This window comes from Caretta caretta, chromosome 8 (assembly GCF_965140235.1).
Source record: "Caretta caretta isolate rCarCar2 chromosome 8, rCarCar1.hap1, whole genome shotgun sequence".
NCBI lineage: Eukaryota > Metazoa > Chordata > Testudines > Cheloniidae > Caretta > Caretta caretta.
The window spans coordinates 45340117-45412205 of record NC_134213.1 but is presented as its reverse complement, the minus strand read 5'-3'; the positions used below and the strand labels follow the sequence as shown (position 1 = coordinate 45412205).

Below are 72089 nucleotides of genomic sequence, written 5' to 3'. Positions count from 1 at the left end.
GGCTCAGGGGCTCTGTAGGAAAGTGTGTCATCAGAGCCAGCCTACAGCAAGATGGGGTGGGGTGTGGCTCCACTGCTTTAGGGAGCAGCCTGCTTTGTCTCTCTCTGTTTTAGGGTTCTTCTGTGTTCTCGTTCTGAACCCTAAGAAATAGAGTCATGGAATCGTCTTCCAGCAAGAGGATTTGATATTTTTATCTAATCTCTGTGTGTGCTGTGAAACATAAATGAGAAAACTGGTGATGAGAATGGAATTATGAGAGAGAGAGAGAGAGAGAGAGAGAGAGAAAGAAAGCAGGCAGCTGCCTAAGGCAGAGAGATAACTCACCAACCTTGCTCTTGGCTGGCTCTGAATAGACAGACTTTGATCACATCCACAGTTCCCTACAGACCCTCCGCCCCATCCTGCAAACAGGACCAGGAAACCCCTTACAGCAGGGGTTCTCAAACTGAGGGTCGGGTTGTGAGGTTATTACATGGGGTGTTGTCAGCTGTCAGCCTCCACCCCCAGCCCCGCTTTGCCTCCAGCATTTATAATAGTGTTAAATATATAAAGAAGTGTTTTTAATTTGTAAGGGGGGGTCACACTCAGAGGCTTGCTATGTGAAAGGGGTCACCAATACAATAGTTTGAGAACCACTGCCGTCCATGCAATACAACACAGGTACGTACCTGAACGGCTGCTCCAGCGTCACTGCTACTGTTTGAATCATGTTGTAATCAACCTGACTGCAGTGTAAACCCAATATCTGTCTGTTACTTCACATTGTTTATTCCCTTCTGCACCCTCAGGTGACACTATCCAGCCTCAGTGATTTCCTGCATTTGAGTTTCTCACGTTGCTCCATAAATTCCTCCTTTGACACTTCAGCATCTGCTAAACCACATCGTGATTTCCTGTGGAACATGCCTGTGGAATTGATGATTTCCTTCAGCGTCTTCTCCGGGTACAGCTAGGGAGCATGTGACAAATCCACCTTCTTCACAAAGCCAGACCTCAACAGCAGGGGCCCAGATATCAGAGGTAGGAGTGCAGGCTCCTCCAGCTATAAGGGATCAGCACCTAGGGAGCAGGGAACAGCCTCTCCTGTGGATGCCTAAAGCTGGATTCCCAAAAAATGAGGCCCTCCAAATTAGAGGCCAGTTGGACATTGAGGCCCACATGCCCAGCCACAAACCCAACTCTGGATCCACCACTAGGCCCAACATCTCACATGCTGCCCACCACATGCGGGTAACGTCTCCAGCCCTCTTGCTGTATAGTTCAGAGATTGCAGCTGTTCACTTCCAACTTGCAAAATCCAGAGAGCACATTCCCTCACCAGCCATTCCCATCTGAGCAGAACCTGCCCAACCTCCATGGACAGACCAGAATTTTTCATCTAAAATCAGGACTTCATCAAAAACTAGATTTTGGGGTGAAAACATTTCTTTTCACTGACTTGTTTAAAAAAAAATTCAAATGAAACATTTCAGAAAACAACCAGACTTTTTTTTTGGGGGGGGGTAATATTTTATAGTTTTCATTTTACGTTTCTGGTGAAATTCACACCTTCTCTCAGGTATTGGGTTTAACTTTCACTTTTTTTAAAAAAAAACTTTTGTCCCAATTTTCCAGTGGGAAAAGAAAGGGGGGAAAGTTTTACTTTCTCTCACTTTTTAATCTCTTTTAGTTTCCCTTTCAAATGTTTGAATAGGGGGAAAAAAATTTAAAAAGCCAAACTTCTTTCTGGGAGGTACTCCTTGCTTTCATTCCCTTTTTTATTCCCTCCCAATTTTTTCCAGTTGAAAAAGAGAGAAAACGATTTTTACAAAGAAGGGGGACAAAAGCTACATATTTCCCAGTTTTCAAATGGAATTCAAAATGCAAATTTTTCAATACCAAACTGCAGCATAGGGGACTATGTTAGTATCCTTTTAAATAGTCTGCAGGCCCTCTATTGGTGCTCATTGTGTTCTACATTGCAGAAGCCACCAGACTCCAGTCAGCAGACTTGGCGTATCTGTGTATATTTAGTATGCACGGTTATCTGGGACCCATGCAGTCTCTTCCTCTTGCTTTTGTTCTGTATGGAACAAAAGACACAACTGAGATAAGAAGGATATTTTCACTTAGTTTCATTTTGACATTTTTTGTTGGAAAAAATGTTGAATGAATACGTTTTGTTCCAAATTTTTCACGGGAAAACCCCTGCTGATTTTCCAGCCAGCTCTCCTCTTGTTTGTATTCAACTTCTGTTATTTTCACAGAGGAGCCAACCCTTCCCACACACACAGCCTGCGTGAGCAGGGAACCAGGCTGGCTGCCAGAATTTCAACAAAGAGATTCACAGAGTTTAAGGCCACAAGGAACCACCAGATAATCTAGTCTGACCTGTACAGCACAGGCCACTAAACTTCATCCTTTTCCCCCTGCGCAGAACCCAACAAACAGGATTAGACTGATGTATTCCAGCCCCCTGGCTGTTTGCTATTGCAGAGAATAGGAGGGACCAAGGTGCGCCAAAGCCCATGGCCTCTGCAATGGCAGGGAGCTGGTTTGGGGAGATATACCCAGATACTCACACCAAACCCTCTGATGGGGCTGCTCCCCAGACAGAATCTGGCCTCCTGTTTGTGCAATATTTGACCCTCGCTCTGTGGTATTACTGTCTTGGTTAAATCTTCTCTCTCTCTCAGCTGCTCAGCTCTTGCGCCCTAAGCAATTTCAGCAAGTCAGCAGATTGACCTCCAGGCCCGGCTCTGAATCAGCCACGCATTCTTCTCCAAAGCAGAGAAAACTCACCGCACTTTGTCGTTATTGTCAATTATTTTGTAACAGCAGCACTCTGTCATTTACCAACTGGATTGCCACTCGGATCAGTGCGCCCTCTGGATATGGGCTCCCTGGTCCAAACTCATCCCTGATACCAAACTCCATTGAAGTCAATGAAAGCTGCACTCAGTGGAGTGCTAGAGAGCCAGAAGCAAAGGGGATCAAACCTTCCCTTCTCAGTTTCTGGCTCCCCTATTCCAAAGAGAATAGGACTGACCTGTCCACCTAGGCCTGTTTGTTACAGAGCAGCATCTGGGGCAACAGGTTGGTTTTCCAGGTAAAGAGATGCATCGTTGCAGTAAGGTGAGCAATCAGCTCCACGGAGACGCAGCAGGGGGGCTGTGTTGTGAATTACCTGGCTAATAGCACTCAGACGCCTTCCAGGGTTTGCTGGTCTCTCTCCTCAGAGGAATGCAATGGCATTACGCTGAGACTGGGTGGCAACCGCATTCCCAGCGGCCCATCTGTTTCCAAGTAGCTAAAGGAACATTATTTTGATGCACCTTAGAGACTAACCAATTTATTTGAGCATGAGCTTTCGTGAGCTACAGCTCACTTCACTTCACGAAAGCTCATGCTCAAATAAATTGGTTAGTCTCTAAGGTGCCACAAGTACTCCTTTTCTTTTTGCGAATACAGACTAACACGGCTGTTACTCTGAAACCTGTCATTATTTTGATGCAGGCCACACCTCCAGCAAACATCCCAGAAGCAAAGCTCAGAGCTACTCTCACCGCAGTTGCATGTATTGACTGCTACCCATGGGCCGCATGGCTTAATTTACTCTTCCTCCCCACAGCAGGTGCCTTTCCCGTGGTTCCTCGCAGGATAACCACGTCAGTAATTAATGGGTTTCATTTCTGCAGCTCAGCAGGATGCATCCATCTGCTGCTTTTTTCTTCCCGCCATTAAGAGATTCCTTCCGCGTCAGACCAGGAAAATGGACCTGCCTTTCTTTGTATCTAGAGGGGAGTCAGGGCTATAAAATCTGCCACATCCCACAGATCCCTCATGGCGCCACACTCTATTGGAATAGGAGAGGGGCATGCCCATTTCGCCTGATGCAGATTTTATGCTACTTCATTACTCACCTGGTAGGGGGCGCCAGAGAGAGGCTGGGCTCATCTTCCCTTACTTTCACTGTAATGCACATGTGCAGAGGAACGGTGCTGTAGCTAAGGCACTAGATTTGGGATTGAAGAGATTGGGATTCAATTCTTTGTTCTGCCACAGACTTCCTGTGTGACCTTGGGCAAGTAATCTAATTGCTCTGTTCCTTCTCTATAAAACAGGAATAGTAGCACTTCCCTACCTCCCAGGGGTCGTGTGAGGCTCACAACATGGAGACCATGTATCTATGCAGGCAGAGGACACGCTGTAAAGGGCCAGGGGACACCTGAGAGGGCATTGGCATGACACTTGAGTAATTCCAGCCCAAAAATTGGGGGCAGGGGTTCAAGAATCTGGCTCCCCAGATGACCTGGCTTCCCAGTGGCCCCAGGAACCCAGTGAGATTGCCCTTGAGGCTCCAGAACAGCTCCACGTTTACCACAAGGGTCGACATTAATAGCACAGTGATGGTGGCAACACATTGCACTTCTGGATTGTAATCCCAGTGGCCCAGACCCAGAAGTGGTCTCAGGTTTGGCCCCCAGCTATGCAGGACCTAGACACCCACCCTCCTTAATGTCACAGTGTCAGTCCAAGGAGAGTGGGACTCCACAACATGCATGTACCATTCCCTGCCATCAGTGCTCCTGCAAGAGGAGGGGACCTACCTAGCCCCTACAGAGAAGCAACAACCCCAGTGACGAATAAGAATGAGGTCCTGGGGGGCTGGCTTTGTAAATCAATGACAGAAGAAGGCAACATCCCCCCTTATACAGTGCACACCTCGCCAGCAGTGAAGATGCTTGGCTTGCAGGTCTCCATTTGAATCGGGTTTCCTTTGTAAAAGATTGTTTCAAGCGATGCCAGGGAAGCACAATAATAATTGACAGAATGGAAGTGAACATGTAGGAAAACAGCTGGGTTCACAACATGCCCCTAATAGTACAGTCCAAAGGGATCAGGGGCATCAGGATTTGATTCTGCCTTCCCCTCCATGTGGGTGAGGTCACCTACCCCAGCAGTATCGTCAGTTTGAAGGGGTATGAAATCCTGAGCCCCGAGCCCCCGACCTGCAAAATCAGGAGATTTAAATCAGTATTCGTCTTCTAGGGTTTTGACCTTTAGGGGGTGCCTGCTTCATGTTTCCAAGCTTTTCTGCACACCCATGTAATAAAATGAGAGTCCATACCCCAAACGCCTCACTCTTCTCCTCCCGCTCAGTCCCTAGGGAAAAGCAAGGCTTGGGCACGTCCCACAGGAAAAGAATAATTCTAAGGATTTATTTCAATTGGTAATATACACATACAACCCCCCCACCTCGCCACATAGCCTCTTGGCACAGCAGTGCCAGCAAGGGGATGGTGTATGTATATCACTTGAGCCCTGTTCTCTCTGACATGAGGGCATCAATCACCTCTTCACTAACACGCCCTCTATTTGCAGATGGGCCCCAAAGCAATGGCTCTCCAAAGTCAATAGAGGAGAACAGGAATGACAGAAGGTAAAGGATCCCCCTTGTCCTAGCTCAGACATAGGTGAGAGGTTTATTGCAGGAGTGGGTGGGTGAGATTCTGTGGCCTGCATTGTGCAGGAGGTCAGACTAGATGATTATAACAGTCCCTTCTGACCTTAATATCTATGCCTGGTCTACACTAGGAGTTGAGGTCGAATTTAGCAGCGTTAAATCGATTTAACCCTGCACCCGTCCACATGACAAAGCCCTTTTTTTTTTATTTAAAGGGCTATTAAAATCGATTTCCTTACTCCACCCCCGACAAGGGGTTAGCGCTGAAATCAGCCTTGCTAGGTCGAATTTGGGGTACTGTGGACACAATTAGACGGTATTGGCCTCCGTGAGCTATCCCAGAGTGCTCCATTGTGACCGCTCTGGACAGCACTCTCAACTCAGATGCACTGGCCAGGTAGACAGGAAAAGGCCCGCGAACTTTTGAATTTCAATTTCCTGTTTGGCCAGCGTGGCAAGCTGCAGGTGACCATGCAGAGCTCATCAGCAGAGGTGACCACGATGGAGTCCCAGAATCGCAAAAGAGCTCCAGCATGGACCGAACGGGAGGTACGGGATCTGATCGCTGTATGGGGAGAGGAATCCATGCTATCAGAACTCCGTTCCAGTTTTCGAAATGCCAAAACATTTGTCAAAAATCTCCCAGGGCATGAAGGACAGCGGCCATAACAGGGACCCGAAGCAGTGCCGCATGAAACTTAAGGAGCTGAGGCAAGCCTACCAGAAAATCAGAGAGGCAAATGGCCGCTCCGGGTCAGAGCCCAAAACATGCCGCTTCTATGATGAGCTGCATGCCATTTTAGGGGGTTCAGTCACCACTACCCCAGCCGTGTTGTTTGACTCCTTCAATGGAGATGGAGGCAACACAAAAGCAGGTTTTGGGGACTAGGAAGATGATGATGATGAGGTTGTAGATAGCTCACAGCAAGCAAGCGTAGAAACCAGTTTTCCCAACAGCCAGGAGCTGTTTCTCACCCTGGACCTGGAGCCAGTACCCCCTGAACTGGCTGCCTCCTGGACCCGCTAGGCAGAGAAGGGACCTCTGGTGAGTGTACCTTGTAAAATACTGTACATGGTTTAAAGCAAGCATGTTTAATGATTAATTTGCCCTGGCATTCGCGGCTCTCCTGGATGTACTCCCAAAGCCTTTGCAAAAGGTTTCTGGGGAGGGCAGCCTTATTCCATCCACCATGGTAGGACACTTTAACACTCCAGCCCAGTAGCACGTACTCGGGAATCATTGTAGAACAAAGCATTGCAGTGTATATTTGCTGGCGTTCAAACAGCATCCGTTCTTTATCTCTCTGTGTTATCCTCAGGAGAGTGGTATCATTCATGGTCACCTGGTTGAAATAGGGTACTTTTCTTAAGGGGACATTCAGAGGTGCACATTCCTGCTGGGCTGTTTGCCTGTGGCTGAACAGAAATGTTCCCTGCTGTTAGCCACGCGGATGGGTGAGGGGCTAGCCACATGGTAGGGGGAGGCAAAATGCGATCTTGGAACGAAAGCACATGTGCTATGTATGTAATGTTAACAGCAAGGTTTACTGTGAAAGAGTGTACCCATTGTTCTATAAAATGTGACTTTTTAAATACCACTGTCCCTTTTTTTTTTCTCCACCAGCTGCGTTTCAAGGATCACAGGATCTTCTCCTTCCCAGAGGCTAGTGAAGATTAGAAGGCGAAAAAAACACACTCACGATGAAATGTTCTCTGAGCTCATGCTGTCCTCCCACACTGACAGAGCACAAACAAATGCATGGTGGCAGACAATGTCAAAGTGCAGGAAAGCACAAAATGACAGGGAGGAGAGGTGGTGGGCTGAAGAGAGGGCTCAAGCTGAAAGGTGGCGGCAGCGTGATGAGAGGAGGCAGGATTCAATGCTGAGGCTGCTGGAGGATCAAACTAATACGCTCCAGTGTATGGTTGAGCTGCAGAAAAGGCAGCAGGAGCACAGACCACCGCTACAGCCCCTGTGTAACCAACCACCCTCCTCCCCAAGTTCCATAGCCTTCTCACCCAGATGCCCAAGAACACAGTGAGGGGGCCTCCAGCCACCCAGCCACTCCACCCCAGAGGATTGCCCAAGCAACAGAAGGCTGGCATTCAATAAGTTTTAAAGTTTTAAACTTTTAAAGTGCTGTTTGGCCTTGTCCTTCCCTCCTCCACCACCCCTCCTGGGCTACCTTGGTAGTTATCCCCCTATTTGTGTGATGAATTAATAAAGAATGCATGGATGTGAAGCAATAATGACTTTATTGCCTCTGCAAGTGGTGATCAAAGGGAGGAGGGGAGGGTGGTTAGCTTACAGGGAAGTAGAGTGATCCAAGGGGCGGGGGGTTTCATCAAGGAGAAACAAACAGAACTTTCACACCATAGCCTGGCCAGTCATGAAACTGGTTTTCAAAGCTTCTCTGATGCGTACCGCGCCCTCCTGTGCTCTTCTAACTGCCCTGGTGTCTGGCTGCGCATAACCAGCAGCCAGGCAATTTGCCTCAACCTCCCACCCTGCCATAAACGTCTCCCCCTTACTCTCACAGATATTGTGGAGCGCACAGCAAGCAGTAATAACAATGGGAATATTGGTTTCGCTGAGGTCTAACCGAGTCAGTAAACTGCGCCCGTGCACTTTTAAACATCCAAATGCACATTCTACCACCATTCTGCACTTGCTCAGCCTGTAGTTGAACAGCTCCTGACTACTGTCCAGGCTGCCTGTCTATGGTTTCATGAGCCATGGCATTAAGGGGTAGGCTGGGTCCCCAAGGATAACTATAGGCATTTCAATATCCCCAACGGTTATTTTCTGGGTCTGGAAAGTAAGTCCCTTGCTGCAGCCGTTCCCACAGATCAGAGTTCCTGAAGATGCGAGCATCATGTACCTTTCCCGGCCATCCCACGTTGATGTTGGTTAAACATCCCTCGTGTTTGCTTACAGCACTTTTGAAAAGTACCCCTTGAGGTTTATGTACTCACCGGCTTGGTGCTCCGGTGCCAAGATAGGGATATGGGTTCCGTCTATGGCCCTACCACAGTGAGGGAATCCCACTGCAGCAAAGCCATCCACTATGACCTGCACATTTCCCAGGGTCACTACCCTTGATAGCAGCAGATCTTTGATTGCATGGGCTACTTGCATCACAGCAGCCCCCACAGTAGATTTGCCCACTCCAAAAAGATTCCCGACTGATCGATAGCTGTCTGGCGTTGCAAGCTTCCACAGGGCTATTGCCACTCGCTTCTCAACTGTGAGGGCTGCTCATTTTGGTATTATTGCACCTCAGGGCAGGGGAAAGCAAGTCACAAAGCTCCATGAAAGTGCCCTTACACATGCGACAGTTTCGCAGCCACTGGGAATCGTCCCAAACCTGCAACACTGTGCAGTCCCGCCAGTCTGTGCTTGTTTCCCGAGCCCAGAATTGGCGTTCCACTGCATGAACCTGCCCCATTAGCACTATGATGCCCACATTGCCAGGGCCTGTGCTTTGAGAGATTGTCTGCCGTTGCCCTGATGGAGGGAGGGGCGACTGACAACATGGCTTACAGGGTTGGCTTACAGGGAATTAAAATCAACAAAGGGGGTGGCTTTGCGAGAAACTGAATGGCCCCCTCAAGGATAGAACTCAAAACTGGGTTTAGCAGGCCGTTGATTTCATGGAGGGAGGGAGAAGAAAATGAATACAAAACCGAATCTAGTCTATTTCTTGTTTTGAGCCACTTCATCTATCTTTATGCATCTTGCTGGCAGCAGACTGTGCAGGATGACTGCTGGCCATCGTCATCTCCTGGGTGCTCGGCAGAAGACGGTGCAGTGTGACTGCTGGCCATCGTCATCTCCTGGGTGCTCGGCAGAAGACGGTGCAGTGTGACTGCTAGCCATCGTCATCTCCTGGGTGCTCGGCAGAAGACGGTGCAGTGTGACTGCTGGCCATCGTCATCTCCTGGGTGCTCGGCAGAAGACGGTGCAGTGTGACTGCTGGCCATCGTCATCTCCTGGGTGCTCGGCAGAAGACGGTGCAGTGTGACTGCTGGCCATCGTCATCTCCTGGGTGCTCGGCAGAAGACGGTGCAGTGTGACTGCTGGCCATCGTCATCTCCTGGGTGCTCGGCAGAAGACGGTGCAGTGTGACTGCTGGCCATCGTCATCTCCTGGGTGCTCGGCAGAAGACGGTGCAGTGTGACTGCTGGCCATCGTCATCTCCTGGGTGCTCGGCAGAAGACGGTGCAGTGTGACTGCTGGCCATCGTCATCTCCTGGGTGCTCGGCAGAAGACGGTGCAGTAGGACTGCTGGCCATCGTCATCTCCTGGGTGCTCGGCAGAAGACGGTGCAGTGTGACTGCTGGCCATCGTCATCTCCTGGGTGCTCGGCAGAAGACGGTGCAGTAGGACTGCTGGCCATCGTCATCTCCTGGGTGCTCGGCAGAAGACGGTGCAGTAGGACTGCTGGCCATCGTCATCTCCTGGGTGCTCGGCAGAAGACGGTGCAGTAGGACTGCTGGCCATCGTCATCTCCTGGGTGCTCGGCAGAAGACGGTGCAGTGTGACTGCTGGCCATCGTCATCTCCTGGGTGCTCGGCAGAAGACGGTGCAGTAGGACTGCTGGCCATCGTCATCTCCTGGGTGCTCGGCAGAAGACGGTGCAGTAGGACTGCTGGCCATCGTCATCTCCTGGGTGCTCGGCAGAAGACGGTGCAGTAGGACTGCTGGCCATCGTCATCTCCTGGGTGCTCGGCAGAAGACGGTGCAGTAGGACTGCTGGCCATCGTCATCTCCTGGGTGCTCGGCAGAAGACGGTGCAGTAGGACTGCTGGCCATCGTCATCTCCTGGGTGCTCGGCAGAAGACGGTGCAGTAGGACTGCTGGCCATCGTCATCTCCTGGGTGCTCGGCAGAAGACGGTGCAGTAGGACTGCTGGCCATCGTCATCTCCTGGGTGCTCGGCAGAAGACGGTGCAGTAGGACTGCTGGCCATCGTCATCTCCTGGGTGCTCGGCAGAAGACGGTGCAGTAGGACTGCTGGCCATCGTCATCTCCTGGGTGCTCGGCAGAAGACGGTGCAGTGTGACTGCTGGCCATCGTCATCTCCTGGGTGCTCGGCAGAAGACGGTGCAGTGTGACTGCTGGCCATCGTCATCTCCTGGGTGCTCGGCAGAAGACGGTGCAGTAGGACTGCTGGCCATCGTCATCTCCTGGGTGCTCGGCAGAAGACGGTGCAGTGTGACTGCTGGCCATCGTCATCTCCTGGGTGCTCGGCAGAAGACGGTGCAGTAGGACTGCTGGCCATCGTCATCTCCTGGGTGCTCGGCAGAAGACGGTGCAGTAGGACTGCTGGCCATCGTCATCTCCTGGGTGCTCGGCAGAAGACGGTGCAGTATGACTGCTGGCCATCGTCATCTCCTGGGTGCTCGGCAGAAGACGGTGCAGTGTGACTGCTGGCCATCATCATCTGCTGATTAAAAGACAGTGCACTGGTGGTAGGACTCAATCGCCATGAGACGAAACTTAAAAGGGAAATGACCTGGCTGAGTCATTCCCATGTTTACTCAGGCGCCCCTGACCTCATTGAGGTCGGTTAAAAGAGCATCCAGGACTACATCGATGACAGCTACCAGTCATACTGCACTGTCTACTGCCAAAAGGCAATGAACTGCTTCTTTGTAGCAATGCAGTACCGCGTCTGCCAGCACCCAGGAGACATACGGTGACGGTTAGGTGAGCGGGCTCCATGCTTGCCGTGGTATGGCGTCTGCACAGGTAACTCAAGAAAAAAGGCACAAAACGATTGTCTGCCCTTGCTTTCATGGAAGGAGGGAGAGAAGGGGGGCCTGACAATATATACCCAGAACCATCCGTGACAATGTTTTAGCCCCATCAGGCACTGGGATTTCTACCCAGAATTCAAATGGGCGGCAGAGACTGTGGGAACTACCCACCGTGCAATGCTCCAGAAGTCGACGGTTGCCTCAGTACTGTGGACACACTCCGCCGACTACATGCACTTAGAGCATTTGTGTGGGGACACACACAATCGACTGTATAAAAACGCTTTCTACAAAACCGACTTCTATAAATTTGACCTGATTTCATAGTATGGACATACCTTATGAGTCTATGAGTCCATCCTAGCACTGCCTCCAATAGCCTATGGCAGGAGTCTAGGAGCAGTGAGTTCCCTGAGGAGGTACAGAAAAGTATAAGGAGGGCTGTCCATCAGGGCCTGCAACTGAGACCCTCCCAGTCAATTCTGGTCCTCGAGAGCTTCAGCACAATTCCACAACCATTTGCCAAGGAATAAGGTCTCAGGATTTGGTCCTGATTCAGCAAAGAACTTAAGCACCTGGCTAACGTTAAGTATGAGTAGTCACATTGACTGCAGTGGGACTACACACATGCATACACTGAAGCATGTGTGGAAGTGTTTTTGCCAAAGTGGGACCTACATTCACAAAGCCCCTCCTTGAATTTGCAGCCACTTTGAGGACCTCAGCTCGAAGAGACTCTTCTTTCTAGTCCTGTTTCAGAAAAAGATGTAACTCAGTAACCAACCCCCTTAATGTAACCAACCAAGAGACAGGGACAGAGCCCCATATTAGCCATGAGAGATGGACTAAAACCAGAACATGGCATCTGAAGCCCTTTGGTACCTGAACTTTCAGGTTTTGGCTAAAACAGGAGCTGAATGCAAGCCATGTATGGTTTGAATTAGGTCTTGCAAGATCAAACTCCCCAACAGAAAGCCTTGCAAACCAACCGCTGTTTAGACCATCAACCGTGTGCTGGGAGATGGGATAAAATGGAGACACCTAATGGTTGGGACATGCAAAGCCAACCAAGGACATTTCACAAAGCTAAATGAGATGCACCCTTAGGTTGGCTCCTTGCTGATCGCCACAGTTCTCTCTTCTCAGACCACACAGGAGTTTATTTAAAGATGGATATTTTCCTTGCATCTGCTGCCGTTGTATAGTTCACTCCAAGAGGCACATGGTACCACACCTTTAAGAAAACTCACAAACACTCAAAGAGGACACTTTTTTCAAACACATACTGAACTGTTTGTTTAATCCCAGAGAAGCGAAATGCAACATCTGTTTGAGTTTTTAACAACATCCAAAGACAGAAGAGTCAGAACCCCCTACTCATTAAAGTCATTTTTGTTTAAGGCACTCTGCAAAACCAGCTTTCATCTTTTCTTCCTTCTGATTTTCCCACCGCGGCAGCAGAATACCCGATTTTTTTTTCTTTTCTCCAAAGTAACACCCACATGCTCCTGCTCTTCTCATCATCTCCGGAAATTGGCAACTTTGACTCAAATACAGCATGAGTCAAAAAGAAAAAAAAAACAACAAAGGAAGACACAGGCAATAAACAAATAAGTGGAAATGGGGGAAGGATCAGAATAGCCAACTGCTCCCAGGTTTCTAGAAAAAGGGTCCTGGGGTCTTATTTTGCATTGGGGTTTACATGATTTTTGTTCACCGTGTTTTACCATGTTGTACAGGAAAGATTGGGGCCAGGTGAAGTCAATGCTAAGGGTGTGGGAATTGGGTAACGCTCTGGGCAAGTGTGTCTGGATTGCTGTCGACTGCAGCCAAACACATATTTTCCCTAAAAGAAGGGTTGTTCCCCCCCCCCCCCGCCCAAACTCACACAGGGCCCAGAGGCTTTTCAATGGGCTGGTGGTTTACAAAAGTAAAATGCAAATAAATAAATAAATAAATAAATAAAATACATATACATACATACAAACAATACATAAAGTGGAAGCAGCTTACAGTTACACTGGAAAGTCCCAAATTGTTTCAAATGCAATTCTGGCAAAAGGTTGGTTTGCTTTTCAGAAAGCAAGTGCACTCCTACACGAGGGTTTTGCTGTGTGAGACACACCCACAAATATATATCCCGACATTACAGAACACACACGCGCACACTGTTTATGAAAACTCCTCTAGAGCGTAAAGGCAATACCTTGTGCATAGTGTCAAAGGATTTAGGGTGCACAGCTGCCACAGTGCGACTCAAAATGGTCTCAGGCAGGCATGTTGCATTTGGTTGGTGATGGCTGAATCAGATGCTTCTTCTAATCCCCCACCCTAGGTCGGCAAAATCTGCCTGGACATTTCATGAGAACAGATTCTCTTGTGAGGTTTACAGCTCCTCTTGCTTCTAGCTGGTGAGCCTGCTGAGAGAGTAGCTTTGGGGGGCATAACTGATGCAGCCAGCGGAACTCAGTGAAGCAGAGGCACGGCTGTGAACATGAAATGTCAGAGAGGAGGGAAGGTAACCCAACATCTGAGACCCTTCCAAAAGTCCCGGCATTCCGGTTTGGTTCTAGCAATGGGAGGAAGTTTGCAGGTTCCTATTTATGAGAACTGGATCCCCCCATCCTTCCCTGAGATATGAGATGCTGGCTACAAGAATGGGCAGTAGAGGAAGGAAACAAAGTTTCCAACAGGAAATGCTCTGATCTGGTAATATTCCACCTCTGGGGGCTTTGCTGACTTCAGCCCATGCCTCCATGCATGCTCACTGCTTAGGGCCCAATGTACATCCCACTGAAGTCAATGGAAAGACCCCCCCACTGACTTCAACGGGCTCTGGATCAGGAACTTAGTAATCATCTAACTATACGTATCTCATGCCCATTCTGATCTGGTTCTTCAACTGTATTGTAATAAAGCCCACCTGAGAGATCTCAGCGAGAATCCAGCTCTTCTCTGCTGAGTGAAAAGAAAATGATATTCCCCCAACGGGATTTCAAAGATATCTGAAGTAAAAGGCAGAGCCGTGCTAGCAGCCAGTCTAAAGTGTCTGACCATGCATAAAGCGTGATATCTATATCAAACCCAACCTTATGTCCACCCAGCATGTCTGCTGAGACAAACTATCGAGTATCCCTCATCCCAAACGTGCAACACAGATGCACTCACATGCACTTGAAAAATGAATCTGCAATGGTTCTGTATACACTGTTCGGCTCAAGACAATGAGAAAGCAGGAAGCTTCTCCGCTTGAGATGAGATGAGATGAGATGCAGGAGGGGCTGGATTGCACCACATAAATATTCTCTAATCTGCTCAGGGGTATTGTATGAATTGTGTAGCTGTTTGTTGTCACGAATTTGGATCCCTTGGTAGCTGGATAGCTCCCTGCAACCTGCTCGTTTGCTTTAATATTTTTGTTGTGTGATGCTTAGATACCATGGTGATGGGCACGATAGAAAAACCAATGATAGAGAACCATACATGAACATATCAATAAAATGGTTATTATCCTAACATTTTGCACTTGCAAAGCATCTTCCATCCATGGAATTCAAAACAGCACCGTACAAATGAATTTATTCTCACAATGTAGCCCTACAAGCCCCGGGAATACCATTATCCCCCTACTGCAAATGGGGAAACTAAGGAAAATTAAGCGACTTGGCACTGAGTTGGGAACAAATCCCAGGTTTCTCAAGTCCCCGTCCTTGGCCTTAACCCAGAAAGCTGTTCTAAAAGAGCAAGATGATTGGCTGATGAAGACATGATTAGGCAGAAACAGGATCTAGCCATTAACCTATTTCACAAGAACTCCAGCAGGTGCAGTCATGCCAAACACTTGCAACCTCACAACGCACTGAGAGTCTGAGGGGTCTGGTATGACATGCATTATTGCTTACACAGGTTCCATTTGTGCCATGCACAAACTCTCACAAAGTTGGTGTGTAAAGCCCAGTGAAAAAGGTATTTCACTCTCTGCCTGTGACCTCAGTTCTCTATTAAGCTTTACTGTAGTGGCTTAGTGCAAAACTTTCATAAGCTTTTCAAAATCCTTTTATAAGAAAGGTCCGTTTTCCACAAAGGGCATCATAATGAAAGCTGCCATTTTCCCCTAATTTCCCTAGGTGAGGGGCTCCCTGGAGAAGCACTTTTCCTGATGGATGTGCAGAGCTCTGGAATACTCAGAGTTTCAAGTGAAAACAAAAGCTTCCAGGGATGGGGGTTGGTACTTCTCTTTAAGGGTCTCAGTAATTATAATTAAGGCTGTGAGTCTGTCACGGCAGGCATGGAAGTCACGGATGCCATGACTTTCTGGGATCTCCATGACTTCTGCAGCCGGCAGGTGCACCTGACCCCAAGCCGCCCGAGGACCTCAGGCAGCCCAAGGGCCAGCTGCACTGCCCCCGCAACAGTGGCAGTCCTGGGCCGCCCCTTGCCAGCAGTAGCGCAGTGGTCACAGGCCCCCGCCAGCAGCAGTGCGGTGGTACCGGGCTGTCCCCCACCAGCGGCAGTGGTCCCAGACCACACCCCACCAGCTGTGGCTGACGTGGTCCTGGGCTGCCCCGCTCCCGGGGGGGCCCTGGAGCCTCCCCTCAGCACCAGCAGGTGCCCCAGAGACCCCCCTCCAGAACACCAAAGATTTAGTCAGGGGTATAGTACAAGTCATGGACAGGTCAGGGGGCCATGAGTTTTTGTTTATTGCCCATGACTTTTACTAAAAGTGCCCATGACTAAATCTTAGCCTTAATTATAATGTTTAATGGATGGCAGATGTGTATACTCCTTAGCCCACTCTCTGAAGACTGGTTCCTCCCAAATATTGCATAAATCTTCCTACTTAGCAGAGACCAAACAGAAGCCACCGTGATACAGGGAGCTGCTGCACCAGACTCCCTCCCCTGGAGACCTGGTTTCAAATGAGTCTTTGGTCACAAGCAAAGCTATGGTGCTGGACCTCAACTCTTGGTGCGCAATGGACGTTTGTCCACATCATACCACAAAATTACTCACGACTGGGCACGGCTGCTTTGGAAAGGCCTACGGAGGGAACAGGCCGGGGCCTAGCAGGTTAGAAAGCAGTAGTGGTGATACGCTAGGGGGGTGGTCGCCAGTATTGGGCCAGAAAGGAGTGGTTCAGGTCAGGACTGAGGTACAGCTGAGGAGCAGAGCGTAGGGGACACTGACATTGTACCTGTATCTGGACAGTTCAGTTCTGATTTTCATAAACATTAAAGTTAACCAAAAAAACAGCCACTTATTGACTCGCTGCCCTTTACATTTTAGGAAACCAGAGCAAAATGACTCGGGGGGGGGGGGGGGGGGGCGAGGGGGCGGAGCCTGGGGAATGAGAATCGCCATGGGGCAGATCCCCAGTTGGTATAAGTTAGCCAATGCCACTGATGTCAATGGAGCTACATGGATCCCCACAACCCAGCAAATCAGAGGTTAAGTAATTATGCTTCACTATGTAAATATACCCTGGGAATGTCTGACAGGGCCAATCAATCAAATGTAATTAAACAATAAAATCCATTAATCAAAAATGGGAAAGCATCAGGTCTTTAGGATGGGGAAGGGAATTATACATAAAGTGGCAAAGTGAGAGCACCACAGTTTGCAGCTGTAACTCCTTGCAGAGTGGACACTGCAGCATTCACGCAGGTCTATGAACACCAACATCTGTTTCCAGTTCCCCCAATGTGCTACAATGGGAGTGGAAAGTCCTCCAGATTCCTCCCTTGCTTGCAGAGAAGGAAATGGAAAAGGCGGCCTTTTGCCCTGCTCAGTCAAGGTACTGATACTTTTCCTACTGAATGGGGTGATGTCTCGTGGGACTTTAAAGCTAGACACACAGCATTGGGAATCAGGGTTTGTCTACACTACACAGTTAACTCAACCTAGCTTAGGTCAACTTACAGCCACAATGGTAATTACTGCGGTTTTTCATGTCCATGCTACCCTCCAGTTGGTGGTGCGCGCCCTCATCAGGAGTGCATGCACCTACTTAAGAGGGGCAGTCTGGTGGGCTGAGAGCCCAGGCTCTCAGCTCTGCGTGGAGCTCCACACTGGGGACCTGGAAGCCCAGCTGGAGAACAGGGAGCGGAGAGCCCAGGCAGCAGCTGGGCTCACAGCTGGAGCCCCCCACCCACCCTGAGGTGACAGCCTGAGCTGTGAGCCTGGCACCGGGTTCACAGCAGGGAGCCTTTCTTGTCAATTTCATGGCTGCCTCAGGCTCAGAGCAGCAGCAGGGCTCACAGCTGAAGCTGTGAAATTGACAAGAAAGGCTGGTAGGCTCCAAGTTGTGAAATTGAGTCCAGCAAGGGGCCCACAGCTGCTGCAGTCACTCCAGAGTGCAGGGCAGGGGGCTCCAGCTGTGAGCCCAGGAGCTGTGAAATTGACAAGAATGACAGCCAACAGCGGACTTAAGTAACACAATGTCTACACGGACACTGTGTCACCCGAACTACACCGACATAAGTCCTGCACCTCTCGTAGAGCTGGAGGTACTATGTCAGTGTGGTAGAGCACTTACATCGCTGGGAGCAAGGGTGTAGTGTTGACACTGACATAATTAGGTTGACATAAGCTGCCTCACTTCAACCTAACTCCGCAATGTAGACCATGCTTCAGTCTCTCTCCTAGATTCTACAGTCGAGACCCTGTGCAGTTGTGCTCATTTCAACGGGAGCTTGCTGTCCTTAATTGACATGTATACTAGAAGCTCAGGGAAAACCCACTCTAAAAAATAAGTAGCTGAATAAATAAGTTAATAGAATCAATCAGCATTCTCTTCCCCATACCAGGGCAAGACTTCTGCTCCCTTACACCACTCTTGTGGGACCAGGCTTAGTGGGGGACCTGCGACCATTAAAGTTTTAGGGTGAAATCCTGGCTCCATCAAAGTCAATTGCCAAAACTCCCATGGAGTTCAATGGGGACAGGGCTTATCCCTCTGTGTTTTCAGTATGGCAAGTGCTGAAGTGTCTTCAAACCCTAGGAGCAGCAGAGATTCCAGCTGTAGACTGTATCTGGCCATGATCGTTCTCTGCAGCTACAATGCTAAACGATAGCGGCTGACTCAGAAGAGGAGCGGTGGGCATGGCTCGATGGCTAATGGGGAGCCCAGCTAGGAGAGGCTGCCTCTCCCAAACAGAGAATGCTCAGGAACTTTTTTCTTCACAAGGCCCCTTCCTGAAAAGAGCTAAGAACCAAGCACCAATCACTAGCCATATTCCCCACAGGGCTTTTCCTAAGCTATCTGACAGCACCCAGATCTGCTCCACCAGGCAACCCTAAACAAGCCCAGGGATTAGCAGGAGCAGAGTAAATGGAGAACTAGGGTTGGGCAATGTAAACCAGATGCCAACCTCAAACTCAGCCATTCAGACACAAGTGCTCCTAACACATGGGCCAAGCACCCACACTGGGCCCATGTTTTCCAGACCAGTGCTTCCCAAGTTGTGAGTTGGGGATCCTTTGAGGAGCTACAAAGGGTTCACGGTGGAGCCATGAATGTCTGGGCAAAAATGTAATTGCTAAGCCAGTTTTTTTCTAATTAAAAGACTATTAAGCTAGGCTTAAAAATCACCAGTGTTCTATTAATGGGTCTGTGTCTTATGCTGCTGCTGGTGGCCTCTCTGTGGCCTCCACTCTGCCAACGGGCCTTCAGCTGAGACTCCTTGCTGGGGAAGCAGGCAGCTGGAAGTCTCTCAGCTGAGAGGCCCTGCTGGTGCAGAGGGAGGCCTCCAGTGCTGGTAGCAGCAGAGAGGGGAAGAGGGTTGATAGAGAGATAGGTGTATCTTAAAACTGTCAACTGATCACACACCGAAGAACAAGTTTTCAAATCTAACAAGCCAGGAATCCTGAATCTCTGTTAAAGGAGAGTATGAAGAACTCAGTGCTGAAACTCTGAAAGTGCTACTTCCATTCACTTCCAGGGATCTCAGAGCCAGGGTTTCCAGCAATGGCTCCTGTGAAACCCAAACTTCAAAAACAACTTACGTCCGGTGCTATCAGAGATTCAACCAAACAGTGTGCAGCTCTGCCATTCGAAACAGGCCTGCTCTTCTCACAACAAGCCCAGACTGTGTCCCAACACACCCCAAAAGCTGTATTTTCTAGTTATGGTTTTAAACCCTCAGATTACATCTGATTATATCATTAATAAACTGTATAGAATTGAAGAAAGTCACAAAACCATCCTAACTCTAATGTCCTGAGTTGGGAAAAAAAACGGTCTTTGCTGGCAGGGCGCCATCAAGCCTTAACATATCTGTCAGGGAACCACCATACTAAAACGTTTGGGAGCCAATGCTCCAGATCATCCAGCAGCTCCTGTTAGGAACAGTGGAAAGTCCCCCACATGCAAATGCAACTGAGCATAAGAGGAGCTGTGAGGGTGCTCAGCTCTCGTGAAAACTTGCCTTTTAACAGGAGATTTTCCACCAAGGCACAGGCTCAGTGGGGCCTACAGAACCTGAAGAACCTATGGGCACTAATGCTCCTGCAGTGAAATTAACAGCATCTCTCTAAGCTAACTAACTTCCTTCCTTTCAATCATAGATTCACAGAATATCAGGGTTGGAAGGGACCTCAGAAGGTCATCTAGTCCAACCCCCTCCTCAAACCCCTTCCTTTCCTATCCAAGAAAGCTCTTGACGAATGTGGTATTTCAGCTGCTCCCATGACTTTGATTAACGATCTTTTTAGTTCAGAGGTGCAGGTGTATTCACATCTCTGTGCACTGAGCACAGAGTCTGGCATTGGTTTTGTTCCATTTCAATAAGCCCGTGCAACCGCAGCAAGATCAAAATGCCTCACTGGCCCCTCTCCCTCTATTTCTGTTCTCACATATGCTGGGCAAAGTCATCTCCACAAGTGACGGCTGTAACCAACTTCACCTCCCAGCTTTTGTGTTTGGGATGTTAGCTTGGGAACAACAGATTCCAAATCTCACAGCTGTCAGATTCCAGCCGTGCAACTACTGTTCTCCCAGAATTCCTCGAAAGGCTTGCATTTTAAATCCACTCCAACAACACTGATTTCATTAGTGATTGCATTCCTCAGGCCTTTTAGCAGTTCTGAGAAGCTGACTGGTATTGTGGGTTTCTCCTTAAAATGGGGAGCAGCGGTTGCCCAAATTGCGGTTCCAGTCTCAATCTTCCAGACCAAAATGCAGAACATGAACTTTAAAATGATTGGGCAGGAAGCCCAAAATGAGGGACAGAGCAAAATCTGTACAATTGAGAGAGTTTGGAATGAGAAGGGATTCAGGAGCGGGACCAAGCAGAAGTAGCTCCAATGACAAATACCTTTACAACAGCTGAGACTCTGGCCCCAAATCTTACAACCTCAGGCCAAAATTTTCCAAACTTAGAAACTAGAACTGGCTGAGAAATGGGAGCGTTATTTTGTGAAAAATGCTGGCATTGTTTCCACTTCACAGAGTTAGAAACACATCCCATTTCCATTTTTCTCAACATTTGAGTTTTGGGTTTTTTTGTTTGTTTTTAACCAAAATTGGTTTGAAAATTTTCCATGTTCCAAAAACTACATTTTAAATGTCAACAATGATTTAAAAAATATTTTGATAACATTTCCAATTAAAATGTAAATAAGACAGAAAATGTCAAAAAATGGAAAATTTTGATCATGGCTTTTTTTGATGAAACTTTACATGGAAAAATTGGCAATTTTTCCCTGAAAAACTTTTGTATGAAAAATTTCAGCCAGCTACCTCCATATTTAGGCACCTAAATAAGTAGGCTGATTTCAGATGCTGTAAACTAGGCCACCACAGCTGAAAATGTTGGTCTAAGTTTGAATTTCAACATTCCTGGTGTCCAAAAAGATAAGAAATCAATAACTAACACCAAATATTACTGAGAATAATAAAGGGAGAGACAAGAACATGGGATTTTTGGTCTAGAGTGGTGTGAGGGGTAAGACCCGAGTCTACTGGCTGCATATAAGAGGTGTGGGGTCGAGCTTGGAAAACAACCTACTTCTCCATGCCAGTTTTAAGGGCACAGTGTCATGCACCCCAACTGTCCGGAAGCCGCACCGGAGGGCTGAAGGTCTGGGGAAAATTCAGCACATCCATGTTCAGAAGTTTTGAAGGATCTGCCCTGAGCAGACAAGCACAGGCATGGCCTCTGGGGGCCCACAAACTGGTGAGAGCATGGAGTTCTCAAACTCACCCTGTGGAAGCCTAGCAGTCCTGTGCATCTGCAGGTGCTACCAAGGGATGGGAAGAGAAAGGCTGCTGGTGCACCACCCAGAGATGGGGATAGGCTGTAGGAGGTACACCAGAGCCACAGGGATGCAGGGCAGCTGAAGCAAGCTCGTGACTCCATGTGAATAAAGGCTGACTGGGATGGTATTAATGGATGCATGACATTGCAGCGCTCTCTCCACTGACTCCATCCAGAGCAGGTCTGCTGATGGCCAAGGAGCCCAGGGCAGGGGGACATAGCACAAAGAGACCTTTCCTGGGGTGAAGAAGAAGCCTCCTGAACAGATTTCAGCTCGCACTCGCTTCATCTCCTCTGTGGGTCCTCAGTAGCTACTCTGTACCCTGGTCATAAGAATCAAATTCCAGAGAGGTTTGCTCAAAAGACCCTGGCGTCACTGGGCAGGTACGGTTCCCAGTGATCTCGAATGGGGCTTAGCCTGCACAGACACCACAGAAACCCTGAACATACCAGACACCCAAGTGCTCCTATGGAGATCCTGTATGATCCCTGCTATGCAAAAAGCATGAGGCTCATAAGCAAAGTGGGGAAAATGTGACAGAACATCAACTCCATCAAAAGGAGAGTGGAGCCCTGGATTTCAAAGCAGTGAAATCACTACTGAAATCGGCTTAAAAATCAAGCTCAGAAAAGCAGAGCTAATACTGTAACAAGAGTTTTCTGCAAAACTGTCAGGAGAACCTACCACCAATGTACACTAACACCCACAGCACACGAATGGTGCCCAGTAGGATATGCTCTGAATGAAGGCAGGCATAATGGGGATCTTTGAACCATGGAGTTATTATGAGTGGTTTCTTTGCTCAGAAGCCTAAATTCACATAACAACAGAAACTTAATCTCTTGGTAATAGAGAGAGAAACTGCTTTTCAGAGCAATAATCCAAGGTTTCAAGAAGTCACTGGGCTCATGCTGGAAGGGCAGATACAGCCGTTTCCAAGAAGAATGAAATCAGTATCATTTCACAATATCTAGGACTCGATAGAGTTCCTCTGGATTGGAGTCAATACTAAGGGAGTCTCTGGACATCCTGCAGAGATATCCTTTAAATTAGTAGCTGGGTAAAGATGCTATAGATCACCTCTTAGTCACACTGGGCTGAGTAGTTAGCGATGCCTTAAAATGGTAACGCACATTCGGTTTATAAACCACACATTTTCTGCATTTCTCTTGTTTTGCTTCCTGGTGACTGAGATGGGGAAACGAGCAGCTTTGTTTTTAATGCTTTGCGTCTTCTTCCCTACCCTCTGCATCTGTGCCCAGAAGGTGGGAGCACTGCTACTTCTGTTCCTTGCTGGAACACCTCCACTCACCAGCTCCCCTACACTGGAGGGGCCAGATAAAAGAGCCAGTCACTGTGCATGGGGGAAAACAGCACAAGTTATGACTGTAATCCCTTGCACGGCTCCCCCTCTAAGCTATGGCCCCTCCCTGACAAGGTGTTCCTGGGGCAGCCACCATGGAGGCAGCACTGCTGTCCAGGGGCCAGCAGGAATGCAGACACTCTTTGTCTTCTGCATATCCTCCAAGACAGGCTAATATGGTGAACACGCTGCGGGGCAAGGATAGGGAGAGGAGAGGCGCATCACACCCCCAGAGGAAGAACGAGTAGGAAACTCCATGAGTTTATGACCCAAGCATTTCTTCCCACTCCAGTCATGACATCACCAATCACCTTCACAGCAACCAATTGGGATGCCATTGAGCCAGGGGCCAAAGAACCTCCCGGTGGTAATGGCCCTTAAAAAGCAAAGATCATGTTATCCCCCCAAACGTCCTCATCAGAGAGTGAAGCTCAGGCTTATTGCCAAAGAGAACAGCCTCCCACCTCCCCCGGATGGATTCAGCCATGCGCTCGTGCCTGGCTAGAGGAGCATTCCACTCAGAGACGTGCACATCTAACCATCCTTCACGGAAGCTACTGTTTTGTCGCTGTGGGAGGGGAAACCTCTGAGGAGTTTTCATGAACAACTACCCCTTCCCCTTGAAGCTGGTGCAAATGCTTCCCTTTGCCCCAGCAAACGGACACGCAGGCAGTCCCCATATCCTAGCGCCAAAGGCAGGTCCTGGGGCCTGGAAGCACACTGTGCGCAGATCTTTAGTTGCGCTGCTCTGTAGGCGGTTAGGGTGAGGCTTTCCACATGAACAGCTATTCACGTGGAAAACGAGCAAGAAATCCAGCTTCTTGCAATGGACTCATGTACGTGAAGGAAGTGTTTGAATCCTGGAGTACGTCCAAGTCTTTCGGATATCATGCAAACACAGTCAACATCTCCCTGGTTCTCCCTTTGCTGGGTGAACAGACATTGCTCATAATTTGTCATTTGACTGAGAATTATTTTTGCTTCTTTAAAAGAAGGGCTTGGGGGAGAGGGAATTGGATGGCCAGGAAAGATTAGTGTATCTTAGAACTAAATTACATCTAGATTTCCCTTGGACTTCACTCAAAGGATGGAAAGAACTATGGCAGCTCCTACATTCACAACTACTCGAAACACACTGAGATGCATGCAAAATGTCCTAATTCAATCAGCTTGAAGAAATTATTCTTGGGAAGAGGAAGGTAGTTCACATTGTCCTTCAGTTCAGCACCTTGGACAGTTCCCTGTGGACTCAGAACTGGCCTGTAGCTAAGTGGAACGGATGGCATGGGTTGTTATTCCCCCTCCCCCCCTTGTAAACATTCTTTTAGTTCCAATGAGCAAGGTGATCATTTGATTATCAATCAAAACTGCATAGGTATAAAAACGTGGTAACACCCCACCCCATCGGTCAGACAGCAGGATCGAACTGGAAGACCATGAATGTCTGGTGTGCATGGTCTCCATTTCTACATCTAATTGGTTGGGAAGCAGCATTTGCCACAGGCACTGTTTAATCATATTCTCATTCCTTGCATGTTATGGCAAGGGAATACGAGTTATTCAGGTAAGAAAGCCTCTTCCAGCCAAAATAACCTGGAAGTACAGAATCTCCCAGGTATGTCATTGGAAGTCCACCAGCTGTGCAATTCCTCTTCTGTGACATAGCTTTGGCCACTACCAGGTACCATATTCTTTCTGAATAAGGAGGAACTCTATTTCCATTCACCAGAGGTCTGCTTTGGCTCAGAAATCCAGTTCATTTGCACCATACCAACAGGAATGAAGTCCTCAAGCACGCACACCCACACACCATCTACTTGGGAGGTATCACTACCAAAGGCTGGCCTCGTTTGGGTCTCCACATGAGGACCTGGGCATCGTTGGCGTTGGGTTTCACTAGTGCGTTTGGTGGGATGGGTTCCATTCGGCTCAGAATCCGGGGCTGCTCCTGCTGAGTCCTTCCCACTAGTCGTGCTCGCTGCCCCAGGAGCTGCAAGGGATCCACTTCAATGTCCACGCGCATCCTCCACTTTATAGTCTGCAGGATGATCTTCTCCTTGGTGGTCATGTTCATGGCTACTAGCCACGTGGTAAAGCTTTGATCCCTCTTAATCCTGGTCAGCAATGGTACATTGCTGTCACTCACAGGGACAGCCCACGTCACACTGGGGTAAAAATTGTCATTCATACTGACTGAGAACCGGGAGACCTTGTTAGTGGGCCCAACCAAGGTCACCGTTTCCGTAGTGTTCCCATACCAGGGGTAGCTCACACCATCAGAGTCACTGATGGCTTTTACTCTCCCTTCTCGCAAGTCAGGAAGTTCCCAGCTGGACCTACGGAATGAAAACGAAAGAACCAGGTTATAAACGAAGCTGCACCAACAACTACTGGGTAGTTCCTGTAGTCTACAGCAGGGTGGGCTGATTTAAATCAAAGCAATTTAAAATCACTGATTTTAATCATGATTTAAATCAGCAAGCAGGAAACCTTGATTTTCCTACATTTTAATTGTTTTGCAATTATACAGCTTAACTTACATTTATGCAGATTATTTTTTACATTTTTATGATGTTAGAAAATGGTGGATAATGCATTTCTTATTTACCAGATGATTAATTTTGTGCTTAGTGTCAAATTCTGTTGAGACAGGAATTTGAATGCAATTAAAAATGCAAAAAACCCATAGCATTTAAATTTTTTAAATTAGTGAAATAAAACTACCTTAAATGTGTTGGATATACATGAAAAAAAGTTTATCAAAACAAGGTTTGCATTTAGAACTGATTTATTAACTCAAGGAAGTATTATTTGTAGTTAGTAAATGAAATTGATTGTTTCCTATCACTGTGTCCTTCAAGATATCAGATCCCGACAGATCTCATCCTCTCAGACCTAGTTTTTATTAATAGACTGGAAGAGGAAAACAAGCTTTCCTGCTTTTTCATCTTCCTACTGGTTTTTAACTCTGAATGAACTAATCGTTGAACTAAACTAGTTAAATACACTGAAATGAAGAAAACATTCTCTCTGCACCTGCAGAATACACTATTTTCTGGTTGTAGGTGCTTAGCCCGTGATTTCTATCAATTCAGTGATTTGACTTTCTTGAAAATTTTGGCAGTAAACATATACTGCTTATGTTTTTAAATGTAATTTATTTGATTTTAATCAATTAAATTTAGACCTTAACATATGCTGTCATAATTTCACATAAGATTTCTATAAATAAATCTGTATTTAGTTTAAATTAAAAAATCCATTTTTTAAAAAAGCCATTAATTTTTATCCACCCTGGTCTACAGGGGCATTATTAAAGACAAGAAGCTCCACGCTAACACTCACAGGATGAAATGCTTAGCTGGAGAGAGAAGAAGAAAACAGATAAGAGGATAACAATTTAGTACTTGTGATCCTGCTGAATGAGTCATTGCTGCATCATCAAAATTGCCCAGGACACTCTAGGTAACATAGGACAAGCTGAACAACTCAGTCAGATCCCAGCTAGTACTTATCTAGCATCTCGATCAAAAAATCCTACCCTGCTTTTCAAATGAGTGACCAATTCCTCACAGCATGCTGGTGACAGAGACGGTCAGGCTCAGGTTTTCAAGGCCGACTAGTGAGATTTAGCCACACAAATATTCATGTTAGTCACAGATTTCAAGGCCAGAAGGAGCCATCAGATCACCTAGTCCGGTAGTGCTCAACCTGCAGCCCAAACAGCACACAGCTGCAGCCTATGTGATATCCTCAGGGCCACACAGGTTGTATATATACACATTGTGTGGATGCAGTCCACATAACACATAGAGAGCTCCATATGTGACCCACAATGGTAAACCGGTTGAGAACCACAGACCTAGTATGACCTCCAGCATATCACAGGCCACCCATCCCCACCCAGCACCACTCACTAAATCCAACAACCAAAATGAGACCAAAGTATTACAGCCCACAGGAGACCGGAGTATTATGTGCCACAGGCATAAAACAGGAGGGACCGAGGTGCACCAGGACCTGAGGGCCACGCAACAGCAGGGAAATGAGGAAGTGAGATAGACCCAGATAATCCTGGCAGGCAACCCACATGCTGGAAAGGAAGGTGAAACCCCCCCAAGGTCGCTGCCAATCTGACCTGGGGGGAAATTCCTTCCCAACCCCACACATGGTGATCAGTTAGACCCTGAACACGTGAGAAAGAACCAGCCAGCCAAGCACCTGAGACAGAGAATGCTCGGGGCCACCTCAGAGCCCTGCCCTCCCCGCCCAGTGTCCCATATCTGGTCATGGCAGCACTGACGGCTCAGAGGGAGATGATAAACGAAAACTCCCACCCCTGAATATACTGGGGGGGTAGGGGTGGGGGTCGCACGGGGGAGAGAATCCCTTCCTAACCCCTGCAGGTAGGCAGCTGAAACCCTGAAGCATGCTCTTCAGAAATATAAGACACATACTGGAAGCGAGCCCCAGGGCTTCTGAGCCTTGCTCCCTGCCACCACAACCAACCCTGTCATACAACCACAATCAAAAATCTGTTCCGCTCTCTCCTAAAACTAATTAACTCTGATTGGGAGGCTGCTCCAGAACCTCACTCTCTGGTAGTTAGACACCTTCTCATTTCCAGTCTGAATTCGTTCATGGCTGGTTTATACCCATTTGTAGTTGTGCCAATATTGTCCTTTAGCTTAAATAGCTCTTCACCCTCCCTGGTATTTACCCCCTGATGTAGTTACATAGAGCAATCAGATCCCCTCTCAGCCTTCTGTTTGCTAGGCTGAACAAGCCAGGCTCTTCCAGTTCCTCCCTAAGACAAGCCCTCCGCTCCCCTGATCATCTTAGTAGCTCTTCTCTGCACTTGTTCCAGTCTGAATTCATCTTTCTAGAACATGGGTGATCACAACTGTACAGGGTACTCCAAATGAGGTCTTACCAATACTTTGTTCAATGGCATGAACACCTCTCTATCTCTACTGAAAATGCCTCATCTCAGACAGCCTAGGATGTCACTGGCCTTTTTCACAGCCACATCATTAAAGGTGGCTAATTAATAGCCCAGTGATCAACCCACACACCCAGGTCTCTCTCCTCTGTTGCTTCCAACTGATGAGCCCCAGCTTGTAGCAGAAATTCTTATTATTAGACCCCCAGTGTATGACCTTGCACTTTGAACTACTGAATTTTCATCCCATTTCTGTCACTCCAGCCTTCGAGATCAACCAGATCTTCCTGTACAGTACTACTCTGTATTGACAAAGCCTCTCAATTGTGTACCATCAGCAAATTTCATTAACTCACTCTTACTTTTTCTAGCAAACTTCACTAGTAACCTCCCTCCAGTCTGATAATTCACCAGTCAGCACAACCCACTGCCTTTTCCCCTTTAGCCAGTTCCTTAGCCGCTTAACAATTCTGTACTGATCCCCATCTTCCCTAACTTAACTAGTAATTTCCAGTGTGGCACAGTGTCAAATGCTTTACTGAAGTCCACGTATATTAGATCTACTGCACTTCCCCTATATAAAAAAAGTGTTTTTTTCAAAGAAGCAAATCAGGTTAGTCTGGCATGATCTACCTTTGGTAAACCCCTGTTGCATGACATCCCCCATACCTGTTGCATTACATCCCCCTTTAATTTAATATTAACAGGAACTGTGTGGCTAAATCCCCTAGTAGGCTTTGAAAACCGCAACTTAAGTGATCGTGACCCAAATGACAAGTGATAAGATAAGTGACCCAAGACCACACAACAAGTCAACAGCAAAGCTATTTCCTGGAGTCCAGTTATTTGCCTTAGCCAAAAGAACCTCCTCCCCTATGCACTAACGTGAGCACGAAGAGAAGGTCCTTCAGCTCGGGAGCCATTTCCCCACTGCAGGGAGCAATCAAGTGCCTCCTACAAGTACAAGTTCAAATTCTTGGTTTCTTTGCAGATTCAGAATCATTGTGGACGGAGGTCTTTGCTTTGCCAACCCAGCTGTAAATTAATTCAACTGCAGTCTAACTTGTTGGGCAAATTTCACTTCCAAGTCCGTTAGGTAGCGCTCTCCCTCATCGGCTCTCTTCTGGGGAAAGTGGCCTTTTCTACCTGCCAGAGTTGCCACTCATCCACTCCATTAACAGCATAATCCGGGAAGCAGTTGCCAGAGTTCTGAGGCTAGGTAGGAAATATTTTCATTGTACTACCGTGAGAACCAAATCCCTGCAAAGCATTCTGGGAGAACAGTCCAGATCAGATCTTGCTGGAGTTAAGGTAGCAGAACTCTGAGGGGTATCCAGAAGAAGAGAATTATTCTGCGCCTATTTGGAGATCCAGGATAGTTTAGATTTTGCAAAATGCCCCATAACAAGACCAAGTACCGGATCTCTCATCCTCCTTCTGAAGTTGCCAGAAATAGAATTTTTATTCCCTCTTTTTAGTTTTCTGAATTAATTTATTCTGATTTTTAAAAGCTGTTCCCTGCACCAGGCAAACAAACACAGCCATCAATCATTTTGTTACTGCCCCGTCTTAGATCAGGTAAGCACACTGGACACTGAAGGGTCTTTGCTTTGAAAGGTTAGCATTATCAATGCAAGGTACCAAGAAAGGGGAAGGGGGTCAGAAGAGGGTACAAATACAAGTGCACTTGGCTTTTATTGAAGTCTGTTGTTAATTCAGAGCTTTTGCCTGTAACAGTTGTGAGGCCAACAGCTGCCTACAACTGCATCTCCTGGCAAGTGACAGCTGGGCTACAGTTTTCTGAGATGTCGATAAAATCAATTCTCTCTGACATTCCCATAGACTCACGAGTCAGTGCAAAAACTACTCACGAAAGCTCATGCTCAAATAAATTGGTTAGTCTCTAAGGTGCCACAAGTACTCCTTTTCTTTTTGCGAATACAGACTAACACGGCTGCTACTCTGATACTCTGACCTGTTAATTGAATGCAAGGATTTGGGTCATGCATTCACTCGCTAAAGCAGCAGGCAGGCAGGCAGCACTCCAGAGACGCAAAGCTGCTCTTCCCTTTCCCCTTGAGTTGTTCTTTTTCCTCGCACAGCTCAGTGGCACAGAGCCCACCATGCCACACCCAAACGTGGTACCACTGAACAACCCAGGATCCAAGCCTGCAGAGCGCGCCAGGCAGGAACATTCTCCAACTGCTGAGCCAGAATTCAAGAGCAAAATACTTTTACATCTTGCTTCTTTTCTGGCATTTTAGATAAAGGTGACTTTTTACAAGAGTTGGCACTTTTAAAATAACAAACAAAAACTTTGAAAGGCACCAGATTACACGGTGTGTTTTCCTCAGGGCAGGCACAGAATCATAGAATATCACGGTTGGAAGGGACCTCAGGAAGTCATCTAGTCCAACCCCCTGCTCAAGGCACTCCAAACCCTCCAAGGGTTTTACTTCCATCCATTCAAATTGCAGAGATGCACAGAATTTCGGGCCAAGAGAAACCACTGTAATCATCTCATCTGACCTCCTGCATACCACAGATCACAGAACGTCAACCCCCTTCTGTAAGTAACCTGTACTCTACTTAGCTAATAACTTAGGGATGAACTAGAGCTCATTGTTTAGAATGGCATCCAAATTCAATGTAAAGTCTCCAAGTGGTGACCAATTTCCCACCTCCCCCGGTAAGCTGTTCCAGACATGCTAAACAGTTGCATTCTATTCGCAGTCTGAATTTTTCCTAACATCAGATTCTAGACACTACATCTTGTTACAAGTTGGCATCTTCCTACGTAGATCTAACCTTGATAAAGCCACCTCTTCACCTTCTTTTTGATAGGCTACGTAGCTTGTGCTCTGTTGTAATAACTGGGCCTACAAAATTACCCTAACTGTGAGCTCAACTGTGAAAAGTAAATGAAAGTCCATCAAATGTCACAATAACCTATTAACAACAAATGCTGATGGGAAAAGGTGTAAAAAACACAGAGTGAATTAGCCCAAACAAAAAGGCCCACTGATCTAACTCAAGGGCTGCGCTAAGATCACGCTTTGTAAACAAGAAAAGTGCGGAACCAGAAAACAGTGAACCAAAGTTGGTATGTTGGAAACTAGGCCTAACTGGTGGACAAAATAAGGAGAGGAGAGGCTATTCCACCCATCACTGCCCTTTGGAGGTACTCAAAAGAGAGACTGGGGGGTGAGGGGGGGAGAGAAACTGTCCCTGTAACACCAGCTGGAAGCTGAAAATAGGGGACAGAACAAGATTCATTATCAGGGTTGACACATTCTTCTGGGACCCTGAACCTTCTTCATGTTAATCCTGAAAGGTGCCCTGACCAGACCAGGCCAGAGAGAAGGGAGCCAGGTGACATTTCCACCTCCACTGGCTCTGGCTAAATCCCGAATATCATCCCCTACTCCTCGAGTATGTCCTCTTCCTTCACCATATTAATTCTTCTCTTCCTAATCTTTCTAACTTCAAATGTCTTTCTAACGTCTAATAAGAATCTGGCTTAGCCAGTCAAGACTGCATATTTTGCAGCCCTGCTGTGAGCCTGTGACCAGAAAGAGCAGCTAAATGCAATGTCTAAACAGCCTTATGCTGGTAGGAGTTTGCCAGGTCTCGGTGCTGCTGATCAGACCATGTGCTGGGCCTGGGTTTCTCCAGCAGTGAGGTTGCAAGTGAAAGTTAACACCAGAGACAGCAGCTGCATTTTCTGTCTTTGCTGTTCTTTCCTCTCCCCTTTTGTGTGTCTTTGTCTTGTCTTCATGCTAATCCCCAGAGCCAAATGCAAATGCCCTGACTCCTGCCCCACTGAAAAAGCAGCACCTGCTTCCGTAGGCACCTCCTCTCCACCGCATGGAATTTCTTGCAGTGGCAGGGCAGGCTTTGGTCCTTGGTGTAAAGAAGGGGAATAGAAAGAGGGAGCCAGACTGTTCTAGCCTGTGAGACAACAAGAGAGGCTGCTTTCCACAGGCAAGCCATCAATTCTGCCAGAGCTCACTGTCAGTATCACCCCCGCCCCCGAGCTGCTGCTAATGGCAGTCTGAGAAACCATCCCTGGACTCACCGCTCCCGTGGGGCAGTCTGCATAGTTGCTCAAAAGACAGCTCAGCAAAGGAAGCACCTTTTCAGGGACAGCTTTTATTTATACATCTGATGAAGTGGGTTCTAGCCCACGAAAGCTTATGCCCATAAATTTGGTAGTCTCTAAGGTGCCACAAGGATGCCTCGGGTTTTTTTGTTTGTTTGTTTTTTGCTGATACAGACTAACACTGCTACCACTGAAACCTTTTATTTAGGGTTATCCTAGATCTCACAAAACAAAGAGACCAGCTCCCTGTTCCCTACTCCCATGACATGCACTCTGCCCAGTCATCTAAGATGCCTTGGGCAGACCCCTGTGCAAACAGTTTCAACTGCGCCTTGAGTTTGGATCTGAACCCACATCTCCAGAGGTGACAGGTGAACAGTCCACGCACCGCTGTGCATGTGCACACTCACACTTGTCACTCACCAGATCACACCGTCATTAATTAACTCCCTAGTCACCTGTTGACCTCACACCCTGATCAGAAATCAATGCATTTCGGGAGGTGCCATCACACAGCACACACGGTGCACACTGCAAGAATCAAATCTGAATCAAGTCGTCACTGCAAAGAAATCAACGCCAATCCCTGCCTGTTTTCACAGCGTCCGACGAATGCGTTTTTAGCTCTTTACAGACCTTTAGGGGAGGGGAGAAATGTTTCCAGAAAGAATTGATGACCTCATTGTATGGCAGAGAAATCCCTCAACCAGTGCAGGGCAAGTTCAGCACATTTCCCAGTTGCAGAGCAATTATTTAAACATGGCCAGAGTGATGACTCAGCAGGACTCATTCCAGTGCACTGCAGCAACTGTGTCTAAACCAGCAGCTCCTACTCCCCAAAGGAGGGTGGGGAGAGGGACAGGGAGAGACAGCACCCTCTACATGCCACTTACAAGTTCCCTGAAAATTCACAAAATGAAAGCGTAGGCACTGGCTATATCCATCACCATTGAAAAATCTTTTTTTGTCAAGAGGAAGGATAGCCTTGTGGTCAAAACACTCAACTAGGACCTTGGGCAAATCACTCTGGCCCCAATCCCTCAAATCAAGGTTGCCTGGACAAGCTTAATTCAGCCCCTTTGTGATATGCATTAAGATACAGTCATTAATTGCATGAAGACATGCAAGTGTTTCCACAGGACCCCACAGTGTACAGGACGGATGTCCTCTTGGGAGCAACAGGGTGGTGTCGTGAATAAAGCTGTTGTTTGTAGGACCCCTGCCTCATTTGCTACAGAACCTAGAAAATGAGACGCAGGTAAGTACAGGAAGAGAATGGATGGTTATTGCAATTAATTGTCACCCAGGGAAGATGGGTTCTATCCCTGCCTCTGCCACAAATTTCCTATGGGATGCTGGGCAAGTCACTTAGACCAAAATGTTCACCGATGGTCACTACTTGATCTAACCTGTTGCTCATTTTCTGAGCACTCAACTCAAGCCTGATTTTCAGACGTGCTGAGTGTGAACAAATGGAATTCAAGTCAATGGGGCAGATCCTCAGCTCATGTAAACTGTCCTGGTTCTATGGAGCTCAGCCAATGCAGGCTGTCCTACCCACCATGAAGCGAAGATAGTCACAGCAACTGAGGGTCTGCTACTAGCTTGCACCAAAAGTTCACTAGTGCACTTTAACTCTGCCACAGTTAGCAAGAGTGCGGGTGCCAAGCCTGGATAAGAGAGGAGGGTTCTGCAGTTGGGTTTGTGACCCACTCGGATAAAACCTTACCGCACCAAAAATAGTTAAGTTAAACCAAAATCTGAGGATGGTAGGTGCAGCTGGAACTCAAAACCCAAGTAGGACAGAACTCAGTGGCAGCTGAAAGGAAGCCGAGAGCTCAAGACATTGAATCCTGACAACCAAATCTGAAACAAGAGGAGGTACATGGAATGTATGTACTTTATACAGTACGGGAAAGCTAGCACAGGTTACATGAGACATGAAAAAATACCCTCTGAATGTACTTGGCCTCAGTGAGACAAGATGGGCAAGGAATGGCAAGCTGGCGTCAGGCGGTGCTACAATCTCACATGGGGAAGGCCAAAGAAGAACTGGCAGAGGACAGTGAGAGAGGATACTGAATGTGGTGGCATCACCTGGGCAGAAATGCCACAACTAGCGAGTGACCATAATCAGGGGGGAACTGGACTGCCTGGTGTGTCAGCGGCACAGGAGTGACAAAGATCTAAGGTAAGTAAGTGCACTTTGATCTACCTCACTCTGAAACATGAGTAGGTCGCTTAATGTGCAGTAGCAGGACCCACACAGCCAGTTACTGGACAGCTAGCACATGGCAGATTTACGCCCAGGTTACCATGCGCAAACTCTTTGTCTAGACAAGTCCCCCAAATCCCCTAGGGACTTGGCTATTGCTATGGACTATACATAGAAGATTCTCAAATACTATGGTGATGGGCAACAACAGAAAACCTTTCCATCTACACAGAAAACTTACCAGTATTACTATACCAGTATAATTATACTGCTATAGCTTCCCATATGGATTCTCTTATGTGGAATAACAGATTTTCAGTTTTGCTTATGTTATATAATAATCCTAGTAAATTTCCCCATGTAGACAAGATCTTAGACAGATGAAAGATAGTATGTGAGTGTCTCAAAATCTAGGGCAATGGGGGCCATATAAGTAACTTAGCTAACGAGATCCAGTAAGAGAGGCTTTTATTAGCATGCTTTTCACAGAACATGCCCTAGCCCACACTCACATGCTCTGTTTCACTTTGCAATAAGGAGGAATCAGACTAGGTATCAAGAACTAAACTTATAAGGAAAAAAAAATCCCATGTAACTCCCATTTGCAAATAGCATTACTGTATACTTCTGCATTTGTATCCTTCATGGTAAGCTCCCTGCAGAAACAAAACCAAGCTGTATTTTTTTAAAAGGGGGACTTAGAACCCTGAAAGAATTGTGAAACTCTTCGCGTCAAAAAACAGAACAAACATGTAAAAGAAAACAAGGGAATTCAAACACAAAATACTGCATTTAAAATAATGGTATGACCCAAGTGGAGAAAAGGAAGGAATTACTCCAGATAATACCTAGCTCTTTTCCTCCATAGACCCTACAACACTTCACAATCTCCACAATCTGCATCCAAGTGTCACAATCTCCCTTTTACAGGACACAGAGAGGAGAGTGACTTGCCCATGGTTGCAGAGCAGAGCAGTGGCAGACAGCCCAGGTTTCCGAAGTGCAGTGCTCTATCCACTAGGGAACACTGCCTTCCATTATGTACCCAAACAATGGATATAACATGGTCAGATGCTTCCCTCTTCACCCCAACACATACACTTTGATGTTTGCTTTTAATACAGCTACACATTGAAGCAAGCCAAAGCTAGCAGGCGCTCTTATATTTGAGCCTCCTGCATTCTGGTTTACACCCAAACTCAGACCTGGTCTACGCTGCAAAGTTAGGTTGATGTAAGCTACCTCTCATCAACCTAGTTGTGCAGGTGTCTACATTTGTGCGTGTCTCCCGCCAATGCAAGTGCCTCATCATGGCGACGCAGTAACACGGCCATGTACTGATGCTGACGCAATGCGAATGTAGACGCTGCGTGACCTGTGTCGACCCTAACAGTCCTCCAGCAGCTGTCCCACAATGCTTGACAATGACTGCTCTGGTCACAATTGTGAGCTCCACTGCCCAGCAGTCATGGAGACCAGAGGCCACCCTCCCTTGTTTAAAAACCTCATGAATTTTTGCAATGCCTTTCCCGGATTGCCCAGCTTGGCGAGCACACCCAGCTCTGGCCTGGAACAGACAGGAGGTATTGGATCTCCTGGGCCTGTGAGGAGAAGAGGATGTGTAGGCACAGCTCCAGATCAGCCAAAGAAACATGGACCTCTATGAGCAGATTGCACAGGGGAAGCAGGCAAAGGGGAACAGGGACTGGCAGCAGTGACCATAAGAACGGCCAGACTGGGTCCGACCAATGGACCATCTAACCCAGTGTCCCGTAGCCAGTAACCGAGGCTCCCGAGGGAACGAACTGAACAGGCAATTTCATGCAGTCCCGCTTCTGGCAAAGCAAAGGAAACACGTCAGGCATACCAGAAGGCAACAGTCAGTCCAAGGCCGAGCCACAAACCTGCCACTTTTACATCAAGCTTCATGCGTTGCAGGGACTGCCCCCACCAGCCCGCAGAGCAGACCTGACACCTCCAAGGACCCTGAGACACACACCCCTGCCATGAACAGCAAGGACAAGGAGGTGGAAGGTGGACACGTGACTGAGGGACGGGGCAGCTATGCTGCGAGCCAGGACCTGTTTGAATCTCCGCTGCAGTCCCGGCAGTCGAGCATGGATGAGCCCAATACAGGGGAAGAAGCCTCAGGAAAGTGTGTAAATACATTTATCATTACTGATGGCTCCCAACCCCAGCGGAACAGGACACAGCTAATGACTTTTTATTAATTTACTTGTACTAGTAAGAAGTCGCAATACGACCTGTAGACTTGGGGAGGGGGGGGGAGGAAGGCTGTGCAGAGCAGTTTGTTTATGTACAGAGGGAAGTCCCTTGACTCCTCCTAAGAGATCTTGATGAAACCCTCATGGAGGTCCTCTGCAATCCTCTCTCAAAACTTTCTTGGGAGAGCAGCCTAGTTTCTTCCTTGGCAGGAGGACACTTTCCCATCCCACTCCACAATAATTTCAGCAGACACCACTCTAGTAAACAGGCTAGCAGCCTACAGGCCCAGGCAGCTTTAGAACACCAGCAGCAGCTGTGTTCTCTGTTTCTCTGAACCCAGGAAGCTGAATAGCAAATACCACCTCCTCAGCCACCCCGGACCCTGAATGGGGCATAATAATAAGCAAAAACTTCCTCCGCCAAACCCGTAACCGGAGGCTGCAGCTGTGCCAGGGCAGGCTCAGCCTTCCCTCAGCTATTATACCTGCCACCCATAGGAGAGGGAGATGCACCAGGACACAACGGGGAAGTACAGAGCAAGTAGCACAGATGCTGCAGACTCCAGTGGACCTAAAGGTTCGACAATCACAGTCTCGTCTCCCTTTGCAGTCAGCGGAGAACTCCATTGCATCACCTCCCTACAGCTTCCACCAACACTTCACAGGGCATCAAGGGTCGCATCCCCACCCCTACTGTTCTGCACCAGGGGACAGTAAGGACAACCCAGCTTCAGGTACATTGACCAGTGAGAGCCATGGTTCCTGTATGTGTAGCCGAAATGAACTGAAATGAACATGAATGTTCTTTCACCTTATTTGGTTCTTTTCCTTTATTTCCAAAGTCTTTACTGTATTTGTTCTTTAATTGTATATAGTGTCTATGCACTGGTTTTGGTACACAATAAAAATCTATTTCTGAGAATGTAATTCATGTTTATTTCACAAACTATGATTCCGAATGCCTAGTATTACTGAAAGTGCCCAGCTATTTGGTACTATACAGAACTCATTGGATCAGTGACAAACAGTGCAATAATTATAAAAGTACAGCACGTACCACAACATTAGCAGGTGCATTAGCAAAGAGTATTATAATCCCAAATTTGCACCAAGCACCACATAATTCCTAACAGCCCTCGAAACACAGACAGGACCAGGTGAAGCATAGTGCACCACACTGCACTACTGGGACTGACTGTTAAAATGCTCTTTCAAAGCCTCCCTTGACCAAACAGCTCTGTGCTGAGCTTTTGAATACCCTTTGCATCTGGCCCTTCAAACTCAGCAGACAGCCGCTCCACCTCGGCTCTCCACCCTGGCAGCAACTTTCCCCCCTTAGCTTCACAGATAACATGCAGAACACAGCAGGCAGCTAGAACCATGGGGATGTTCTTTTCTCTGAGAACCAATCTTGTGAGTAACCACCATCAGCATCCCTTCGATCTACCAGAAGAGCACTCAACTATCATTCTGCATCTGCTGAGCCAGTAGCTGAATCTTCGCTTGGTGCTGCTGAGGCGGTTGATGTACGGCTTCATGAGCCAGAGGAGCAAGGGGTAGGCTGGGTCCTCCAGGTTCACTACTGGCATTTCAGCACTGCCAGTGATAAATCTGTCAGTCAGGAAAGAAAGTCCCTGCTTGTAGCTTTCCAAACAGTCCTGTGTTCTTAAAGGTACAAGCATCATGCACCTTCCCAGACCAACCAACTCTGAAGTCGGTGAAGCATCTCCAGTGATCCACCAATACTTGCATGACCATAGAAAAGTAGCCCTTTCTGTTGGTGTACTCTGTGCCAAAGTGGACTCGTGCCAAAATAGATATGTGTGTGCTATCTCCCCACTGCAGTTCAGGAACCACATTGCGGCAAATCCATCCACTATGATTCTGCACATTGCCGACAGTCACAGTCCTGCATAGCAGGAGACGATTAATGGCCCTGCACACTTGCATGACAATGGCCCCCAGAGTGGATTTCCCAACTCCAAACTGAATTCCTGCTAACTGGCAGCAATCTGGCGTTGCAAACTTCCGCAGTGTGAGCACCTCTTGCTTCTCAATTGTCAGAGAAGCCCAGCTTGACAAAGCCCTGGCTGGGATGATTTAGTTGGTGTTGGTCCTGCTTTGAACAGGGGGTTGCACTAGATGACCTCCTGAAGTCTCTTCCAACCCTAATCTTCTGTAGTTCATTCTGGTGTCCCTGAGCTGGAGGGCTGAGGCAAGCTGGACACACAGATCCAGGAATGTGACCTTCCACACCCAAAAGTTCTACAGCCACCACTCGTCCTCTATGAACACCACCATCCAGCTTAAATTGGTTTTTGCTATATCCCACAGCAAACGTCATTTCCCCTCTGCTGCAGTCCTTCTTGCTCTGCAGATTCCAGAGGAACATGCGTCCTGTATTTAAAACACTCATGACAATAGTGCAGAGCTGTGCAGGCTCCATGCTTCTGTCAGTGCATATTTGTAGGATTTTTAAAAAAGGGGCAAAAATTGTGGGATAGGGATGCCATTATGGGAAGGAGAAAGTTGCATGATGGGAATTGACCCCTCCCTCCCAGTCACTGCTGCATGACTCATTTTTGCCTCACCATGCAGTGCAAAAAATTTCCCAAAAGACAGCGTGCGGGAAAATGACAAGTTGCACACTGGTGTACCAACCCAGGGTGCACCGCGCTGAGCACTGACACAAGCATTCCTACTGCGTACACACAGCACTGACGCAAAGAGGTGTGTACATATGCATACAAGCTAAATACCAGCGGTGGTGCTTTACGTCGACGTAATTTACATCAACCAAAGTTTGCAGTGTACACATGGCCCCAGAGACTACAGCAATGCACATTACAGAAAACCCCAAAATACAGAGAACTTCAGATTGGGGGTGGTGGGGGGTGGTTGGGGGTTTTTTTTTTTTGGTCCCTTAATAAAATCTGTTTCAAGGAGCAGCTTGATTTTTCTGTACATTTTCCTTGTGTAGGAAGCACTCGGAACTTTATAATGTAGAGCCACACACAGAAAGCCTGATTCTTTATTGCCCTACATATCATGTCCTCATTTCACTCCGGCAAAGCAAGCATAAAACCCTACCATTTCTTTACTGGGAAGCATTTTACAGCCATTTTGTGCAGGAGTAAGCAGAAGCACGAGGTACACAGCATAAGACAACAAGGCTCCTAACAACGAAGCATGCAATGTTCAGATGCCGAGGCACGACCTCTACCCAGCAATACAGTCCACGTTCACTCAATTGCACACACAGCAATTATAAATTCATGTCCATTTGCACATGCAATGCACCCAGATGCCAATGCAGTGAGTATACTACAAGTCCATAAAATACACATCGCCTTTTTTAGGCTGTGGAAAACAAGACTCCAACACAACAAGCTAAGCACATGGCTCCATTTTTCAGCACTCTCCCAAGTCATCAGCACATACTCATTAGCCTGGAAAAAGTAAGTTTTTAATGATGCAGAACACGAACACAAATATTCCTTTTTTAAAAAAAAAGATACAATTCATCTACTATAAAAAGCCCCCTCTACGTTCCCACAACCCAGCTGCCAGCATCTAGAGAAGGACATACTAGCCAGAGGACAGCCAGAGCAGAGTCATCAACTGATAAGAAACTGGAGCCTCCTACAAGTGCCAACAACTTCTGATAAAACACTAAGTCCACCTCCGGTTTTAAAAAGCACTCAGATGGTGCAGTCTTTCTATAGCCTTTGACTCGAATTCCTGAAGCATGACTAGTATTACATTTAAGCACCCAGCAGACTAGAACCAAAACCTACAAGGCACCTTGGCTTCATTTTAATTGGTTAACCTTTGAACACTTGGATTGATTCAAGATAGCTCTCAGGGATTCGGTTATGGATCTGGTTCGTGAATCACTGGGTGAAGTTTTTTGCCTGTGTTATGCAAGAGATTATCATAACAGCCCCGTTTGGCTTTAACATCTATTAATCCAGAGGACCCTTACAAGCCCACTACACAGAAGTTTTAAGACAAACCTTGCAAGCCACGTCTCACATGCAAAAAGGAATTGTTCCTCACCAGCTGTGTATTGCGCAGAGACTGTTTGTATTCATTTAACAGCTAAAACAAACAAAACACCTAATCCACTTCCTGCCCTAAAATGAAATTCAGAGGACAAAACCATAGGCAATCTCAGCTCCTGTCGACTACACCAAGCAGTCAAGACCACATCTCTTTCTTGGGGTTGCATCAGTAAGAGGCTGCTCGTTAAGAAGGAAGAGGATCTGTGCAGCATAATAGCACTATACAGCAGCGCACATTTGTGATTAGGAAGGCCCGAAGATTAAAGGGTATTACTGACACTAGTACAGGGCTCTTCATTCTCTGTAAGAGAATGCCCTCAAGCCTTTTCCAACAGTTCTTTCAGTAGGGTTTTATGCAATGTGCCTAATTTAGTAACATTACGCTAGTAGTACAGTCGTTCCCTATGATAACTGGGTGTCAGCATAGTGATTAGGTGGGTATCAGCAGAGCCTGCCAGCTCCCAGCCAGGACACGCACACAATGACAATTCCACAAAGCACTCAGAGGAATGTGGATCTTTCAGCTCTCTCTGGTTCCACAGGAGGTACTCACCAGGGTGACATTTGTCAATGAACACTACAAACAAAACAGAATGGGACACCCGGATGCTCTGCATTCATGGGGAGGCTGGAAATCCCAGCATTAACAGGAAGACTTCCCGCACAACTCCCTTCCACGCAAGCAGGCAGAGAGAATCCGAACCCGCCTTAGCATTCCCAGGCAACAGGCAGGGAAGCAGTTTTGCTCACCCCTATTCTACCAAGTTGAGCTGCAACACACACACACCCAGAGCAATAAATGGCTGGCAGGATTCCCCACTGTCCTTGCAATGTTCATAGCTTAGCGCTTTCTCTCCTTGCATGCTCTTAAAGTGACAGAACCCTTCCCTTCTAGTGCTAGGGTGCAGAGTGGGAAATGGGGGGGATGTGGGATGGGCTGTAGGTGTCCTGTACATGCCCAGGCCACTGTAGGTGCTGTAAGGGATGGGGGGAACGAGTGGGGGGGAAGGGGGATTGGAAGGACAAAGGAATGTGGAGGGGGTGGGATAACTGCAGTCCTTTACATGCCCAGGTCACTGTAGGTGTTGTAGGGAGTGAGATTGGGGGTGAGAGTCCTTTACACAACCAAGTTGCTGTAGGTGTTACAGGTTGTGGGGTGCATGGTGGGTATCAGGCAGATGTGGGGGTGCAGAGGGATGCAGGGGTTCCTTACATGCCCAGGTCACCATAGGTATTGTAGAACTCCATGTGGGTGGGGGTAGGGGTGCAGGAGGTTCCGGGGGGGTGCAGGGGGATATGGGGGTGCAGGGAGTACCGGGGGTTCCCTTACATGCCCAGGTCGCTGGAGGTGTTGTAGAACTCCATGTGGTTGGGGGGGGTGGGGGATGCAGAGTGGGGGGGTATCGGGGTGCAGGGCAGGATGTGGGCGTGCCGGGGGTCCCTTTCATTGCCTGGTTGCTGTAGGTGTTGTAGAACTCCATGTGGTTGTGGGGGGGGGGGAGCAGGGCACGATGTGGGGGTGCAGGGGAGGATGTGGAGGTGCCGAGGGTCCCTTACATGCCCAGGTCGCTGTAGGCATTGTAGAACTCCATGTGGTTGCGGGGTGCGGGGGGGAGGGAGGGAGGAAAGGATGCAGGGCAGGATGGCGGGGTGCCGGGGGTCCCTTACATGCCCAGGTCGCTGGAGGTGTTGTAGAACTCCATGTGGTTGCGGGGGGGTGCTGAGCGGGGGGAGGGGTACCGGGCAGGATGTGGGGGTGCAGGGCAGGATGGGGGGGTGCCGGGGGTCCCTTACATGCCCAGGTCGCTGTAGGTGTTGTAGAACTCCATGTGGTTGCGGGGGGGGTGCTGAGCGGGGGGAGGGGTACCGGGCAGGATGGGGGGGTGCAGGGCAGGATGGGGGGTGCTGGGCAGGATGTGGGGGTGCCGGGGGTCCCTTACATGCCCAGGTCGCTAGAGGTGTTGTAGAACTCCATGTGGTTGCGGGGGGGGGGGGGGCTGAGCGGGGGGAGGGGTACTGGGCAGGATGTGGGCGTGCAGGGCAGGATGGGGGGGTGCCGGGGGTCCCTTACATGCCCAGGTCGCTGGAGGTGTTGTAGAACTCCATGTGGTTGCGGGGGGGGTGCTGAGCGGGGGGAGGGGTACCGGGCAGTATGGGGGGGGTGCAGGGCAGGATGGGGGGGTGCCAGGGGTCCCTTACATGCCCAGGTCGCTGTAGGTGTTGTAGAACTCCATGTGGTTGCGGGGGGGGTGCTGAGCGGGGGGAGGGGTACCGGGCAGGATGGGGGGGGTGCAGGGCAGGATGGGGGGGTGCCAGGGGTCCCTTACATGCCCAGGTCGCTGGAGGTGTTGTAGAACTCCATGTGGTTGCGGGGGGGGGGCTGAGCGGGGGGAGGGGTACCGGGCAGGATGTGGGGGTGCAGGGCAGGATGGGGGGGTGCAGGGCAGGATGGGGGGGTGCCGGGGGTCCCTTACATGCCCAGGTCGCTGTAGGTGTTGTAGAACTCCATGTGGTTGCGGGGGGGGGGGGGTGCTGAGCGGGGGGAGGGGTACCGGGCAGGATGTGGGGGTGCAGGGCAGGATGGGGGGTGCCAGGGGTCCCTTACATGCCCAGGTCGCTGTAGGTGTTGTAGAACTCCATGTGGTTGCGGGGGGGGGGGGGTGCTGAGCGGGGGGAGGGGTACCGGGCAGGATGTGGGGGTGCAGGGCAGGATGTGGGGGTGCAGGGCAGGATGGGGGGGTGCCGGGGGTCCCTTACATGCCCAGGTCGCTGTAGGTGTTGTAGAACTCCATGTGGTTGCGGGGGGGGGGGGGTGCTGAGCGGGGGGAGGGGTACCGGGCAGGATGTGGGGGTGCAGGGCAGGATGGGGGGTGCCGGGGGTCCCTTACATGCCCAGGTCGCTGTAGGTGTTGTAGAACTCCATGTGGTTGCAGGCCTGCACCCAGCCCACCACCCAGGTGTGGCGGCGCGGGATGGGCGGCATGGTGCCCCGGGCGGCGGCGCGGAAGTAGGGCGTGCGGTAGCGCAGCACGACGGGCGAGCTCTCCTCGATGGCGGTGGCGCCCGGCTCGATGGTGGCGGACACGTCGCTCAGGACGATGTTGTCGCGCCGCACGCGCGCCTTGCACGCGACGCTCTGCAGGCAGCCCATGGCCCTAGGCGGGCCCCGGCCCGGCTCCCCGCGGCCGCTGCTCCGGGCTGGGCGGGGGCGCAGCGCCGCCGCCGCCGCCGGCCGCCCCCGCCCGGCCGCGCATCGCAGCCTGGCCCGGCCGCTCACCTGCGACGCCGCCGCCGCCGGGGATGATCGGCGGAGCGGGCGCGGTTCGCGGCGCCGCGCGGGTCCCTCGCCGGCTGCCGTCCGCCCCCCCCCCCGCCGCACGCGGCGCCGGCTCGGCCGGGGGCGGGGAACCGCGGGGCACGTGCGCGGGCGGGGGCAGGGGCACGGAGGGGCTCAGGTGGGCGGCAGGGGCTCGAATGGGGGTACGGTGGGGCTCGGGGGCTGGGGCATAGGTGTTCACATGGGGGGCAGGGGTACAGAGGGGTTTGAGTGGGGGGATAGAGTTGAGGGGGGCGGGGGGAAGAGGCAGGGGCTCACATGGGCAGGGGTGCAGAGGGGTTCAGATGGGGCACACAGGTAGAGGGGGCTCATATGGGCAGCAGGGATGTAGAAGGGCTCATGTGGGGACCGGGGCTTACAGTGGGGTCTGGGGTTAAGAGGCTCAGGTGGAAGTCCCAGGCAATGACAGAAGTAGAGGGGGACAGGCAGGCAGGGACTTGCATGGTAGTGGGCCCATGGCAGGGGTGAGGCAGAGTCCCCAGGGTGCAGGGGTTCACGCGACAGGGTGAGGCTTTGGCCAAGGGATAGCTCAGGGCACATGCACAGTGTTCAGGAAGGGGGCTGGGCCAGTGTGTATGCATGGCTCCTGTGGTGCCTCACACAGTGTGGGGGGGGGGGGAGAGGGAGCAGTTCATATGTGGTGTGTCGGGGGGGAAAGGGGTGTGTCAGGGCACACGTGCAGTGCCTCACATTGAGGGTGTGGGTGGGTGGTTACGCCTCGGGTGTCTGTGACTGAATGCACCCCTGTATTCACACCCGACCTACTAATGTAACAATCTTTGTGCAAATTATGCCATGTGAGGTATCATTTGAAAACTAACAACTCACTGGACCATAATATCATGATGAAATGTGCAGTAACAGTAAAGCTGTGAACATTATCTGAAATCATGGCTAAATTGTGTTTACCAGACAAGTCTGGGGAGGGCGTAAACTAGTTTCTTAAAGACAAAGGTCAAGATGACACTGTTAGCCAAGTTTCAGAGTAGCAGCCGTGTTAGTCTGTATTTGCAAAAAGAAAAGGAGTACTTGTGGCACCTTAGAGACTAACAAATTTATTTGAGTATAAGCTTTTGTGAGCTCACGAAACTTATGCTCAAATAAATTTGTTAGTCTCTAAGGTGCCACAAGTACTTCTTTTCTTTTTACTGTTAGCCAGGTATCATTAACGCTTATGGGCCATCACCTGTCAAGTGGCCATTCTTTGGCAAGGAAGACAGGTCGATCAACATTGGACCTTTTTCACCAGGAGACTCTAACCTCAACCTCACAGCAGGAAAGAACTTTATCTAGGGGTAACGTAACGCTCAGGAAAATGCATTTCAAAGGCGGACTGGACTATAAAAGTGAGAGTCAGGATAAAAACATCCCAAGCTCTCTTTTCCTAACTCTCTCTCTTTCACCTGAAGACAAAAGAAACAGCCTATGGACTTTGAGAGAAGATCCTGACCTGAAACTTGGAGAGCTCTGTTGCTGGAAGCTACAACAACAAAGCATTTGTAAGGCACCCAAAGTTGCAGGGCAGGTGGTGACACAACCCCCCACTGGTCTGGATTGCACCCTGAGTGTCCTAGTATCACAGGGCAAGTTTGGTGTGGCTCATGTATTGGATGAGGGTTTGACTGAGGCTATTGCAGGGGTCCTGTGGGCCCTCCCACAGTGGTGTGGGGTAGGTGATATGGCGGGGTATGCCTGGCCCATACAAGGGGGAGTACAAGACATGGCAGCCCAGATGCAGTGGAAATGAATGAAATCCTGCTCTTGGCCTCACACCCTTTGGAGCAGTTACACACCAAATAAAAGGGTTTAATGCCTTCCTGAAATCTTTCCAATACTGACACTAAGCAGGGCAGAAAGCATTCCTGCAGGTGACTCAGCCAAGGTAACACAGGGAGTCAATGGCAGAACCAAGGAGAGAGCTCAGCTCTTTACCCCTGTGCTATGCTTGAAGCACAAGACCATTCTTCCCCTTACAAGGGAACAGGACAGGTCACAAAATAAAAAGGAGAAGGGTGGGAAGGAGGGGGTTTGACAAGGGTACAAAGGAAATCCCATTGTGTTCCATGCAATAGAAAGGACAGCTCAAAGGAAATAAGGACAAGTCACAATGGAACTGCCTTCCAAGGTCCTTACTGTAACAGGGTATATAGGTACCTGGAGGCCCTGTGGTCCTACAACACCCTGGCCCAGGAATGGAGCAGTGAAGGTGGGTCCTCCATGCCTCCCTAGAAAGGCTTCAGGGAGGCAGCCAATCAGAGCCTTGCAAGCGCAGATAAAAGGAGCTGCAGGGTCTGAGCAGGTCAGTCCCTGGCTGGGACCAGAGGGGTGAGGAAGGACTGGAAGTCGGTGAAACTCCAGGTAAAGAGGCTGGCAGGGAAGACAAGAGACCCGGCTTAACAGGGATATGTCAGAACCCAAGGACTGTAACCCTATGGCAAAGGCAGAAGATGATGGGACTAAGTGGGAAGGAGCCCAGGGAAACCATAGCATCTAATTGATGAAGTTAAAGGGATCACTGAATGCTGCCTGTAGGGTCCTGGCGGTGGGGGGGCCAAACTAGTGGGTGGGCCATGGTCCCTCCACTGGCAACTGGGGAAGTGGCCTGAGCCCTGAAAAGGGGATAAGACTGTACTGAAAGTGCAAGAAAGGGGCTGGAGTTTAAACAGGCCCAGAGAGGACCACCCATGTGTTGGACTTTGTTACTCCAGAAGGGGACTGAACTGAAGAGATGACCTGGTTGGAGAGCTAGGACAGTGAGAACTGATGAAGACTGAGTTTCCTGTGAGAAAGCCCTGGGAGCAGTGCTCTGTAACAGCGCAGGGATGGACTTGAAGTTAGCCCAAAGGGTCTGAGAACTGAGCCCAGAGACAGGGCTAAAGACACTAACAAGGGCACAGTGATAAGCCTTGGTGGTTCATCCATTGTTGATTGTGTGACTTGGCTAGAGGGCTGAGCCACCGAGGACCTTGTTCAGCAAGGGCAACAACGTACAAGGGGTGCCAGTACCAAAAAAGAAGTTCAGGATCGCACCTAGCCAACAGGTGGTGCTCACAAGAGGTGAGTGCCCCCCCATGTCACTCCTTAGCCACACCACTGTTCTCATCCATTGATGTTCTTGTACCATATTCATCACTGTGTCTGAGCACCTTCCAGTAGTGCATGAAACAACTTGACTAACATCTGTCATGTGTGTTCTCTCATCCTTTCTCCAGAGAGAGTTCTGTTTTTGAAATGTTTATAATATGTATATACACACAAATGCACACTGCTATATATTCATGTTGGAGAAGGCAGATCAAAGAAACGTACCTTGCAGAAGGTGGTGAGGTTTGTGAAGGTCCTTCATTCTTAGGGAAGTTAATTCCACAGACAGGCACCTGGCCCTGAGAAAGCTCTCTCTGCTGCACAGATGAGCTTTCCCCTTATTGTTGAGAAATCCATGGGGCCAGAGGAGTGGAGTTGTTGACCATGGTCTTCAACCCAGAGGTTTAGATCTTTTTAGATCTCTTGCACCTTGATTCGATAGTCTAAGGGCTTGGTTCATATCTTCAAGTTCATGTTGGAACCAGAGCAGGGAGGGGAGAAAGGGCTCTGGTGTGCTTGTGGTAGGCTGAGTTGCAGAGGAGACACATGGCAGCATTCTGTACCGGTTGGAGTTTAAGTGCTGAATGCTTCATGCCCACGTATGTCACATTGCTCTAGACCAGCTGAGAGGCATTGAAGTTGTGAATAACGGAGGTCAGGTCATTGTCCACCAGCATGGGGTGGATGGCCTCTCCCACCCGCATGGATTCACAGTTAGAGGTGGTCCTAGCATCCTGGGGTGACTCCTTAGATTTTTTTTTTCCAGTGTTTACATTTTTTTTTCCATTTAAAATTGAACAGTCTAAGCCTTCTAGCTTCAAAGAAAACTTTCCAAGGCCTTAATGCTCGTGAGGAAGGCATCATGGCCCTGGCAGGGAGAGGGGCATGGAGAAGGGAGAGGAAAATGTCATGAGAGGGCCAGAGCTGCAGCTGGAGTAAACTGGCAATCGGACAGATCCCCAGATGAGGTAAATCAGCAGAGCTCCATTGACTTGCATCATTTGGGAATTTTGGCCCACAGGATCTCACCAGTGATTTGCGAAGAGTGCTCTTTATTTATCTTTGGTTTGGGCTACAGAGCAGGTCTGAAAAGGGACTAGTTCCTTTAGAGGCTTTTCACAGTACCAGAGCAGAGGTTTTCCCAATCAGGCATTGAAGCTATATGTGCCTTTGCTTTACCTTCACTGCCACTGTGGTGTTGGCCTTAACTTGCCCCTGGTGGGGCTGGTTTAGTCACAGAAAATCATGTTCAGAAGCAAATCTTCTGGCCCCTTTTGAAACTTTTCAGCCCTTCCTCTGGGTGCTTTATAGACCTTCCCAGCTTTATCCAGGCGACCCCCTGAGAGCTATCACTAACTACTGAGTCCACAGGCTCCTTACAAACTGTAGCCCTGTTGGTCATGATGACTCCTGGGCTCTGTCCATCATCTGGACTAAGTTCCCCTAAGGGCCAGCCTTTGAATAACTGGTGTTTTGGCCTGTGGATGTGCCCTTGGACCAGTGCACCATTACAGTCAGAAATTCAGGCATGGTATCCCATGTTTTCCCTGCTAGATTCTATGGCCAAACTGCAATTAGTAAGACTGTAACATCACAAATATCCAGCAAGAGAACTTGGTTCATTGACTGGAGGAGTGACTCTTATGAATGGGAGGAAAGCAGTGGGGATGAAGGAAACAAACTAGGAAGAGAAGTTGAAGAGAACAGCTAGGGAAGGAGAGAAAATGCCAGAAAGAAATGGAAATTGATGAAGAAAAGCTGCACAGCATGTGTGGTTTGAGATGAGCATATTTAATGTGTTCAGCTATATTGTATTAAAGTGGTTCTATAAAGCAACTCATAACTTGGTAATATGCAAGCTCTTTAAGTCATATTTCTGCTATGTGCAGTTGCTAGCACCAAACAGGGCCCTGATCCATGACTGAAGTCCTTGGGTACTTCCACAATGCAAACTAATAACTAGTGTAAATGCACAAGCAAATGAGCTGTTGCCTTTAGGCCCCTGGTGACCAGGGGTCAAATGGGAGTGACTTGTGATGGCTTAGCAACCTAGTGCCTTCTTCTGCCATCTTGTGCTCTGGAACAACACAAACTCTTCTTTTAAAAAATAAGGATCTCTCCACCCCCTATGGCCATGATGAAAACCATGTGTGATTTCCAAAGCAGCCTTGTGATTAGCAATGGAATCTTAGTACTTGGCAAATCCCTTCCTCAAACCTTAGTCTTATTGGGATCCAGGAAGTGGGTGGGCAAAGCCCGCCCACTGCTAAATGATCCCCCCCAGCCTAAGAGGGGGGTCCACAGGACCTGGAAAACCAAATAATTACGGGGGACAACTAATGAACAACAGGGACAGGAGTGCGGTCAAAGGGTCAAACGAAGGGAACCGGACAGGGACACCGAGCAGAGAACCCCAGACAGCGCCTACTGCTCCTCAAAGGCATCAAGGGAGTCAGTGGACGCCGCCCAGAGGAACTCTGCCCGGAGGCATGAACGGACGGAGGATCAGAAATAGGCCCCGCAGTCACAGGAGACGCCATCGGCCAACCTTCTCACCCTGGTTTTATAGATGGCCACTTTAGCCAGGGCCAGGAGTCCTCAAAGCTAGTGCTAGGGAGTGAAGGCTTTCCTTCACTGCCTGTCTCTGTGACCATGCCCGCCTGTCATGAGAGGTGTCTGACAAAGGCAAAAGCTCCTCACCATAGTGTCAGAGCGGCTCTAGTGTTAGACTGGCTCAGCATGGTCCCTAGTGGACTCCATGGAGTCCCTGGCTCTGCTCCCTGCCCAGGTTATGGGATGTTCTGCTTGTGGGGAGGGGGATGGTGGGGGTTGTAAATATTCTGGTCATGGTGGGAAGGTTTTCTCAAACAAGGAGGTCATGCAGCATGAGCTGAAGGGCGTCGGGCTCTTTGGAAGCATGTTGCACACTAGATAGCCTCACTTTATTACTTAGATGAGGAAGGGCTTCATCCCCTGCCAAAGAAGTCAAGCAGAGGCTCCACCCTGCCTCATCATGAAGAACCAGGTGTGTTGATTGTATGCCTGAATTTATGGTTATTTGCTAAGCATTTCATTAAATAAGTTGCATCAAATGTCACGCATGGAGCAGCACAAAACTTGGCAGCTGTGAGGAGGGAAGCTTGAGGCCTGGGCATGCCTGGCATCAGCGAAGCAGGAAGCTGGTCCCTTATGTTCCTGCTGTTCTGCACTTTGTCCCAGGTTTCATGACCTTCACTGGCCCAGAAGAGCCTCTGGCACCTCACTGGCAGCTTGGAGATGACTTCTGATGGAGAAATCTCAGAATGTAAAATGAAGCTATTCTGCTGTAGGCCTGTAGTGGCTGTACCATCTCTGTACCTATTGGAGAGGCACTGTCATCCCTGTAGGCCATCTTTGTCCTCTGTCACTCCTTTTTGTGAGCACTCACTCCCATTGTTCTGCATTGAGCTCTAAGTAGACCAAGGTTTGCAAGCATATTAGTTCCTAACAAAAGCATTTCTCCTCTGCTTGAAGTGTTTCCCTCTTAAGATCTGAGCAGATAGAAGAAGAGAGAGTGGGAAATGACAAAGTGCATGGCACTAAATTTGTATGTGCAGCACATCTTCCTGGTTTGCAAAACTGACGAGAGACTTGAGATGATCCCTTTCCTACTGCAAGTATTCCAAAGTGCTTTGCTATTTCCCCTTTCCACAATTCGGATGCACCTCAACTCTGACCTGCAGCAACATCTGCTACTCCAGTCCTGAACCAAAAAGCCCACTTTATAACTTCAAAGCAGTCACATTAGCTAATTGGTTCTCTTAGCCTCCACGAGGCAGATAATTACTGTCCCTGGTTTAGAGATAGCAAATTTGAGGTGGTTTGGAGTGAGCTTGCCAGAGGTCGCATGAGTCCATTGCAGAGCTTGGTTTGGAACATGGCAGTCTCCGGGGCCTAGACTGTTACAGGCATTTAGGTGCCTAACTCCCATTGACTTCAGTAGGAGTCAGGCACCTAAACACCTTTCGAGATCTGGTCCGGGATGCTAGTCTGCAGGAACGAAACTATGATGAAACCTTCCTGGTTCAGGTTAAAAATCTTAATGTCCAAATGTTCTTACCCGGGTTACTAATAACACCAGTAATGATGTTTGAGATGCTCAAAGCGGAAATAAATCTTGCTCTTAGGTGCTTCTCCTTGTGCTGTTTGGTTTTGCTTTTCTACATTTTTCTTTGCTTGTACAGTCTATTTTAGTCTGTCACTTTCACTTTCTGATCCATTAACAATGATAAAGGGAGTGGCTGACACCAGAGAGAGCAGCTTTTGTTTTTAAGAAAAAGGAGGTGGGGGAGGAAACTGTTTCCGCTGGAATTGTGGGTTTTTTGTTTTGTTTTGTTTTTTAAAGGAAACATATCCCTTGGTCTCGCTTTGTGTAAAAAAATTTTGCACTTATTACGTTTTGGCCTAAATTCAACCCAACCATGGTTTTTAATTTGATCCAAGAGCTCTAAGTTACACCCCACACACTCCAGGACACACCTTTCTGTGTGTGCTGTTAGCTAGACTCATTTCTCATGTCTTCCCAGAGGCATGTTTTTGACCAGACCACTTGTTTTCTTCTCTTAATCTCCCCCCTCCCCCAAACCAGTTTCTACATCCCCCTAATCAATGCTGTGCTTGTGGTGAGGTGGGAGACTAGTGGCACCTTAGAGACTAACCACTGTTCCTCAGACGTTCCTGTTAACTACTGGAAATGGCCCACCTTGCTTATCACTACAAAAGGTTTTCTCGCCCCCCCCCCCCCCCCCCGCTCTCCTGCTGGTAATAGCTCATCTTAAGTGATCACTCTCCTTACAGTGTGTAGATAACACCCATTTTTTCATGTTGTGTGTGTATATAAACCTCCTCACTGTATTTTCCAGTGAATGCATCCGATGTAGTGAGCTGTAGCTCACGAAAGCTTATGCTCAAATAAATTGGCTAGTCTCTAAGGTGCCACAAGTCCTCCTTTTCTTTTTGCGAATACAGACTAACACAGCTGCTACTCTAAAACCTGCAGGGAGAGAGCACCAAGTTTGTAGAGAAAGCTTAGGCTGCTTACGTCTTGTTGCTCACAATACGAGGGAAAAGGAAAGGCTCTCCGAACTGCCTCCAAATACACCTTTCTGATATCGAGGAGCTCAGAGTGGAATACGGTGTCTTCCCTAGAGCCCCGCTCCCAATAGTTTTCTTTCCACAGAAATACTCAGTCTTTTAAGTTGCTCAGATCTACTGCAGAAAATTGGTGCCTCCATCCAGAATCTGTATGACCCAGACAAATAGTCAACGAAGCGCTTGCCTTCATGGAACATCCAAGACAAGCCTACGTATTGCTCACTAGGTCTCCTTTCTGTGTGGTGAACGTTACCCTTCCTTCCGTCTGTTAGACAAGCCAGAGCTAGGCTTTCAGCCTCATTTTGACTTTGCATCTTGCTCTCTCACTCTCTGAGCCACAGAACCTTTTCCTTCTGCTTGATGTGACAGGCCAATATACGCCATGAAGCTATCCTCTGTTCTGGTGTTGGTGCAGATGCTACTGAAAAAGCCAAATGGCAGCTTATTACATGAATTCCTCATAATTTAAATGCTTATGGTGGAGACTTGCAAGTGATTAATATTTGAAAACCACTATGTCTTTGATCTTGCCTTAGGATCCTTGTACAGTGTGGTGGTTTTTTTGTTTTTTGCATTGCAAGCTCTTTTGAGCTGGGAACACACTTTTCCAGTAGAAAGAACTTCTTAATCAATTAGTTGTGAATAATCCTGTCTCCCCTGAATTTTGGTTGCCATTCACACAGCTCTCCATAACCCGCCCTTTGTCTGGGAAGCGTCCTAGAGCTGTGGAGTTGCCCAATGATGCTCAAGGCTGGAGTAAGCCATTTCAGGCACCCAGGCATGCTCTGGGAAGGGGAATGTGGGGCTGCTCATGTACTCCATCTGCTGGGCTGCAGGGGTCCTGCCTATACTCCTCTTTGGGCAGACCAGGCCTCTTGCTCCCCAGATCACCACTGCCCTTCTGAGGGCAGGCAGCTGTCTGTTTTGGAGGAGGAAGGACCCAGCACCAGCCCAGCTGAGCAGTGAAGAATGAGGGGGGATTTGATAGCTGCTTTCAACTACCTGAAAGGGGGTTCCAAAGAGGATGGATCTAGACTGTTCTCTGTGGTAGCAGATGACAGAACGAGGAGTAATGGTCTCAAGTTGCGTGGGGGAGGTTTAGGTTGGATATTAGGAAAAACTTTTTCACTAGGAGGGTGGTGAAACACTGGAATGCGTTACCTAGGGAGGTGGTGGAATCTCCTTCCTTAGACATTTTTAAGGTCAGGCTTGACAAAGCCCTGGCTGGGATGATTTAGTTGGGGATTGGTCCTGCTTTGAGCATGGGGTTGGACTAGATGACCTCCTGAGGTCCCTTCCAACCCTGATATTCTATGATTCTATGAACCCAGGCCCGCAAGGTTCATGGGAATAGCCACACTCCAACCCTCCACCTGGCAGCCTGCTGACAATGGCTTTCCTGGGACCCATGAAACCCTGCCCCAGTGTTGATGCTCCAACCCAAGATCTGATTGACAGAATCCCTGATTGTCCTGCTGGCCTTACTTAAGCCAGCAGCAGTAACAGGAAGCTGTCTGAACAACTTGGATCCACCCTGCTCTAGAGTGTGTCTGCTGTGTGCTTTCTGCTCCTTCATTCCCTGGCATCCCAACCCAGTGTGACTCCTGGTTTCCTTTGTCTCCTGCTTCTGACCTCCCAGCATCCTGGCCAGCTGGCTCGTGTCTCATGACTGGGTTTGGCTGCCTGTGACCCAGCCATGACACAGAGTACTTTGCATGGGGGCCCCATTGACATCGCCCTAGCAGAGCTGTGATAGGCTAGTAGCAATGAGGAGAACCCCCACATACAGCATCCTGTGCGAGGGTGGTGGTGGTTGGGGCAATCCAGAGCAGCAGGTTTCAGGGTTGAGGTGCATAAGGCAGTTCACACACCCACAGCTAGTGTTTCAGGCTCATACAGACGCTGCTGCAATGTTTATGCTTGATTCATGGTTTCAAGCTTTTTTTTTCTGCAGCCCTGAGGGTTGGAACCATGGACATTAAAGTAGAAATTCTGATCTATCAAAAGCTGGGACCCTAGATGTTTTTATTTTGTAACTATATGGATATATTTTCTTATTGACTCGGCACTAGGAGTTAAGTGACTTGTCTTTTTGCCCAATAACACATAATGGGTTAAGCTCATAACTGATTATTTGAAGTCGCCAAAATGGATGTGAATATTTTTTTTCCCCTACTGACCCAGCTCTAGCAATCACCAGGAGCAAGTCAGCATTTGCCAGCAACTAGTGCATGGTAGTATCCAAGACATCCCAGTTACTACAGCCATTTCCTGTATTAACTACGGGGGGACACGGTGTCTGCTGGAAAATGCTGAATCTTTATTTGGGACCATTGCAGATTGCCACAGCCCTGGAGAAGGGGTTCCCCAGGCCCAGTAATCAAACCAGCGCCTGTCCACTTGATGCCTTGGCCTGTAGATTCAGGGTCCGCACACTTGAGATGGGCTTAGTTTAGAATGCGTTGGCTAACTCCAAATCCCAGACTGAGACATAAATTGCCCTGGCGCACACAGAAAACAGTGCTCTGACATTTATGTCCCTGTACCATACATGGACTGGGCCCAGGGCTTGCTTAGCCACACCATCATAAGACCCATTAACACTCTGCCAGAGTGGCTGAGGTTACCTTAAATCAGGTCTCTTGCACACAGTGCCACCTAGTGGATAAGTAGTATAATACAGATTTGCATTCTGCTACGCTGACTGGCTGTCTTCTCCTCAGATCTGCAGAAACATAACAATTAAAATGCCTTTCCTGTTTCCTTTGCAGCAAACTGCATAATTACCACCCTGCCTCTGCTTCCTTCAAGTTTTGCTCAAGCTGCAAAACAGCTGTAGAGTGCTGGATGCAAATGCAGTGTTTGGACAGGCTGTCATATCAGCACCAAGGACTCTGTTGCCTTAGCGATTATCTTCCCTAGCAGTGATAATTTCCTAATAGGCTGGTTTCAGAGTAACAGCCCTGTTAGTCTGTATTCGCAAAAAGAAAAGGAGTACTTGTGGCACCTTAGAGACTAACCAATTTATTTGAGCATAAGCTTTCATGAGCTACAGCTCACTTCGTCGGATGCATCCTCCATGAACTTATCTAATTCTTTTTTGAACCCTGTTAGTTTTGGCCTTCACAACATCCTCTAGCAAGGAGTTCTACAGGTTGACACTGTGTTGTGTGAAGAAATACTTCCTTTTGTTTGTTTTAAACCTCCTGCCTAGTAATTTCATTTGGTGACCCCTAGTCATCCACCCATTCCCAAGGCTGCTATCTTTCTAATAGCTTCTTATTTATTTAGATGTATAGAAATTGGAGGCACCCATGACATAACTCCAAAATATATCTAAGCCCAGCAGTACAGCTTAACATAACCCAGAGCCACTGGGCCAGACATCTTAAAAACTCCAAACCCCTCCATCCCTTCCCCACTCTTAGACCTAGACAACTGGCTCCTTCAACACTTCTCAAGCTGCCAGTTTAAAAATACCTTGCTTATCCCTAGTGCATGGTGGGATGGACATTAGGGAAACAAAAGTGCCATCCAGCATCAAATTCTTGTGCCAAAGCCAATGAGATAGTGTTGGTTGGAAAGTAGCCAGGGGGAATATTGGGCACAGTGCCCTTCCTGTCATCCAGCTGACCCCTCTATTCCCCCATCAGACTAAATGTAACTCACTAATGGAAATGGACAGGTTTTCACCTCCTGACAGTGCCCCTGAGAGCTGAAGCGAGACAGGGAGTCAGCATGGCTGTAAGGGTGTACTCCTCTAGTCCCCACGGCTGCCAGGGATCCGCTGGACACTGACACCAATGAGGGAATCAAATTGAGCTGAGTGCAATGGGGCTTTGGTGACATGAACCTACCTGTGCAAGTTAGGGCTCATTCTACCAGAGTCCAGGCGGCCTCTGCTGCATCTCTTAAGGTATCCCAATTCAAAAATGTTTGTAAAATTGCTACTTGGAGTTCCATTCACACCTTCACCCTGCACTATTCCCTGTTGGAGGGCTTGAGATCAGACACTTGTGTTGTAGTTGACTATGAGCACCACATGCAAGACACAGGTTACTGCTTGTGAGTCTCCAGAAGTGGAATCTATGTGGGCAATCACTCAGAGAAAGAATATTTACTACAGCAACTGTGCAGGCCCTCTCAGAGGTCCAGAGAGGCCTGGGCACTTCCAGCTTTTGAGGCCCCCAGCCATAATAAAAATAAAAAATGACAACACATGAAAACAAAATAAGACACCAAAAAGGGACATAATTTGAATATTTCTTTTATTTAACAAATGCTTTTCTAACCTTTTTCTGTGCAAATGCACTAATTATTGAGGAAAAATCTTGCTTTTGTGCAATGTCACCGTTGATATTAAACATGGCAAGCCCATTCAAATGCTCTTGTCCCATAGTTGAACGGAGATAGTTCTTGACCTGCTTCAACACGTTAAAGGTGCATTCACCTGAAGCCACTGATGCAGGCAAGCTGACAAAAATACGCAATGCAATTGTGATATTAGGAAACACTCCAGAGAGTCCACGTTCAAGTATTTCTTGAAGCAATTCCTTTGGCTTGCAATCCAATTTACAGTTAATGGAATATATTTGTTTGAGGAAGATGACCTCATCACTGAGATCTTTTGAGATTTCTTTATTGTACTGTTGCTGAAATTGTTCAGCTGCAGAAAGTAGATCTTCATTACTCAGTCTGTTGAACTGCTAAAGAAACCCTAAAAGGGTACAAATTAGTTGCAGTGGCTCAAATCGATGTGTAAGACCTGATTGAATAGAGTCAATGATGACCAGGAAGACATCTGACCCGCTGCTCAGCATCGGATTCAGTCGGTAAAGTGCAACTGGTGGAGAACTCAGATGAAATGCCAATATTCTGTGTTCCTAATTTGGACTCAGTCAGGATCGCATCCCATTGTTCACGAATCTGTTGAATGTCATTGATAAGACTTTCAATGTTATCCCTCTTAACTTCAAGTGTAGCATTGCGTGCTTCAATTACCAGATTTGTAGCTTCATCCACAAAGATGACATCAGCATGCATTCAAATTTGGACATGTGCTTCTGAATAGACTGAAGTTCAGTTCGAGCCTGTGCAGTGAGACTAAGAGATTCCAGCTCATTTAAAGCCTTTCTCACTGAATTCAAATGCAGTGCAACTGGTTGCACACCATCAATCCATGCAGACCATCTAGTTTTGGACATCCCATGGCGTGAAACAGGAAGATATTGCTTCAGAATTTCCTACCTTTGTGGACTGCTACTGAAGAGATTGTACGTTTGCTGAGCCGTTCCAAAGTAAGTAATTGCCTCCTTGCTTGATTCAGCACGGTCAACACCTACAAGGTTTAGTGTGTGGTTTCCAGAGCTGGAGAAAATACAGTTTGAATTATGCTCAAGCAGAACTGCTTGTACACCTTTGTACTTCCCAGCCATATTAGATCCATTATCATAGGCTTGACCAATGCAGACTTGAAAATCTAACTTAAAACCTTCTAGAATTGTTAGTACTTGAGCAGCAATTTCTTTTCCAGTTTTCTCATGAAATTATCAAACAAAATAAACCTTTCTTCAATTTAAAATTTTGAGTTGTCTACAGTCTTAACATATCGAATAACCACAGTAGTCTGTTCCTTGTGAGAACAATCTGGAGTGGCATCAACAATGTTTGAAAAATACTTGGCATTTCAAATCTCATCAAGAATTGTTGTTTGTACGAATGACCCACATAGCTCAATAAGCTCATTTTGTATGTGTGTGGAGAGATAATTGATTTGCATGCGCTTTTGACTCCTGCGATTCTCAAAACACATTTCGATAACATACTCTGATAAAAGTGGGTCATATTTGCTGAGGAGCTCAACTGTGCCTAGAATGTTTCCAGCTGCACGATCACCAATACGTTGACTGGAACCAAAAAGAGCCAATCCCCACTCAGAAAGAAAAAGGATGACATTCAGGGTGCGCTCAAGAAGTTTTGTTTTTTTTTTTTTTCCAGTTATTAGTTTCTGTAGAGAGTTCAGTCAAGAGTAAATTCTCAACTGAACTTTCAGCTAATGCTGCCCTACTGGCTGATTTCCATCAGCACAGTTTTCTTTGTGTGATGTTGAATTCTCATGTGATGATACTCGGTCTTTCAACTTCCTCCAACCTCTGATGCTCCATCCTGATTGATCAGAGAGAACTGATACATTTGCAGCACTTTTGTTCAAATTGAAGCAGGGTGCACAGTACAGAGATTGTTTTTCCGTACTCCAGCATAACCAGTCTCTTGTGCAGGTCTCACCATTTGGAAGAGTTTTTGTCAGCAGATGACTAGGGAAAGCAAGATTATCAGCATCTCATGGAATCTTACTTGGAATTTCAAAACAACTAATTTGAAGAAAAGACTGCATTTGGGCAGCATTGCTCTTTTTAATAATTCCAATGTCAGTCACAGTCAAACCTGTCATACTCATGAATTGCTCTTGTTGCGTAAGATCTACATCTTCCTGTTGCTATTGAGTTTCTTGATTGTACACAGGATCTTCTGCCTGCATCTGTTACTGTTGGCACATCTCCTTCTTGACTACTGTCCTCATGTTCAGGTATTGGCATTGAAATATCACCTGTTGCAGGTGCAGAGTTTTCATTAACTGTAGCATGGTTTGTTGGGTAAGGTGTGTTTTTTTCAGTGGTTTGAGAAATGAAGTTTATTGGCTTTGAGCTCTTAGCAGCTGCTTCACTCACTTGTTTTCTCCGTCTCTTGCTTGCACCACTTTCAGATCTCCTTCTGTTACCTGCACACACTAGGGCACCCCACCTTTTCCCAGTCCATAGGGCTCCAGGCATAACCTGGTTAATTTAGGCACACCCACCTTTTCCAAATTTGTAGGGCTCCAGGCAAAAGGTACCTACCCGTACCCAATTTGTAGGGCTCAGGGTGTAACTAACCTGGTCGATTTAAGTACCCACACCCTTTCCCAAAACGTAGGGCTCCAGGTGTATACTACTATTGCAGGTATGGAGGACCTTTTACCAGTGAAAGAGACTTACACAGTAATATCCTTATTCTCTATTTATTAACAATTCCCAAAAACAGAATGTACACATACAGTGCTCCTCACTCCCAATAATACAGATGAACTTTTCTTGATAGCCAGTCAGGATCAGGTTCATCTGGGGGGCTCCAGTTTCTGCACGGTGTGATTGGCAGAGTGTTGAGGTCTGGTAGCTCTGATCTTTGGGGCTGGGGCCTGGATTTGGATCCCAAAGAACTTCCTTTTGGACCCCAGTTTATATAGTGAAATTGGAGTCCTTTTTAGCTATCCCTTAACCAATTATTATACTAAAATTTTACTAACCAAACGTAACATAGTGTACCAAAATTCTTTAACCATCCTAGCCCACCACCACCATAATTAATTTGCACCTAGCAAAATTAATTATGTAACAGACAGAAACCATTAAAGAACCAGACAGAGACCATACAGATAAACAATAGGGAAGTGGGGGCTATAGTGACAAAACAATAAGGAAATGAAGATTTCATAACCACAACTACTGAGAAGTGGTTTCTTGCCAGACAGAATGCCATCAAACTAAGTTTTCTTTAACCATCTTAAGATTTGTTTCTTTATCTGGTGATAGTGGGTGTCATTAGGACGGGGTCTCCTCCTTACCAGCCTGATATTACATTGTTTTAATGTAATTTAGACGGAATGTGAGGATATGAATTCCTGCTTCTTAGCTAATGGCTGCTGCTCGGCTGCTCTTTAATCTGGCTGCAGACAAAGGCCTTATCCTTATACTTCATAGTGATCTATCTGGTCAATATGTAGCCTATCCACACTTGAAATATTCTGCTGTAAATAAGTAGCTTATCTACACTTGAAATATTCTACTGTAGATATGTACACAAATACTGAATGGTACACACATGCTGAAAAGACTTAAAACGAAGAAATACTAATTAAGAACACAAAATGAAACAGTCAGACAGGTTATTATCTTTATCACTGAATCAAAACTCAAGCATGCAAGGTATAATAGAACAGGCTGAGCTGAAGACAAAGGGATGTCATAGATACAGACAGAGGGATGATGTCCAAAAATTTCAAACGTGTGTCCTCACGAAACTCACTGTAAAGATTGTCTTCACAAATTTTCACCTTGAATCTGGGCCTGTAGACTACAAAAGCCTATGATAATGGCCAAGCTACCAAGCTAGGTCTCAACCAACCAACCAACTAGTCACCTCTTTTATCTACCATATGAAGATAATAATGAGGAATTCTCACACATAAATAATTCCTTAGTCAACTAGAGGTAAAACTATAAAGACACTAAAATGTAACAATTCTCTACCTTTCAACATGCACTTGATCAAGCACCAGCCACTAGTAGTGGTTTGTTTATATAATCAGCTGAGCTGAGAGGACACATTCATCACGGTCTAATCTTGTGCCATCAGAACCAATATATTTTTATTAATATTTATGAACATTTTTAACTCTTTAATATGACCATCTAGATCAGTTAACAAAAAAATTGTCTTTTACCAAATCACATCTCTTATTTGCTTAAATTTACAGCTCTAAGCTGAGAGAGTGTCACATTTTGGTCCAATAGGGATGCGCATAAAAACAAGTTGTGAAACTTATCAAATGCCAAAAAATTAACAAGTGTCTAAATTCAAGGTCCCCTTTGAGCTTGAGGCCCTGGCCAAAAGGTCCTCCTACCCCCCACCCCAATTGGCCCTGACGAACATTTATTTGCTAGGAACTGGAGTGAGACTAGCATATGGCCAAAGAATCAGGTGACCACAGCACAAAGAACATCAGGGTGTTGCCGGCACCCAGTGCCGAGAGGCAAAACAACAGCAGGGTGTGCTACCTGGTGTGCTTCACCCAATAATCACAACGGGGTGGAGAAGCAGAAAAGTTTATTTGAAGCTTCAAAAAGGTACAGGGAGAATAGAATCTCAAATCCTGCACACAGAGCAGGAAGTTACACAGGCTTTTATACATCCTTTCTTCAGCATACTTATCCAATAGCAAGCTGCCCTAAGTATCCATATAGCCAGTCAACCCAGTTACCAGCTAGTTCCCTTGTTTTTTGTATCATTTGTTAAACTATACATAAAGCTGCTTTATTCAGCATTTTTCTTCCATATCTGCCCTGTTTGGCCTTGTTTAGTTTCAGGCAGTCTGACTCTGCAACATATTGTTGCAGATCCTCAGCATAACTGCTGTGAGTGCCTCCAGGCAGGGGGGCTAAGGACACTTGGGCCTGGTATGCAGAGCTGCTGCGAGTGCAATTCCGCTGTCTCCCCCACATCCCACCATGCCCCCCCTTCCCACCCACCCCCCCCCACCCCCGGCTGGGAGCACTGCAGCACTGACTGAAACATACACACGCTCCAGAATGACTGCAATGGGACTGCACATGGCAGGGACAGGACTGAGAGCCAGCAGCTCAGAAGTAGATATTTAATGCTCCGCAGTGCGAGGATGCACAGAGAATATTCAGTGCAGTTAATGCTGGGGAGAGACCAAAGCCCCATCACGGTGTGACCATGGTAATCACAGTGCTCAGACCTACCAGCTTGTGCTTAGTTCATCCACTCTTTGGGACAGGGAGAGCCTGTGTGTGTGTGTGTCACAAAAAGGCCCTGACCCCAGATTGGGGCCTCCCAGTTCTATTGTCAAAAGACCTGTCCACTTCTAGTAACAGTTATTTATGTGACTTGCAGAGATGAGACACTAATTGTTTACCTCAGTATAACTAGGTGAGGTCAGCCCCAGATGGGTGGTTGTAGGATTGATCTCCACAAACTACATCAAGGTAAAAGCTACCTGTGCCTCATCTCATCTCCACAGTGAGAGGGTTAACCCACGTTATTGCTTGTGCTGTAAAAATGCACTTATTTGGGCAGTGAAGACATAGCCAGAGTGGAGAAAGGGAATCTGAAATCTTGCTGATAGCAACCTGACTACTGAACTTTGCACAATCTGTAAACTGGGGTGGATCTGGCACTAGTCTTGTGGGGTTGTTTCCTGCCCATTAACCAGCTGGCTATTCTGAGAGGCAGGAAGAAGAGAAAAATCTCTCCCATCAGTCCCCAAGCTTCCTCTCTTCCCCTGCATGAATAGGAGGGGGAGAGCAAACACACACAAATACCAGCCTGGTGTGGCCATGCCATGGAAGAAGAGTGGAGCCGATGTGTCCTCACTCTCCCAAGCTGGAAGAAGTCCCCCTAAAGGACAGTGCACAGCTGAGGCTGCAGGGCAGTGCATGCAACCAGAAAGGGGCAAAGCCAGGGGCCAGCAGCTCTAGACAGCAGCTTTCCCTGGAAGTTTGTATACAACAAAACCCCATGAGGATATCTTCCAGCACTAAATCATGATCCAGAGTTTTTATTACAGTTAGAGGGAGGGGTATAGATGTGGAACAGGATGTCAGCAACAGCATAACACAGCCACCAGGGCAGGGACTGCTGAGACATCATGTGGAAGAGTTGCTTCTCCACTTGGATGAACTGGGATCTGCAGGGAGGGGCTGAGATTCCTCCTAGGATTCCAAAACCCTGAATTTTTGGGACAATAGAATCTTTGTCCCATTGGTCCATAGCACCCAGAGCCACTAATCTCTCCCCACGAGGGGAGAAAGTTTGGGGAACTCAGCATTGCAGTGATGTGGCAATCTCTCACAGTAACTGTTCCCCTAGAATGGGCTGCTTCTCAGCTGGGAGATGAAGAGGAGAAAGGGGGAACATTAGCCAACTCAACTGGGCAAGTCAGAGCAGTCAGCTGGCCTTTATTTGTGTCATGGGATCACTTGGTCCTCAGGTTCAACTCAGTTCCTTTTGTCACTGATACCATTTAACGATTAAACCCTGATAATATGCACCCTTTATCAACACAAGAACCATATGGTTAGATAGAGCCCAGCTGTTTTTATTTCTTCACCTGTACTAGTCGTGGGCTTAGTGCAGAATGCCACCAGCCTCAGCAAAAGGCTGAGGTATCTTAATTGCACATTTGATATGGACAAATAAGGGTGATGTTATCTGAGAAGCGGGCCGGAGCATCATCAAAAGCCTTCTCTTTGAAATGCTAATGTTTAGATTGGCACCAAAAAAAAGGTATTCATTGATTGCATAGAAAATCTGCCCTGCGGGTAGCTGGCTATTTGGGGGTACCTCTGGCTGTTTGTTCAAGAGATGCAGATCTAAAAATTCATGTGAACAAGAGAGTGGGAAGTTCAGGCAGGTGGACGGAAAAGGGTTGGCAGCAAGCACACTGCGTGAAACCTTGTTATGGGTCATGTTAAAATCTCGTTCCAACTGATGCGTGAACATACCCTTCCTTTCAGGTAGTTGTAAGAGTCAATTAAGGGGCCACACCTAAAACAAGGCCTAATAGAATCTGCCCAGAAACTAGCACCATGTGGGCGAGGAGGTTCCACAGAGTGTTGTGACCAGGTGTGTGAGAACACATGGAAATGAAGAACTGCCAAGAACAGAGAGGCAGAGGCAAAACAGCCAGAAAGCCAAGCAGGAGCCGGGGAGCACAGCGTGACCCTGGGGAAAGCTAGACAGTTTCTTTTGAGTCTGTTGGCTGATGAGGCTTGGAGCTGCAAGCTAAGAAACTGCTCCTTTTGTTGTTCCTCCTGTGTTCAGAGAAGCAGGACATCGTCCATTCCTGGTAGATAAAGGAGATTGCATCAAAGAAAATGCCAACCTCCATCAATTTCTACTTTTAACCAGAATATCCCCAGCACCCCAAAGCTGGACTAGCTGCTCAGGTCAAAAAGGGGCAACAATACAATAAAGAGGGGTTTCTCTGCGCCATCCCTTTTCATGCTGTTGGGAGCTGCAGTGCTAAAGCCGTAGGTGGAGACATCTCCAGAAAGGGCTCATCAACATTTCAGTGACAACCAGGATTTGGAAACCAACGAAGGGAATGGGCCCTGTAACTAGTTACATGGAACACGGTTTGCTTTCATGGAACACGGACATTCCACTGCTCTCTCTTCGCCTGCTAGAGAAGACCTTGATCTGGTAGAGATTTTTCTTGGTCTGTAAATATGATTTGGTTCGGGTTCTTTTGCATCTTAGGTGAGTAACAATTTAAACATTTGCATTTGGCAGAATTTACTCAATACAGTTCTGTCATCAACTAAATTTAAACTCTGTCTGTGGGTTAGCTGTGTTCATTGGCCGAGTGAAGCAAGGCACTTCTCTCAGCTTCATGTGTCACAGACAGACAGAGAAATAATGTTGGAACATTGCATCTAATTGTGAAACTTTGGGGGTCACCCGAAGTGTCTTTTTTGCAGGTTTCCTTTGTGGACAAGTATTGACATCCAATACAAAGTGATTTTTCAATACTGAAAAAAATAACCCACTGACTGCACACCCCTTCTTGTTCCCGACCACTCCACACTGGTACCAACCCTACACTGGCAAGGCAAGGGTGAACAAACTGCTTTGGGCCCAAAAACTCACCCTTGTTGGGCAGCTCCCAGTGGAGGGAGCATTCATAAGGGAGCAGCTCAGCTCAGTCGGGGCTGACAAAGGAGAACAGTCCTGTGCTGCCGGCAGGACTCCAAGCTGTCTGGGCTGAGCCTTCTAGCTGCACCATGGGAAGCCAGCTGCCAGTCATGGGAACAGAAGAGGATGACAGCGGAAGAGCTGCCGGAGATGGAGAAAGGCTAGGAAGCGACACAGGGGATGTGTTTGGGGATATGGAGACTTGAACCCTGGATGAGGGTATCTGGTTTTGAAGGGCCCTGGGTCAGAACCCAGTGGAGTAGGGTGGGCCTGGGTTTCCCTACCCTCTGTGTTCTCACTGCTGGGCAATACTGCCGCTGAGTGCAGCGGCCCCTTCGACCCTCATCACCCCCTTGACAAACCCGTATGCGTTATCATCAAACAGTTACAATCCATGTTCAATAGGCCCACATCCTGAAAAAAATCTTTCCCCAAACCCCTTTTCTGGCCTTTAAACAACCTCTCAACCTTGCCAAGCTGATCATCAGAAGCAAGTGTCCCACAGACCAGGAACCACCAACTCAAAGCAGCCCCAGACCCTGCCAGAACAACAGATGCAAAACACTGCAGACATAGCTCCACTGCTATGATAATCAATACCTCCCACAATACACCTTTCAAGATTCATGGGTCCCACACATGCCTATCACAACATGTGGTGTAACTCATCCAGTGCACTAAATGGATGTGGGTGAAACCAGACAATCACTACGCTCTCAAAGGAACTTGCACAGAAAAATGATAAAAGACAAAAACACCCTATCACTTGTGGGTGAGCACTTTTCACAAAGTGATCACTCCGTATCAGACGTTTCAATACTTATCCTCACAGGAAACCTGCATGACACCTTCAAACGGTGAGCTTTGGAAGTGAAATTAATAACTCTCCTAGACACCAGAAACCATGGCTTAATAGGGACACCGGTTTTGAGACTCATTACAACAATTTGTAACACACCACACAGCCTGTTACCCTTAATTACGCACTTCAAACTCTTTATGCATAGCAATCTAACCCCCAATTGCCCGTTTCATTTCAAGCAACCTCCTCCAACATGCCTTATTGCTTCTGTTTAACAATCTGTCCCAATTTGTAGTTAGCTCAGACATTCTGCTTCCTCCCCCAGACCTGAGGAAGAGCACTGTGTAGCTTGAAAGCTTGTTTCTCTCACCACAAGACGTTTGTCCAATAAAAGGTACTACCTCCCCCACCTTGGGAACAACACAGCTATAACGACATTGCAAAATGCACGAGGTTAGGCAGCCCAAAAATAATTGATGTACTTTAGCCACTAGAGGTTGCTAAACACCATGGAAGTCTAACCAGCTGTAGCTGACATTTGTGTTAAAAATCATAAGAGATCCCATTTTCCTGCCTATGCAAATCCTTCTGTGCATACATGCTTTGGGGCTGCAGAGGGAGCTAGGCACACCAAGTTTCTTGGGGAACATATGGCCACGTGCAGAGCCTATGTGTGAGTTTCAGAGGAACAGCCGTGTTAGTCTGTATTCGCAAAAAGAAAAGGAGTACTTGTGGCACCTTAGAGACTAACCAATTTATTTGAGCATGAGCTTTCGTGAGCTACAACTCACTTCATCAGATGTGGGCCTGGCCTGAGGGGTAGGCATGCATCGCATATTTTCAGAATAGCCTGGGGGCAGGTAGGGTGACATGAGCCTGGCAGGGGTTAAGCCAAGGGAAGTAGGCCAATAGGTCTCCATTCAGGCTTCCACTGGTTGCTGGACCATCTGCTACAGGTCACAAGAGGCAGCATTTGTGGTGTCCTCTCTCTCAGCTGAATGAACTATGCAGTGATAACAGGAGTGAGGTGGAGCAAACTCTTACTTCAGTAGCTATAATTAAACAGATGAGACTTGGGATCCGAATGCTGAGAAGACTCATGAAGTATTTGTACATATCTTAGGGCTTGTCTTCCTTACCGTACTAAATCGGCACTGCTGCACTCGATGCAGTGGTGTTGATTTAACGGGTCTGGTGAATATGAACTACGTTAACTGAGCATTAACTGAAAGTATGACACTAAAGGTGTTTACCAGACAAGTCTGGGGGTAAGGGCTTAGATCCGTTCCGCAAAGACAAAAGACACGCTGACACCTCTAGCCAGGTGTCATCAAAGCTGATTGGCCATCACTGCTCACGTGGCCATTCTTTGGCAATGAAGGGGGGCAGGAACGGATCAATCTGCATTTTAGCAAGCAACAACATGGAACCTCTTTCACTATGAGACCCAATGTCTCTGTCCTCACATCAGGAAGAAAATTTATCTAGTCCAGGGGTCTCCAACCTTTTTAAGCACAAGATCACTTTTTTAATTTAAGTGCAACCCAGGATCTAACGCCTCTTCCCTGAGGCCCTGCCCCACTCACTCCATCCCCACTCCCTCCATCGCTTGCTCTCCACCACCCTCACTCACTTTCATTGGGCTAGGGCAGAGGGATGGGGTGCGGGCTCTGGGCTGGGGCTGTGGGGTTCAGAGTGTGGGAGGGAGCTCTGGGCTGAGCCTGTGGGGTTCAGAGTGTGGGAGGGAGCTCTGGGCTGAGCCTGGGTCGGGGGGGTTCAGGCTGCACGAGTGGGTATGGGGTGCTGGCTTTGGGAGGGGGCTCAGGGCTGGGTCAGGGGGTTGGGGTGCAGGATGGGATGAGGTGTGCAAGTGCAGGGAGAGAGTCTGGGTGCAGGAGGAGGCTCTGAGCTCAGGTAGGGGGTTGGGGTGCAGGAGGGGATGTGGGCTCTCGGGGAGAGTTTGGGTGCAGGAGGGGGATGGAGCAGGGCATTCAGGGTGCAGGAGGGGGTTTGGGGTGCTGGCTTCGGGAGGGGGCTCATGGCTGGGGGGGCTGCGTAGGTGAGGGGTGCGAGCTTACCTCAAGCAGCTCCTGATCATTGGTGCAGTGGGGCTAAAGGCAGGCTCCCTGTCTGCCCTGGCCCCACACCACTCCCGGAAGCGGCCAGCACAAACCTGCAGCTCTTGGAGGAGGGGCGGGGGGCACATGGTTCCGCACGCTGCCCCTCCTTGCCAACACCACCCTGGCAGTTCTCATTGGCCACAGGTCCCCTCAGCACCAGCTCCACAGCCCCATTTAGCTGGGAACGGGGAACTGCAGCCAATGGGAGCTGCCAGGGTGGTGTCTGCAAGGAGGGGCAGCACATGGAGCCATGTCCCCGCCTCCAGGGGCCACAGGGATATGCCAGCTACTTCCGGGAGTGGCGCATGGCCAGGGCAGGCAGGGAGCCTGCCTTAGCCCTGCTGCGCCACCCTACTTTTAGCGGCCGGAGATCACGATCGATTGTCAGAAGCTCCACGATCGACCAGTTGATCGCAATCTACCTGTTGGTGACCACAGGTTTAGAATATGTAGCAGCCTTGCATGGCTATTTTATATACTACTGCTATATAACCTGCTGCCCCACTAACCAGCTCAGCTGTGAAAAAATGACTTTTAAGTGGTAAAAAGTGTTTTTAAAAATATTGTGACAAATAGATGGGGAAACTGAGGCACGGAGAAGTGAAGTGATTTGCCCACGGTCACCTCCAGAATCCAGTGTCAAAGCCAGGAATAGAACCGAGGCCTGAGTCCCAGTCCAGTGCTTCCCATCATAAATCAATGCATTTAGTATTCAGAGCCATATTGCAGTTATATAGAATGAGGCTTTTTTAAACTCAATTTTACTTTATGTTATACCTAGAAATACATTTCCATTTAAATAGAGGAAAGAAATTCCACTTTTCCAGCATAGGGATTCATGTGCATATCTTTGTTTTTCTTATTTTCCTTTGCTCCCTAATGAAAGGCTTCATGGAGACTGAAGAAAGTCAGCGACGGACATTTGATTTCTCCAGCTCATCACATATTTATATAACCAAAGTGAAGTCTGTCTTCTGTTAGAAGAGAGTGGAGGGCAGAGTAAGGATTTTTTGTGTATGTTGTTAGATCCAAATGTTGTGTGGAACCTGTGTTGAAACAATAGCATAAAAAGAATGCAGCTGGAAGTCATTAAAGAAACTTACAGTGGACAATGCTTAAAGCAGGATAGAATTTCTGCTTTATTTCTTTTACAATATCTAAGTCAATCAAATGCTGCTTTTCTAAACTGGAGCTGGTCTTATGAATATGCAAGGAAGAAAATAATTCCACCCCTTTACCTCCCAAAGGCAATTCCAACTATCTCTTTTGAAATATCCCCCCACCCCACCCCCGGCATGTCAAAAGAAGCCCCAGCTCTCCTGCCCCCATATTTGTGAGTTCACATTTATTTTATTTTGCTTTATTATTTTTCCACAGTAACAGCTGGAAAATTCTAGCTTCTCTCTTACCTCAAAGAGCAACAGCTAGAACATTTGCTAGTGGTTAGATTGGTACAGTAAGATACAGTGCTATAATTTAGCATTAAAAAGAGACTAACTACAAGACTTGGGTTACAAATGAATGCTAATCTTTTGGATCTTATTCAGTCTTCAAATATGTTTCCCTGTGGATACACTGCTTTCCCACTGCAGCCAACAGTAGAAGGGTAGAGTGCTGCAGTGTCCTTCCAATAGCACCTGCCAATTTATGCCTTGAATGCAGTGGTAATAGCCAGCTAAATGATACGGCAGTACTACCTCCTTCCTCTGTTTTTCTGACTACCTCCAACCCTCTCCTACGTCCTCCTTCTGCACAGCATGTCTGATGATGCTGAGACCTGGAAACTTGATCCTTTATTACTCTGCTGAGGCCCAAACAGATTCAAATTCTTTTCAAAATGTCTATAAAGGAAAATCTACTCTATCACACAGTCAAAATCAGCTGTTGTCCAGAATACAATTACAAGTCTTCCAAACTGAAATTGTTAATAAATGACATATGTAGTTGTGATGAGTTGGATCACAGAAACGCCCTTGGGGCTGTCAACGGATGAGCCAAGACTACTTTTGCCCCGCCTTCCCTGCCAGTTTGGGACTCCAGAACCCCGCCTGGTTGTGCCAGACACACTTGCTGGCTACAAACACAGACCCAGATCTGGACCACATCCCACAAACTGCAGGCTTAACTGAAAGCAGCTTAAGAAGCGTTCTTGTCTCTAATACTCAGATACTCAACTCCCAATGGGGTCTAAACCCCAAATAAATCCGTTTTACCTCTGTATAAAGCTTATACAGGGTAAACTCATAAATTGTTCACCCTCTATAACACAGAGAGATATGCATAGCTGTTCCCCCCGCCCCCCCAATATTAATACATACTCTGGGTTAATTAATAAGTAAAAAGTGATTTTATTAAATACAAAAAGGTAGGATTTAAGTAGTTCCAAGTGATAACAGAACAAACTAAATTACCAAACAAAATAAAATAAAACACACAAGTGTATGCCTAATACAGTAAGAAAGTGATTAGAGATGAAACCTCACCCTCAGAGATGTTCCAGTAAGCTTCTTTTACAGACTAGTCTCCTTCTAGTCTGGGTCCAGCAATCACTCACACCCCCGTGGTTACTGTCCTTTGTTCCAGTTTCTTCCAGGTAGCCTCTCCACCCCCAAAGGATATCTCTTGAGCCAGCTGAAGACAAAATGGAGGGGTCTCCCAGGGGCTTAAATAGACTCTCTCTTGTGGGTGGAGACACCCTCCTCTCTCCTATGCGCAGTCCAGCTCCAAGATAGAGTTTTGGAGTCACATGTGCAAGTCACATGTCCATGCATGACTCCGTTTTTACGGGCAGCAGCCATTGCCCGCATACTATCTTGAATGTTTCTTATGTGGATTGGAGTCTTCCAAGATCCATTGTTCGTTAAGTGTTTCTTTACTGGCTACTTAATTTGCACATTCCTTTCTCAAGAAACTGACCAAATGCTTTACTAAGGCTACTTAAAAATCAAGCAAGCACACAGCTAATATTCATAACTTCAAGTACAATAATGACATATGCATACAAATAGGATGAATATATTTAGTAGATCATAACCCTTACAGAGATATGTTACATGGCATATGTAGCATAAAACATATTCCAGTTATGTCATATATACATTCATAAGCATATTTCCATAAAGCTTTATGGAGTGCATTGTCACACCCTCTTCCTGAACTTACTGCCAGAGACTTGGACACTGTCCATGGCGGAGGCAGTACATGTAAAATCCCTGTTTGTTTTGGTCCCACTCCCTTTTAGTACCTTTAAAACATATGATGTCATTCATAAGTGTTCTAGCAAATTTGGGGGTTCCTGGTCCCCGGATGCCTGAAAACAGGTTAGGGTGTAGTATTGCTAACAGAATGCAGACAGCAATATCTGTTAAAGTGTAGGTGTCTTGGCATTTAGCCACAAATGCCATGAGGTGATATGCCTCAGTTTCCCCTTCCACACAGCAGCCTGGGCCTGTTATGCTCTTACTGCTGTGCCAAGCTTCCAACCTGTTTACAGGTATAGGCTGAAAAGTAACATGCTTGTGGAGCTGTCTTGTCACCATCCCTAGCATGTACAACAGGTTTTTCCACAAATTTAAAGGGTTTACCACAAGTATTAACTCCTTTGTTTTGACCTACAGATGGAGTAGTAAAAGACACAAGATTAACAGCAAATCTACGGCTTTGTTCACACAGTGTAGCTTGTTTAGTGTCTATTACATTTTCCAATTCCTTTGTGTACCATGATAGGTGCTCTGTTGCAGATACTACTTCTTCTTTGGAGAAGGCTTTTAATTTAGGCATGTGTTTGAGGCTTTGGCAAGGAAAGGGTGTACCGCAACCCTGCCTGTCCTGGGCCCCTCCCTCTGGAATTTCTTTGGGCTGGACCCCACACACTTGTGAAGTTTTCCTAAGACAAAGTTTTTCTTCCTCCTGCCTTGAAGAGATAGTTTGATCTCTTACAAGCGTAGCAGGAACATCTTTCAGTGGAGTGCTTTGGATTGGTAATACCCCTTTGGACATCCCACTTTCTCTTCCCAAAAGGTTAGCTGGGGGGGGCTCTCCCCTCCAGGAGATCTTACCCCCAGTTTTCCCTTAAACCCTGATCCACAGGAGAGGGGTCTGGCATCTTAAATGCAGATTTTTCACCCTCCTCCTGGGAAAGACCCTCCCTACAAAAGGTGGGCGGACTCTCTGGCCTCCCCTCACCTTCCCTCTGGACTTCCCTCTCTGGACTCCCCTCTGGGTCAGACACTCCTGTATCCCCAGCTGTGGGCTCACAGCTACCAGCTATGAGAGACCTGTTTCACTCAGGTTGGGCTTGCTTCCAGCTACAGAGTCCTTAGGGTCTGTTCACCAGGACCCCAACTTCCACCTTCGGGACATATGTCTCTGTGCACCCCAGGGCAGGCCCTGTCCCCTGCTGACCTGCAACTTCCTGGCAGTCAGCAGCTGGGATGGCCTCCCTGTTACAAGGTGGAACATTCCCCTCCCCCAGGCAGATGATTACGGGACAGGAGCTGGCTTCATCCAGCCCCTCCCTCTGGGACTTGCCTTGAGCTTTGGGGCTAAGGGAACTGGTTACAACCATCCCTGCCCCCAAAGCTACATTCTTTACTGCTGCAGAGGTATCTAAGGCCTTGGCTACACTTACAGATGTACAGCGCTGTGAGTTAAAGCCGCCTTCGTACAGCTGAGCAGGGAAAGCGCTGCAGTCTGTCCACACT

General features: G+C 47.8%; 1 protein-coding gene across 4 annotated transcripts; it reads right to left on the bottom strand.

The window, feature by feature from the left end:
* Positions 1 to 12491: 12491 nt before the first annotated feature.
* FAM78B (family with sequence similarity 78 member B) lies at positions 12492 to 43568 on the bottom strand. Of its 4 annotated transcripts, none has more exons than XM_048861464.2 (2): positions 43265 to 43568; positions 12492 to 25164 (listed from the first exon to the last, which is right to left on the bottom strand). In XM_048861464.2, the coding sequence occupies exons 1-2, from the start codon at positions 43525 to 43527 to the stop codon at positions 24642 to 24644; spliced, it is 786 nt and encodes a 261-aa protein (XP_048717421.1). In that variant the 5' UTR covers positions 43528 to 43568; the 3' UTR covers positions 12492 to 24641. The 4 variants fall into 4 exon arrangements, with proteins under 4 accessions (XP_048717421.1, XP_048717425.1, XP_074987555.1 ...); XM_048861468.2 differs by lacking the exon at positions 43265 to 43568 and adding an exon at positions 42171 to 42205; XM_075131454.1 differs by lacking the exon at positions 43265 to 43568 and adding an exon at positions 41934 to 41946.
* Between the last annotated feature and the right edge of the window lie 28521 nt (positions 43569 to 72089).

Coding starts and splice junctions, on each gene's coding strand:
- FAM78B (XM_048861464.2), bottom strand. CDS start 43,527: ATGGGCTGCCTGCAGAGCGTCGCGTGCAAGGCGCGCGTGCGGCGCGAC. Junction 25,165..43,264: donor ACCTACAGCGACCTGGGCAT/GTAAGGGACCCC, acceptor TTCATTCCGTAG/GTCCAGCTGGGAACTTCCTG.